This window comes from Peromyscus californicus, unplaced genomic scaffold (assembly GCF_007827085.1).
Source record: "Peromyscus californicus insignis strain IS unplaced genomic scaffold, ASM782708v3 Scaffold_8__1_contigs__length_139910024, whole genome shotgun sequence".
Classification (NCBI taxonomy): Eukaryota; Metazoa; Chordata; class Mammalia; order Rodentia; family Cricetidae; genus Peromyscus; species Peromyscus californicus.
The window spans coordinates 135,703,781-135,775,869 of NW_026294606.1; the positions used below are offsets into that span (position 1 = coordinate 135,703,781).

At 38.5% G+C, this 72,089-nt stretch overlaps 1 long non-coding RNA gene across 1 annotated transcript; it reads left to right on the forward strand.

Annotated features, from left to right (window-relative positions):
- Nucleotides 1-9,182: 9,182 nt before the first annotated feature.
- LOC128104210 (uncharacterized) lies at nucleotides 9,183-20,781 on the forward strand. The gene is made up of 3 exons (XR_008215911.1): nucleotides 9,183-14,897; nucleotides 19,513-19,609; nucleotides 20,027-20,781. It is a non-coding gene; the product is annotated as an uncharacterized LOC128104210 (long non-coding RNA).
- The last annotated feature ends 51,308 nt before the right edge of the window (nucleotides 20,782-72,089 follow it).

Genomic DNA, 72,089 nt, shown 5'->3' on the forward strand with positions numbered 1-72,089 from the left:
GGACCTCACCTTTCAAGGGTTCTACCATCCCCATCTTCCTGTCCACCATTCTGCAGGCCAGCCTTTGACACACAGGCCTTTCTGGGGGCATTGAATACTCAAACCATAGTGTATGTCTAAGGAGATGAATGAAGAATTTCCTTTTTTTTTTTTTGGGTTTTTTTTTTGTTTTTTCGAGACAGGGTTTCTCTGTGTAGCTTTGCGCCTTTCCTGAAACTCACTTGGTAGCCCAGGCTGGCCTCGAACTCACAGAGATCCACCTGGCTCTGCCTCTTGCATAAAAGACAAGTTAATGATTATTCATGCTTTTATTGATGATTTGAACATAAATCACAAATTAGAGATGACAACTCTGGTTATCTAAAGTTTTTATGCTGCATTTAGTGTGTAATGTTCTTCTCATTTGAGAATCTGACTCAGCTGTGCATTCTGCCTAAATTTTGAAGTACTTTGTAATCAGAAAAGTGTTACTTTGTAATACCATTCTAAAGGTATGCCAATTTTAATGCCAGGCAAAATATAGATAACTAATTCATATAAATATTAGTCACTGGAAAAAATTTAGTAGTTATGTCCAAGATATAATAATAAAGTAGAATAATTTAATATACCATGTTGTATGACATTAGATCCAGCATGACTGAAGAATTTATTATGTATTTAATTTACTTTTAGCATCCCTGTATATTAAGTGCCTTCTTAAGTACCAAATGACATTTAAGCCAAAAATTTTGTTCCATATATGTTACAGGTTACTTTTTTTACACATATCCTACAATTCATTAATTTTTTTCTTATCTATCTATAGAACACCTTTGTTTGTTTGTTTGTTTGTTTTTTCAAGACAGGTTTCTCTGTGTAGCCTTGGCTGTCCTATAACTCACTTTGTAAACCAAGCTGGCCTGGAACTCAGAGATCCACCTACCTCTGCCTCCTGAGTGCTGGGATTAAAGGTGTGTGCCACCACTGCTTGACCATAGAACACTTCTTAATCCAATCAACAGAAGGTTTTATTTCACTCACTATAATTTTCACTTCTAATATTTATTGTCTTTTAAGTCAGCTTTTCTTGCTTTTGTTATATAGATGGCATAGTTTCTTTTATTTAATTTGACATTTATATAATCTTAGGTCATGCTTTATATGTAACTCTTAGGCTCTGAATTACACTTTCCTTGCAAGTAGCCAGCTGTTTCCTGTAGTGGTTTGTTCCCTTAGGCTTGTGACGTTTGACTGTGACTTCATCTACTCTGGAAACACAAGCCCTGGGGTTGGTATGCAGAGGAACATTTCCTCAAGATGTATGTCTTTTGTCTTCCTAGCACCAGACTCAGTTCCCTCTGGGCTCTTGTGACATTCTTCTGTTCCCATTTGGTCCATGTAGTTGTGGAAAGGTAATAACCATATTTGAAAGCACACATTGAGACTATTATTTCAAAACAATAACACAAATAACATTAATGACGTCTACTGGATTAGTGATTTACTTACCACTGCATACATTAATTAAGCACACATATGCGATTACACTCTAAATATTGGGGATGCAGAGCTGAACAGAGCTTATCTAGCTGAGGTAAATGCCAGTGTTCGTGCATACAATTGGATAAACACTATTCTAGAATTATGGCAAGGACTTCTGGGAGAACAGGTGATAATAATTATAGCAGTAGTTTATAGATATTTACTTAGTGCCAGGCACTGTGCTAAAGATTTAATTTTAGTAATAATCCTGAGACACAGCCAATACTGAGAGACACATGGTAACATTCTCAGCTCATAAATGAGAAACTAGGGTCCATCTGTCAAACAGGAGTTGTACCCCTTGTGAGGGATGGAACTGGCTTTTCCACGCATGTGTCTCTTGCTCTAAATCTTTTTTTTTTTTTTTTTTTTTTTTTTTGCTTTTTTTAGGAGACAAGGGAGTTCAGGGAGGAGGTGCTCTGGTCTTGGATGAGCAGACATCAGCCCCTAAGGGATGCTCAGAATAAGGCACACAGGCACATGGGGGACCTGGAGATGAAGAACAGCTCACTGGGATGGAGAAACAGGAAATAACGAGGCAAAATGGGTAAAAGATGAAAATGAGTCCAGAAAGGTAGCCTCTTATCTCTGGTACTGGACAGAAAGTGAACATCACTTGATATAGAAATGTTGATGGTATATTTGAGGCTAGGGGTAAAGTATATTGTAGATGCATATTTGAACAAAGAAAATAGAAAGTTACAATATTGACTTTGCATATGATTTCTTTGCTAGTGTTTGCCTCATGGGGATTTCTAGGTACCATTGAGTTCTTGTCAAGCACACAGGCTGTTTGCCATCCTGATAGTGTTTGCCCTGTAAACATGTGTGGCCCAACTGCACTGTCCTTGCCTCACTGCAAAACATCTGTTTTCATTTATTACTGAACTCCACCTCAAACGTTCCAGAAGAAGCTTTTGATGATTTGAAATGGTTGGCCAACATTTTAAGAAAAACAAGGCCTACCCCTACCCATGTTCTCAACAGCACATGTTCTATGTACTATTTAATGATTTAGGCAATCAAATTACAAACATCACAATAGTGATGAAAATATATTTGTAATGACATTTACAGCACTGCCAGTGATCTGTGGTGTTTTATAATATTGTTGGCATATTAATGTTTCAGTATCAAATGGGTAGAAACATCCCACAAAGCAGTTCACGCAGACAGTCTGCTATATCTGGGGAGTCTCGGTTATTCCTTTACTGGAACTGAACCCACGGCCTTGTGAATGCCACGAGAATGCTCTTCTAATCAGAAAAAAGGATCAACCCTCTTTGCTGCATTTTTCCAGTTTGTATGACAAATGACAACTGAGGTATTTTTTCCCAGCACCTATAAGGTGAAGACTCTGTTTCACTAGTGTACTGATATATCTTAGTAAGTCATAAGGCATTGCCACTGTGCTGGCCCTTTACTGACATGGATTTCCCTGTCAGGTACATGTTCTCGTTGATTAAGCAGAGGCTGCTGAGCACACTTCTTCACTGGAAATCCCAGTGCATGTCGTATCTTGCTAAGGTTTAGTTGAACTTGAGTTCTCGGACTGTGCTTTCTATCAGCCCTTTCTTTGGCTTTGATGTGTAGTAATCACTAAATTCTTGTATTTATTTCCATTTTGCCAGTTAGCCTGAGTTGTTAGTGCAAATTTATATGTCCTGGTTTTTCTAAGTCCTTGCCAATTACTTTGGAACATTGAACACTTAACTGTGCTTGCTCTGGGGTGCTAGCAATGAAACAGTAATTAACTCCAGAGAGCTGTCTTCACTCCTTAAATGCTAGAAAATGGGATTATGCGCCAATAAACAGGTTTAAGGCAACATAACAGCAACTCTTTTGATAACAAGTTTTACTCACCATTAACATATAATTTGTTTTTTCAAACATTACTTAAAGCTCTACAGAAATGAAAATACACCAAATTATCCTTTGTTGGCTGTATCAGTGTTAGCGGATCAGCTCAGGCTTGGGATAGCACTGCTCTAGAATTTATATGAATCACAAATGTCCATCTTGACCAAGTCTGAATAATTTGATTTGCTTCTGCTGTGGTTACGAAGTGAACTGAATTTTCTTTTCTAATTATACATTTTATCTTTAAAAATCCACTTATGGTTATTGAAGAACAGACAGAACACTTTCTGAAAAATGCATGAAAATTAGTCTCTTTCATCACTTCCAACATTTTGGTCATTTTCCTGTGGAGAAAAATGAGAGGAAAGCTGGGATTATTCTAAAAGGATTTCAATAGTTAAAGTGAGTTTAAGACGTGTAGAAACAATCAGCATTTGCTGATTGTCTGCTGCCACACCCAGGTCAGGATGCTAAGGGACTGGGCGGGCATTAAGGACAGAGTTACCGATCTGTACAAATGTTTGGTACACATGTATGCACATGTATGTTGTATTTACATGTGTAGTGGGGGTACATGTGGATTATATTGTATACTGTTTTCTTATTCATTATGTTTTCATAAACTGTTTGGTATGGGTCTAGTCCCTTAGACATATGAAATGCAAAGACTATAGGAGAAACGGGGTGTGTGTGTGTGTGTCTGTCTGTCTGTGTTTTCTCCAGATGCTTGTTTAAAGCACGCATTGAAAGCAGACAAAGTGTTCAAGTTAGAAACTTCTGAAGTGATGAGGGTTGGGGGGTTCTGTCTGGCTATTTGTACGCACAGGAACAGCAATCCTCAGTCTCCATAGAGAAGCCTTTGAAATGTCAATGCATTGCAAATTTTATTATGTAATTTAAAAAAAAGAAACATTTTGAAACAGAGGCCATGAGACCATATTTTTACAATCTTGATTTCATGAACAGATATTTCTGTGTGTATGTGCATGTGTACAGGTAGGTATGGGCCCAGAGGTTAACAGTAGATGTCTTCCTTAAAATCATTCTTCACTTCTGTTTTCAAGGCTCAATGAACCTGGACCTCATAATTCTGCTACCCCAGCTGGCCAGAAAGCCCCCAGGACCCAGTTGTCTTCGCCTTCCTGGACTGGTGTGAGTGCATGCCACTATACTTGGTATTTATGTGGGCACTAAGGATCACAGTCTATCTCTTCATGCTTGCTCTAAAAACATTTTACTAACCGAGCCACTCCTTAGCACCTAAACCAGGTATTTTATGAAGTGTTTTGATGAACAGCCTTCTTATAAGTTTAATACTGGGGTAAAGTCCGTCAGTGGCGTTTCCTTTGTCTCATCGTTTTTTTCCTTTAGAATCAGTCTCTGGGCAACCAGAGAGGAAGAGAGCCTTGGTCAGACTCCACATTCTTCTGCTTCTCTTTTTGCCAGGCTCCTGCTATGTGGCCATTTGTGGCCTAGAACTCACTATGTAGACCAGGCTGATCTCAAACTCTCAGAGATCCTTTTGTCTCTGCCTCCCAAATGTTGAGGTTAAAGGCATATGGAAATATTTTTAAATTTACTTGTACCAAAACCTAAGACATTTATTTTTGGAAGACAGCAAGTCACTTGAACATCTATTCCATTGTTTTCTTTAGAGATTTCCAGTTTTCCTCAGAACTCTGAACGTGAGTGACAAAACACCACTCCTCTTCCATCTTGTTATGAGGCAGAATGAAAGGTATTTCATGTGCATTTCTAGTGGACATCTCAGTCTCAGCACATAAGCTCCAGGTCAAATGCCCAACCACTCTTTTCAGCACTAATGGTTGATACTATCACCCTTCCAGGTACTCTGATGCAAACCTTGGAGCAAATTCTTTATTGTTTGGATCCTCTTCATCCTGGTTTACCCTCCAAGCATTTTTCTCTACTCTACTATTTTGCCCATAGCTTTTTCTCATTTTCTGGTATACCATACGTTCTGCTTGCTTATAAGGCCTATTATCTGGTGTCTGTCTCTCAAAATAAGAGTGTAGGATTGGCAAATACACAAAGGTCAAGTGTCTAAAATAATTTTCAAGGGAATAAATATAAATGATGATATAAGGCATGGAAAAGTTCTAAGAGATTCCAAGTTTGGTATTTTTATTGTTTAGACTTAGGTAGAGTTCTCAATGTCAAAGGACCTCTTGCCGATGATCCAGTCTAGTCCAGTCTAGACTAGTTCCAGATTTACTTTGATTTACCATTTCAAGTAAAAGTGAGCTGCGTTACATTGATTTCTAGAGACAGCATGCCAGTGAAAAAAATTGAAAAGACTAGAAAAATACTCACTGGTCTTAATTTATATCTACTAGGCTTGGTCTTGGATATGAAATACTTGGAAAACTGGTGTATGTGGGAAGGACAATCACTATGCTCTTAAGACAGTGATATCTCCTGTCATTTTTCTAATTCAGTATGGCCATTTTATTTAGAGATTTCAGCTCTGAGAAAACCCTCAGAAAATATGGATAATTAAATTCTTTCCACTTAGATTCAAGCAACACAACTATAGAAAGTAAGATTAGATTCTTTTGAATTTATGTCTTCTACAAGCCAGACAAGTTTACTGGTTTTCTTTAAAATTTTGCTTAAAACACAGAGAAAAAGTATGAAGAGAAGTCACAAGATATTTATTTTTCTTTTCAGAATACTAAGACAATAGTCTTAATGTATGCATTTTTTAGATAATTTGGGGCACTTAAAAGTTGAATTTTTATGTAAACAACAGTTCACCACATTTTTGTTTTAAAGAACACTGGTTTTGATGTAGTATGCTTGATTATAATAATCTGAATTTCAGGTTCCTATTTTTAAATAATATCAATTCCTAATTTTGTGTTTACTTTGTAGGATCAATGTTTCCATTTATATGATGAACCATTTCATACTGAAATAATAGAGATGGTTCAGATTTTAGAACTTAATATTTTTAAAAACTTAACTCCTGATTCTCTCTGCTATTGTAAACCACACAAAGACCGTACAATTTCAAAACTGGAGGCAACTTGAAGATTTCCTACTCCAAAACCAAGGTATTTGCCAGAATGCAACAAGAGATATGAGTTGATTTACCCATGACTACCCATCTCTCAGAGCTAGAATCCAGTGGTGAAGTCCAGCTGGGCAGATTTGACTCAGTATACAATGCAGTTTACCTTATTTATGACTTCCCTTCTTATTTCAATTTAATTTTATATTAATATTATACTTGGAATATAAATTCATCCACATTAAAACATTTTTTATATTTAGAAATGAAAAAACACTCTTAAAATAATCTTCACAAATATTTACTCTTACTTTGATCCTTTTTATAAAATAATCTTTGCATACATTTGCTTCTTTTTCATATATTGAAGCCAAAGTTTCAGAATTAGAGATATTTAATAGTTTGTCGTTTATTTCCCACTGGCACATCTTCCGCTAAATTCCTTTCCTTAAAGTTTGTGGTACAGATTTCGACTTTCTTAGTCCGTTTCTGTCTTTTTGATAATGGCTGCAGAATTTCAAGACAGCAGAGGAGATTTGACTTCTAACTGGATGCTCGGGCTGTTTTTAACTGAAGCAGTTGACTTCTGTGGCGCTCACTCACTTTCTGCTTTTGCTTGTCCACTGAGAGTTACCCTTGATTATGGAGAAATAGTTCCTACACAGATGCAATTTTTATCCAAGAGCTCTCATGTTTCAGATATCTATAGTAGAACATTTATCACTGCTAATCAATTTAGGTAAATTTGGAAGACTTAGCCAAATATAAATATGGGAAGAGAATCTTCAGACTGATCAGTAGAGAGTAAAAGGATCAACAGAGAAAGAAAAGAAGGGAAGAACATTCTGGATAGGACAGAGCCTGCCATATCCAGAGGTATGATAGAAAGAAAAACCCACAAAATGACCAACATGTTCAGTTACTCATGTGATAAATGATAAAACTAGCCTTCTGAAAAGCAAGAGGAACCAAGCTCATCAACTCAGGAGAAGAGCCTTTGGACAAGGCCCACAATAATGAGGAGAGAGAGCAGCTTACCTGGAATTAACCCCAACCTTGCTTCAGAACTGAATCTGTGCTACCCCCACAGACACATCTTCATCAAAGAACTTCTTTCATCAGGAATGGGTCTTGTAGAGGTAGCAGTGGATGATAAATGACCTGAGGAAATATGGGAAACTTAAAGCTAAACAGGGAAGCAAACATAATTTAATACCTAGTAGGCAGGAATCAGGGAGGCCATGACATCAGCCCCACTCCACCCCAAAACCCACTTTTCTTGGTTTGTCTCTCCCAATGAGGTTTCTAGAACCTTTTAAAACAATGTCACCATTTGAAGACCAAACATTTAAATAAAAATCGGGAATCTGTTGGGAAGAGGGGTACATTGCAAGTTTGAACCATGACAATCATGTGCATGGTTTAATGTCTTCCTAGAGTCACAGTCCTATGAGAGACACACAATCCTTACAACAGTGGTTGGAGATTAGGGAGTGTTGAGTAACTATTACTTAAATTAGGTCTACATATACTTTAGTAGTGGCGTATATATGATATTTATTGCTATAATTTGGATCTAAAGTGTTCCAAGACCCATATGGTAATGCTTTAGCTTGACAATGTTGGGAGGTGTTGAGAGCCTTAATTGGGGTAAGGGGTCTTCAAATCTTTTAGAACATGCCCTGGAAGGGGTATAAAACTTCCTCACTTGCTCTTTATTTTCACTTCAAAGGTAAAGGGCTTTCTTCCAAGAGTCATCAAGACCAATCAATCAGGGATGAACACTCCCGCTCACTGAGACCAAAACAAGCTTTCTGTTGACAAGTTACCCCAGGCTTTGCATCCTGTGGTAGGAAGCTAGCACATCTGCCTCTCTCAGATTTCTTGCGTGTAGACCAGCAAAGCCAGTTTTTAAATTAGCATGCTCTTTCTTGTTTCCCTGTGAATGGGTGCAAGTGTAATGGGCCTCGGTTGAAAGAGCAAGGAGAGCATTGGCCAAGGAGATTAGCAGGGATGGGAAGACAGAGAGCTGTCTGCTGATCTTAAAATGCACAGACTTCCCCCAACGGGCAGCAATAGGACACTTCGCTCTAACTTACAACATGAGGTAGAACAGTTATCTTGGTTTCGCTGCCAATGGGATTGGATGGGATATATATATATGTATGTATACATACATAACACACATATATGGAATAATGCCTGCCTGTTCACTTTTGTCTTAGAGACTTTCCAAAATAACACTATATATTGAAAATAGAAGCTTAAAATTCTATATATCTGTGAATACATTATTATCAAAGCTTTCATTTGTATTTTCATTTTAAAATATAAATTTATTTCTAACACATGCATAAGTATTATATATATTTTACCTCATAAAATTCTACACTTTTTACCTCATATGTGTTCATTCCAATTTTATGGGCTGAAACGTGTATAATATTTTATATGTTAGATAAAAGTAAATTCAAATAAAAATCCAATAATATATTCCATGAACCTGTACAATTTTATGTATTTCTTAAAAATACATTTAAATAAAAATTTAAAACTGAAGCATTTATTTTAAAATATTTTCCCTAAGAGACCATATACTTATGTATGACTTTAAAGGTACAGTGTACAAGTTTTTAATTTAATAGTATATGTTTAATAGTTTAATTCTTGTTAATTAGTGAATAAATCTTTGCTTACAGATAGGTGACATCAAAGATATACTTTAAAAAGTATACATCTTTAGAAATACAAAAAAACCCTATTCATTTATCAAGTAAATTTCTCATAGTCAGATATAATTTCCCTTAAAATAAATCACTTTAAAATGAAAAAAATTGTGACTATCTTCCATAGAAAATATTTCCTGTTTTAGAATATCAATCATCTTTGTAATGTGCAGGTTTATTTTTATTGTTCCCTCATTTGGACATAAATGACCTTGTTGGGTCACTTGGTTAGGTTAGCTGCCGTAGAGGCCGATGAGAGCCCGTCGGCAGGTTTAGGCAGGGACGAGCAACTTCAGAAGGATGAACTGGCCCATCAGGTGCATGGGCCATAAAACGTGGCTCTGTAGGACACAGTGTTCCTGATGACAGCAGTAAATCTGTTTCAAATAAAGTGAGCTGTTTGCTTAAACCTCCCCGTGTTCTGCCAGACCTTTGACGCGGCAAACCAACTCAATATAGAAATGAGTGAGCCCTTAGGCTGCAGGACGGATACACTCAAAGTACAGATTGTTGTGTCAAAATTGCATTTAGTCACATATGACACAATGCTCTAGTGAAGTATTTGGCATGCTGCTTTTGAGAACTTTCTATTTGAAGAGAATTGCTCCTTCTATTATTGTTCCATCATAATTTACCAATTATATTCTTTCAACATAGCATACCACTTTCCTGAAGAGATGCCTATTTCTTCATCCCTGTGATAAATCTATGGTCTTTTAATTTAATTTTTTCAATAAAATTATACAAGGAAAAATGTGCTTAGCATCCCAAGGAAGCATGGATTATTTAAAAGTAAGCCTAGACATTTTTCTTTTATTTTTACATCCACGCTTTTTTGTGCTACCCTTTCTTCAGTGAAGATTGCTTCAAATAAAGCTGTCTGAGAGAGAGACATGGTTGCTAGGGAGCCAGGCACGATGGCGTATGTTGCCAGGGAGGAAAGAGAGGTGAGTCCCTGATTATAGAAGAAAACCATTTTTCATTCTCCTTGAAAGCAAAGCTTCTTTATATACACATGACAAGTTCACTAACTCACCAGGAGTAAGGTTTCAGAGAGAAATATGGAATTTTAATACGTTTCCCAGAGGGGAAGTAAACCTCAGGACATTTCCTCAGGATGAAGGAGTGGGGTTTATACTCACCCATATCTTATTCTGTGGTGGGAAATCTTTCCAAAGGAGCAATACAGGCAAATCTCTGGCTAATGAAACTGGACATGCTCTCTAAGAGCTTGGCCTTGTCACCTGGGTGGAGTGAGTATAATCTCTGGCAAATATTTTTTTCCATCTTCATGTTTGGTCGTGCCAGTAAATAAACGCTTATCGCAGCTCTGTATGAGTTAGATATTTTACTAGAGATTTTTTAATGCATTTTCTTATTTAATCTCATAACCTGTTGCAAGATGTTATCATTTCAATAAACACAAGGAACAATTCCAGTCGGAGTAGAGAGAAGATTTGAATGTCAATCAGTGTCACTATCTTCTCTGCTTACACATCTCAGTAATTCCATTGCTACTGAAGAATCAGTTCAATCCATAGACACCCCAGATTCATATAAACAAGAGCATAAGCACTTTTTCTTTTTAACAAATATTTTTTTTAAAAAAAACCATAAATGCTGAAGTTTAATGAAATAATATTAGAGATTTGTCTGGTTGTTGAAAAACAAAATGTGTTAACAGCATTTAGGTTTAAGTTTAGAAAAATTGCTGCCTCATTGTTGGGCTCCCTTTAGAGTGTAAATAGCCTAGACAATACGGCTTGTCTAGGAAAAGGACTTGCTGACAAGATACCGAGTGTGCATGATTTTCCAAGATGCACAAGATGGTGATTACAAAGGATTCTTTGCAATGCAGTGGAAATATTGCCAGATTATAAAAGAAAAGCATTTTCAGTAAAACTGCCCCAGGAATATTTCAAATTGTCAACCAGACAACCTTATCAGCCATGTGTTTAGGAATCTTCAACCTCTTCTGCCCTAGAAGTCTTTAGAGGAATCCCAAGGCTGAGCGCATCTACCACTTCTAAGATAAAGTAGTTCTCCTGGTCAACATGCTCACTTAGCTGGTTTTAAACAAGGGTGCATGGAATTGATCTGTACCCGTAGAAAAGAGATTGCTCATGTTTTATTTCATATGGAAAAAAGGCACTAGTCAAGCTTACTAATTCACTGGAAGCCTATTGGCTGAAGAAACCACATTTTATAAACTAAAATCATTTTTAGAAGACAAAAGTGGGCTTTTGTTTGAGACAAAGTCTTGTTCTGTAGTCAGGGTGGCCTGGAACTCACAGTGCAGTCCTGGCTGGACTTGAACCAAAGCAATCCTATTACCTCTGCCCTCCAAGTGCTGGAATTATAGGCATGAGCCACCGTGCCTGTCTTTAAAGTGGATTTATAGGTTGAAACAGTGAACAAGATATATTACCTACCTGAGTGGAACCAAGTAAGACAGTCATTGTGTCCACTTTTCAAAAGTGCTAACTAGATAATTTTATGGTAGCCGGCAGTGGAGCAAAGGTTATTTAATGCTCATCAATAGGACTATTGCACATGGGCTTGGATATGAGAACATTTTCCAGTCTACCATCATACTCCCTTGTATAAACCCAATTTAGTATGATCTTAGAAGCTAGCCAGGGTCAGGCCTACTGAGTTTGATCCATTCCTCAGGGACACTTTTGGGTTGATCACTATAAGAGACAGAATATTTGATTAGGTGAACTGGGAAGGTCTACCAAATGCCACCCTACTTTAATTGCTATTGCTTAGAGACGTGGTGTTTGGGGATTACTGCCTTATTGGCTACCCATGAAGTTGGTGCTGCCAACTTATCTCCCAGGAGGGTGTGGTCAAGCTTTTAATTGACTCCCACTTCAGAGGCTGTGATACTGTGGCATCAACCCTTGCGGTAAAACTGAACCTTGAACAGGGCCCAAGATAAGGGATTTATTTGAAAGACAAGACGCCTTTCTTAAACTCACAGGTGCTTGTAAAGCATGCAAGTGCTGTGACTTGTGCTTGAAGCACAGAAGGGAAGAGGAAGCAGGCATTCTTTCACACTCTTTGTAAATTTTATGTCAACTTTCCAGGAAAAACATTATTAGAAGTTGTACGATGCCTTATGTATGGAAATTGTTCAGGAAAAAGCAACATGAAAATCACTCTTAAGATTGTAATGCTGGGCAGGTGGGATGGCTCAGTAAGCAAAGGCACTCACTGCCAAGGGTCATGATTTGAGCTTGGTCTCCGAGACCCACATGGTGGAAGAAGAGAACCAGCTCCCATGAGTTGTCCTCTGGCCTCACATGTGTGCCTTGCCATGCATGCCCTGCTCCAAAATAAACACACCATAGAAGAATAATGTCTGTCCCCTGCAGAACAGGGAAGAGACACTCAGTTTGTTCCCAAGATTTCTGTGAAGTCCTTATTTAGGTCTGAAATTGCACATGTGACTAGGATTAGTTTTGGGGAAAAAAAAATTAGTACAAAAGAGAACATTTATCAACCACAGTATAGCTACTGAAACAGATTCTACAAAACAAAGCAGAATTACCTGACCTTGACTGCTATGTCTGACTGCATTACCTACTCTGAATATGAGTTTATCATAGCAAGACCCAAGATACCTGTACACTTTTAAGCTATTAACTACAAGAAATAAGACCACTGTTTCACAAACATTTCAAGTCAATTCTGCTCTGTGGACACACACAGATGATTATTGCTCCATTTGTCTTTTCTCTTTTAATAGGAAGTAGCTGCTACTGACAACATTCTTTGACTAGAATAAGTGAAGGTCTGTTTGCCTTGCATGATATTAAATTAAATCTGTCTAAGAGATAAACAACTTAAACTTCAATGGCTCACATTCACGAGTGCTTCTGTGCTAATATTTAAATAATGCATCTATCTTTCAGAGTCTGATTTAATGGTTTTGGCTGTCTTTGGTTTTAGGCTTTTGCAGAAAGCTGTCGTGTGGTCTTCAGGACCCATGAGACAGCTCAAGGGGTAAAGGTCATTGAAGCTTGATGCTCCCTGGGACCCACATATAGAGGGAGAGGACCAACCTTTAAAAATTGGTCCTCTGACCTTGGAACACATGTAACCCACCCTTCCCCGAAATAAAGAATATGTTAAATTAATCCTCTCTTTACCAGAAAAGTGAAAGTATTCTAATAATTCTTGTTTACCTGAAAGAGCAACAACCATATGTGAATGTTACCTGAGACTCTTCTACTAGGTATTTGTTAATTGGTTTAGATTGCAACTTAATCATAAAGATGCCTTGCAAGGAGGAGCTCCCTGGAATATTCTTTCTGTAGATCTGATAAAAGCACAGCATCGCATGTGCCTAAAAACAGATTTACAGCATGTCATTCCCACCTGTTTGAATGACTTTTCATTTTCCACATGGAGGAAGGTAAGGCCATCCCTGTCCCTGCTAGAATCTATATGAATACAGTATTCACCTTTATTTCATGCATCAGACAAACTGAAGTGTGACTAGAATGTATTTTCTTTTTTTCAAAAATTATCCTCTTTTTTGGCATGTATTTTTATACTATCACCTCTTGGGAGAGAGTTTGTATAATATACAGGATAATGTACATATTATGTGATATGTAGCATCTATTATATACAATCTATAGATAATATTTGTCATTTCTGTAATACATACATGTTATAGAGAAAGAGGGCTCAGCAGGCGAAGGGCACATGGTACCAAGCCTGAACCCCCAAGTTGGATCCCTGAAACATTCCCCACAACCTCATGTGGAAGACAGAACCAATTTCCCCAAGTCCTCTAATGTCCAAGGTGGTATCTTGTTATATACACAATAAATACATACAGTTTTAAAATGGGAAAAATCAAGCCAGATTTGGTGGTGCATGCCTTTAATCCCAGCACTGGGGAGACAGGCGGATCTCTGTGAGTCTGGTCTACAAAGTGAGTTCCAGGATAGCCAGAGCTGTCACACAGAGAAAACTCATTTTGAGAAACCAAATAAATAAATAAACATAATAAAAAATAAAATGGGAAAATTATATATGCATATGTATATATTTATAAATGTACATGTGTACAGAAACTAACTTTGGCTCATGAGATAAGATAGTGTAAGAAAAAATGTAGGAATCCCACAACTATTCCTTCATTTTCTTGGATAATTTTCTAAATTAAGAACTTCAGTTTCATTTGCAAAATGGGGCCAGTCATATCTGCTTTTTGGATTATTATGAAGATAAAATTACTATACCATGTAAGCATCTGGACAGATTGTAGAGATTAGAAACTTTGAACCACTTTCTCTGCTTTTCTGTTGTTGATTATGTTAGCAGGGCAAAGCAAACCATTCTAATAAGACCAAGAAAAATAATAAGACTGTACTTTTATTCCTAGACTGTGTAAGACAGTCAGATGGAACAAGATTTATCTTCCAGAGATAATGATAATATTATTTCTTTTGTTTTCTCAAAAACAACACAGGTATATTCTTTTAAAGTCCACCAAAACTGCTGGGGTTTGACAAATTGTTTTCATGAGTGGAGTTGAAGTCTTGTTTCAAGATTTTAAGAAGAGATTTATTTAACTTTATCTTATGTGTATGCTCTCCTGCATGTATATATGTGCACCTTGTGCATGCCTAGTGTCCTCAGAAGCCAACAGAAGATGTCAAGTCTACTGTTGCAGACAGTTGGGAGCTGCCATGTAGGTGATGAGAACTGAATCCATGTCCTGTGCAAGAGCAGTAAGTACTCTTATCCTTAGATATGTCTCTCTAGTCCCCCTTTCAAGATTTTGGTATGGTCTAAATATTCTTTTTGCCATATAAATATTCAGCTTGAAATTATATGAACATGATTTCAGGGTGAGTATTAATACAACTCAAATTTCATCTGGAGCAGTTCACATCTAACTTACTAAAGATTCCATGGAGAGCAGGCATTGTGGCATCTCCATGTGATGCCCACCATAATTCTTTCCTTCCTTCTACTCACATACTGCTGGTTGCACCGAGAGGTGGAGCCTAATTACATCACCTGGGCTGATTTTGATGGTAAGTGTGGCCAATAGAAGGCTGGCAAGGTGGCACTCTGACTCCACGACCAGGTTATGAGATGTTTCATAACTGTTCTGTTGATAATTTGGGATATTTACCCTAAAGTTACATTTACGGTGAGAAATCCAAACTCGGAGAGAAGCCACATGTGGGGACTTACTTGACAGTTCCAGCTGAGCCCAGTTGGTAGCAATTATTAACTGCCACCTGTTGCTAGAGTTTTCCTGCCTGGCCCACAGTCAGGATAAATCTCTCTCACCCGCCAGTCCCAAGCCGCTTAAACCCGATCAAATAAACACAGAGACTTATATTGGTTACAAACTGTATGGCCGTGGCAGGCTTCTTGCTAACTGTTCTTACAGCTTAAATTAATCCATTTCTATTAATCTATACCTTGCCACGTCGCTTGTGGCTTACCGGTACTTTACATCTTCCTTGTCCTGATGGCGGCTGGCAGTGTCTCCCCCTCAGCCTTCCACTTCCCAGCTCTATTCTCCTCCTTGTCCCGCCTATACTTCCTGCCTAGCCAATGGCCAATCAGTGATTTATTTATTGACCAATCAGCAACACATTTGACATACAGACCATCCCACAGTAGCCACCCCCATGAGAAGAGTCATTTGGATAAGCAGACCAGTTAGGGCTTCACATATTTCCAGCCTCAGATGCTAGCACATCAGAAACCCGAAGTTAGAACCAGCCACCCCATTGAGTCACAGGAAATAATAACAAATTGTTGCTTTAGGCTCCTAAGTTCTTAGATAATTGTATTATGGATAGCAGAATGGTATTTCAAATTAATTACACAGTGACTTTAGCAAAGCACTTTCACACAGAGATGGGTATCTATTGTATCAAACTTCCAAACATGAATCAATTTGTGCTCTTCCTGGACCCAAATCCTGCTTTAATTTCAGTTCTATCAGGTTTTAAAAACTATGATGAGTGTATGGTGTGAGATTTGAGGGGGAGAATTAAAATATAGCATTTTAGAACTCTAAGCTTCATATGCATGCATCCATTCATTTAAATATTGATTATGTACATATGCAAAGCAATGTGCCAGGTGCTGTGGGGGATAAAGGGATGAGTCAGAAAGCTGTACTAATATTAGCATTTTGGAAGCCCCGTCTTTTCCCTCCTGAATACAATGAGACACAATGTTCAAGTTTGCTGCCTGGTTTGCCTAGGGCTTTCTCCTCACTTTTCTTTCTTTAGTTTCCTTGTTTCTCTCTCTCTTCCTGTTTCTTTTGTGACCATATTTTTTCAAGATTTTAGTTTAATTGTTTAAACCTTAAGACAAATAACATGAAGTCTAGAATTTTGGTGATTTAAAAAAAATGTTTTTGACCAAAGGTTTTTATTTATTTATTTGCATCTTGTAAATATTGTTTTTACCAGTGATATTTTTGTTCAAATCTAGTACAAATAACAAATGGATCATAGAATTTTTTTGCATCCTAAATGTTAGAGACGTGATTAACTTCTAACTGTTTCTAAGAATTATCAGTTGGACTGGAGGGAGGAACCTGAGGTGGAAAGCAAAGACCTGAGCTCAGTTCCCAGTACCCACATCAGCAGCTCACAGTACCTGTAACTCCAGCTCCATAGAGAGTTTCCTCCTCTGGACTCCATGGCATGTGCACATACATGCACATGCATATACCTCTCCCCTCCCAAAAAAAAACCCACTTGGTTAAAAGTAAAGTAAATATCTAAAAAAAATGTAACTTATTATTATTAATTAAATTCATTCATTTATTTTATATCCTGACTGCCGTTTCTGCTCCCTCCTCTCTGCCCATCCCCCAATCAACTCCTCCTCTGCTTCTGTTCAGAAAGGGGCAGGCCTCCTGTGGGTGTCAACAAAGCCTGGCACATCAAGTTGACATAGGACTAAGCTCTTCCCCTTGTATTAAGGCTGGGAAGGCAACATGAGGGATTGGTTTGGGGGGATGGATGGAGGAAGAGAGTAAGAATTTTAGCTTAAAGAGCACGAGTTTTGAAGGGAAGAAGTTAACTCTACCACTTTACCACCAATTCTAACAATTATTTTCTTTTGCCCTGGGGTAATTAGAAAAACAATGTAAGGCTGCAGTGTGTTATCAATACATCAGTGCATGCTGGTATCAATACCCAAAAGCCTTTGCACTTGTAAGTTTTCATGTAAATAAAAGTTCAACACAGATTTGCTTAGGTTCCACAGATTACTTTTAGAACACTTTTAAAATTATTAAATTTATTTACTCTTTATAAGTGTTTTCAAAATTTAAAATACTCTTAAAACACAGTGCTAACTTTAGTCCACATTTTAAGCACCTGGATGCACATTGTTATTAAGATCCTTGGTTATTCCTCATCTGTCTAGAATGGTTCAGTCTCCCTGTATAGTTCTGGTCTTTCCTTTTCTTTCTCAGAGATAAATCTTGTTGCTCTAGCTTGGAGTTAAAGGATTTTTAATTTACGTTAATTTATTATTTCAATCCTTTTTTATGACAATTATGAAATGAAATGCAATACATTTCACCTGAATTTCTCAAGTTCCTTCCATCATTTAAGTTTTCTACTTTGGGGTGTCTCCAGATACATTCTTGGGAAGTTGGGGGAAAGATACTTGCCTTCAGGTGAAATCACATAGTATTTTATTCATAGATTTAGCTCCCTTTTAGCAGGTCCTGGAATATTTGTATAAACTAAGATTTAAGCAAAAATTTCTCAAATCCTCAATGATGTTGAGACATGTTTATGAAATTCACCTAGTTGTAGCTTTCTCTTGAGTGAGTTCATCAGAAAGAGACAGTCTACACTCTCAGATCCCTTGGTCTCCCCACTGGACACTGATGAACAGTGGCACCCTGATACTTGACATGAAACCTTGTATCCAGTGCATTTAGAGGTGAGCTGAAAATTTGAATAGTAAGTGCTAGAATAAAGATGACAGGTATTTTAATTAAAAAAAAAAAAAGAACACCATACGACTAAAATATGCTGGCTTTAAGGTTTGAGACAATATAAAAAATAACAGTATTTTATGGCTAGAATATTGATTTTTCTCTTTCACACATTTGCTGCACCCATTGCTATAGCTCTTGACAGACATGTTGATTTTCTGTTTAATATGCATTTGCAGTTAACAGTTAACAACTTGAATACGTTGTCTGACTCTGCTTTGAATTTTTGTTATTATTCTTGGTATGTATAAAGCTAGTTGTTCATTTTCCTATAGGACATTTTTGAGAGGAAAATTTTTGATGCTTAGGCTAAAAATAAAGAGGAAGATGAATTATTTTAAAAATTCAGAGATGAGTTTTCTTTGTTTTTTTCCAAGTACCAAGGGAACCATGTCCAGGACCATTTTCAGCTAAATTTATAGTGTAAGGTCTCTTGGTCCACATAAGTGATATGAATTTGAGTCATAAATCTGTTCCAACACTGGTTTATGATTACAGCTTCTCAGAGACAATTTATCACATTTGTTCTCCTTAATATCAAGACATGTTTCCTTGCAGCCCCTGTGGGTATGGGGAGGTGAGAGGGACAGCTATTGAGATTCATTTCCACTGTGTGTAGTCACTCAAGATCCTGGTTATTAGTTGAGAAGCATTTACTGTGACTTAATTTGAGTTAACTCTGTGCTTTGCTTCTAATCCCTATGGTTTCAGGCTGTGCAAATGAATCCCAATGTATTGGTTCAGAAGACAGTTTCTGAGGCAAGAGAAGCACCAATCTTCTGCTCTATTTATAGTCTTTTCTCACTCGACTTCTGATTGACACCATTTTACTATTTTGTCATGTCATCAATGTTTTTAAAGTGACAGTTGTATATTTAATTGAGTATTCTTAGTTTTCAGAAGGATTATCAGTCCTTCCAGTTTCCTAGCCAGCACAGCCAAAACAGAAATCCCTTCAATAGTGTCTACTCTAACAGAATATCATTTAATCCTATGTAGACTTCAAATTTATTATTTTATTATTAATAATTTGGGGGTTGCATAGTATTTTATGTGTCTATGCCATCATTCCAGTAGAACTATAAACTGCTCAAATGTGACCTGATTGGCAGCAGAGAAGTGGGATTTATATATTTGTTTCCAGAATATATTGCTGATTTAGTGAATGGGTTACAGTTTCTTAATTCTTGGACTATTTGGGTTTTATCTATCAGTATAGCACCAACACACAGATAATAAGACACACCTTTTGCATTATTTCCTTACCCATGTATTAGTTTTCTATTGCTGTGACAAAACACTGTGACCAAGGCAATTTATAAAAGAAGTGTTTAATTTGGCTTATGTTTCAGAGAGTCAGAGTTCATGATGGCAGAGGCATGGCAGCAGAAACAGCTGAAAGCTCACATCTTGATCCACAAGCAGGAGGCAGAGAGCATATTGGAAATGGTACCAGTTTTCTGAAACCTCAAAGCCTGCCCCCAGTGACACACTTCCTCCTACAAGGACACACCTCCTAATCCTTCCAAAACAATTTGATCAATTGGGGACCAAGTATTTGAACATATGAGCCTGTGGGGGCCGTTCTTATTCAAGCTACCACAACCAGTACTGATCTGGCTACTTGTATACTGCACTTGTTACCAGGGTTTTGCACTCAAGGGCAAACATTAGAAACATAAGCAGACTCTCTGGGAGTATGGGTGAAATGGTAATGAGAAAGATGGCTAGCTTTCTCTAAATAGCTACTTTTAGGTGTCTTACAGTATGGATTTTAGACCACTAAATGACTCCCTAAAATAATTTTTTAAAGTATACTGGTTGGTTTCTTTTGTAGTAAAGTGTGGCATTTCTTTGTTTTTATAGAGTTGTAAGTGGAAATGCCCTGTGACATTTCAGGATCCTTCAGCGGGCATGCAGTCATTGATCCTTCTCAATCCTTCCTTCTGGCTTGCTGCACACATGTATGGAATGGCTGTCATGCCACCTCAGAGCCTAAGTGAAGACCAAACCCATGAACACTAGGGCAGAAAGCCAGTCAAGACCTAAGTCTCTAAGAATGCTTGCATAACACTCTCTTGGATTGTTTACCTCTCAAATTTTGCCTAAAAACAAGTAAGCTATGAGTGTATTTAAAGCACTGTTATTTGAATTTCAATTATTCACATGTGGTCATTATCCTAACTAATCTAGTAAGCAAACAATGAATTCCAGATAACTGACAGTCTGAAAGTTTGTGTATGAACATCTAGAACCAATTAAATATGATATAATGCATCTCATTCAAGATTTTGTCAGTTCTTAAGAGGTGGAACTGGATAGAAAAGAGGATAAATTAACTCTATAACTTGTTTTTTATAATTAAGTAAAATGCATAGTCAATTTTAGAGTTCTAAAAGTGTATTTTGTATCCCATTACTCTGTAATTTCTTATTCTTTAATGTCTCTAGATTAAATTCTTTCCTGTATTATTATTGATATTTTTGTAGAATAGGTGAAGTTCCAAAGCAGGTGTTGTTAATCTTGGTTGTTCTTGTTAGCTGCAATTAGCAGTTCTGGAACCATAGGGCATTTGTACAAACACAATGTGGCTTTGATTTATGCCATGTATATACACTTGACTTCTGAAAATAAAACAAATTAAAAAAAATCCATGTCCATGATGTGGACTTTTTATTTACTAATTTTTCAACTTCATACTTTATACCATGATCACATTCACCCCTCAGTGCCCTCTCTTATCCTTTTTCCACTCTTGCTGAGGCCCTTCTCCTTCCCATGTAGTACCCCTCTGTAGCAGATTTCCTATGTCGCGCCCAGCCCACGGTCAGACAAATCTCTCCCACCAGCTTGGTCCCAAGTAAACACACAGAGGCTCAATATTATTCACAAACTGTATGACCTATGGCAGGCTTCTTACTAGCTAGCTCTTATATCTTAAATTAACCCATTTCTATTAATCTATGTTTTGCCATGTGTTCTGTGACTTTACCAGTCTGCTGGCATCTTGCTTCTCCTTGGGTGGTGGGTTGGTGTCTCTCCAGACTCTGCCTTTCTCCTTCCTGTCTCTCTCCTTGGATTTTCCACCTGCCTCTAAGCTGCCATGCCATAGGCCAATGCAGCTTATTTATTAACCAACGGGAACAACATATATTCACAGCATACAGAAAGACATCCCCCAGTGTAGATGTATCCAACCTTCTTATTAAATAATAAACACAGAACCAATGCAAAGAAGAAAGCCAAGAGGTCAGAGCTAAGAGCTAAAACCTTACCCTTCCTCCTGCGGTGGTCCTACCTCTCCGAACCAGAGCTACCCCTGTGTTAAAGTCTTTATATAGAGTTCCTGTCCTGCCTTCTCATTGGTTGTAAACCCAACCACATGACCGCCTCCTCACAGCCTGTCTGTATAGGCCTCCAGGTTTTCCATGATTGGTATTAAGATTAAAAGCATGTGTATCCAATGATGGCTGTATCCCTGAACACACAGAGACTTACCCAGCTCTGCCTACCAAGTGCTGGAATTACAAGCGTACGCTACCACTGCCCTGCTTTCCTATGGCTTGCTAATAGCTCTGACCCCTGGGCAACTTTATTTATTAACATACAAATAACATTTTAATACAAATAAAATATCACCATATTTCCCCTTTTCTATTTTAATAAAAAGGAAAAAAAAGAAAAAGCTTATAACTAATATAAGAAAAACTATATACAAAAGTACAATAACTATATACAATATATACAAGTAATAAATACCTAAACAATGTCTAGTCCATTTGTATTTGACAAATTCAGAGAAAATAATTTCATTATCTATCCTATTTTGGTAAGTCCAAAATGTATCCTAATTAATCTTCAACTATAACTAACTAACCTTCAACTATAACTAACTAATCTTCAACTCCCTCAGAGACCCAAGAAGGAAATAATATTAGCTAACAAAAATAAAAACAGGAAGTGCACATAAGCAACTTCCAAAAAATTTGTGAGTTGACAGAAACAGATAGCTGCCTGGACAGTCACCTGAGGTTTCTCCGAAGTGCTGGGGCATCATCTTCAGCCTATAGGCTTAGCATATCTGACAGACTCATTTGTGAAGTAGGATGTACACAAGGTCAACAGTTCAACCTCACATTGAGTGAGAGTAGTCCATGTACCAGAAACACCTGAATTCCACTAGTGTCATGTCATGATTCAGGATTTTAAATTCTGGAAATTGTTGATGGTTTTTTAATTCAGCTGTCCATTCCTCTTGGCTGTGTATATATGGCTTCATCTCAGCATCCCATTCTTCTCCATATCCCTCCATCAAATGCCAGTCTACTATTGAGAGGCGTGAGCTTAGTTACTCTTCAAGAATAACTGTTTCAGCTGCTGTTCCATTGCACATCAGAGGCCATCGGCCCACTGCCTGTTCAGCTGCCTTTGAAGAAAAGGGCACTGTACCTTTTTCGAATTGCGAAGGCCACTTCAGGGATGGTGCCATATTGTCTTGGCCTCTGAAGATGCCTTTTGATAAAGCCATAACCACACTTGTTTTGGCAAGAATCAGTAATCCTTTGTTTTATGTCCTGTCTGTCCATTTTGTCCTGTTGATTTGAGGATACTTTGTTGTCCAGTGGCTAACTTTTGCCACAATGAAAGTTAACTCCATATGCAGTTTCTTCAATGCCCATATTTTCTCTGAAGTAGATTGGTACTGCCAGGAGCCGACATGTCTCATAGTCATAACAAAAAAGAAAAATTTTCTAAGTTATTAAAACATTTTAAATGCCATATTCTGTAGATCTCTGAAGGGTTTGAAGATAACCTGTCTATCTAAAATATATCTACTCAATCTTGAAAACATACCTAATATAACTACAAGTTCTATTATAATATCTAACTACTAACTTTCATTTCTTTATATCCTAATAGTTGGTAATAACATTCAAGGATCAGAAAATTGCATTACATTGTTAGATGAACGGTACAATTAGAAAAATATATATAACATTTTCTAACAATTTCAATTTCAATATATATAATTTGTATACAATATAAAACAATCCAATCCAATGTAAAGTATTTACATTTTTCTTTTCTTTCTTTTTTTTTTAATAAGAACCTTAAATCTAATCTCCTTTGCTTAGCCTTTTTCCTAACCCTTGACAACAACTTGTAACCAACCCCCCTAATCAATGAAAATTATCCCAGACCCAAAACCCATTAAAAGACTAAAAAAACCAACCGCCCCACACCACCTCTTTGGGAATGTGGGCGTCGTATTCTTGAAATTGCTTCCTGCTGGGTATGGGCGAAGGTATCTTTATCCTGAAAGAAAAATTTTAGGTTAATTGTCAAATTCTAGGATCCTACGTTATCCAGTCTGTGTATAATGCCAAAATTCAGGGTTTATCTCAAATCCTTATTCAAGTAGTCTTTGAGACTGGATCATCTCAGCTAGCTCTTCTCAAAATTGCTCTGAGCACTTTGTAGTTCAAAGCTGATCTGTAGATGATGTTTGTCAGCTTAGTGATGTTATTATTGTCCACGTGGAATTGTTGTTGTTGTGGGGCCCCATCTTCTTCCTGGAGACTTCAGTTGATGTTAGGCCTAACCGTGATTTCCTGCAAAAAAACTGATAAGAGACTCGAACACAAAGACTATATATGCGACTTTTTAGAATTAGTTAGTACTCTATATGACCATTTATATCTTAACAAAGTTTAAAATGTATATATATCTATATATATTGATCTTGTAAATTTTGATATAAAGTTCATACTTTAAGAAAAGTTTAAAGAATCAGAATAGAATCAAAGAGTTGAGATTCGTAATAGAATAGTCCCTTAATTAATTTGGCTTTTCTCCTGTCCCATAGCAGAAGATGGCTCTTTTCTTCTGTCATGATACAGGGAGTTTGCATTTTCCTTTTAACAACATGCTTGAGTTTAAAGAAGGAGAGAGCCATTCTCCAACTCCAAAGTCAGCTTTAAATTTTAATTGAACTGGGACTATTAGAAGTTAAGTAGTGTTAAATCTTTAAAGAAAAGCAGAAACAAACATTTAGGAAGACATAAATTTTTTTTAGATAACATACCCATACGCCATTTCACTCTGTTTCTTAGGATAGATGATTTGTCCCTTTTCTTCAGTTGTCTCATTTGTCCAGTGTTCTTCAAATTCCTTAACCTTCATTCTCCTAAAAGACAAAAACAAAAACCTTTCCCCAAGGTTTTTTGGGGATGTTCCTTTTTGCCAAGTTATCTGATTAAATGAAAAGGCATGTGTTACTGGTGTAAGTTAGTTTAAATTGGGTGTTTACGATAGTTGATGAACTATCACCTCCTCTAATTAAGAGGTCTCTCTTGTTCAAATCGAACCTTTATCAATTTTGATGGTACCCACAGCTTATCTTCTCCTGTAGAAATAAAAGCAAAACCTCGTCCCCAACGTAACACATACCCTGGTTTCCATTCTGAGGTCAGCACATCCTTAAAGTATATAGGTTGATTTAATTCTGTAGTTTTTTCTATTATCCAATGTCTCTCTGCAGCTGTTGTTCCTTTCTCATTGGCATTGAGAAAATTCAAAGTGAATAGAGCATTATGTCGTCTATTTCTGGGGGTTTTTGTTACTCCTTTTTGTTTATTTAGCATATCCTTTAGAGTTCTGTTTGATCTTTCTATAATTGCTTGACCTGTAGGATTATGTGGTATACCTGTAACATGGTTTATATTATAATAAGCAAAAAACTGTTTCATTTTAACAGAGACATATGATGGAGCATTATCAGTTTTGATTTGTGCAGGTATACCCATAATGGCCATAACTTCTAGCAAATGAGTGATTACAGAATCAGCTTTTTCAGAACACAAAGCAGTTGCCCATTGAAATCCTGAATAAGTATCGATAGTGTGGTGTACATATTTCAGTTTTCCAAATTCTTCAAAGTGAAACACGTCCATCTGCCAGATTTCATTCCTCTGAGTACCCTTTGGGTTACATCCTGCTGGTAATGGTGTTTGATTGTAGAAGGAACAAGTAGGACATTTCTTTACTATTTCTTTGGCTTGTTGCCAGGTTATGGAAAAATCCTTTTTTAAACCTTTACTATTTACATGATGTTTTTTATGAAATTCTTAGGCCTCCAGCACATTTCCTATCAATAATTTATCAATCTCATCATTGCCTTGTGCTAGAGGGCCTGGCAGACCAGTATGGGATCGGATGTGAGTTATATATAAAGGATGACTCCTTTTTCTGATTGTATCTTGTAATTGAATAAATAATGAAGTTAATTCTGAAGCATCATGGATAAATTCTGCAGTCTCAATATGTAATACTACTCTTTCAGCATACTGAGAGTCAGTTACTATATTGAGAGGTTCTGAAAAATCCATTAATACCAACAGAATAGCATACAATTCTGATTTTTGAACTGAATTATAAGGACTTTGAACCACTTTACTTAAATTTTCTGATTTGTAACCTGCCTTTCCTTGTTTGTTGGCATCTGTATAAAATGTACGAACTCCAGATATGGGTTTTTTCCTCACAATTCGAGGCAAGATCCAATCAGCTCTCTTTATAAGATCAATTCTATTGCTTTTGGGATATTTGCTGTTAATTTCTCCCAAAAAATTACTACAAGCTTTTTGCCAAGCTTCATTTTCTATCCATAATTTTTCAATGTCCTCCTTAGTTAAAGGTACGACAATTTCTGCTGGGTCTATTCCTGCTAATTGACGAAGTCTCAATTTTCCTTTCCAAATCAAGTCAGAGATTTTTTCCACATAAGTTTTTAATTTTTTATTTGGTTTATTTGGTAAAAATATCCATTCCAATATAATATCTTCCCTTTGCATTAATATTCCTGTTGGGGAATGCCTAGAAGGTAAAATAACCAAAATGCAATCCAGCTTTGGATCAATACGATCTACGTGCCCTTCATGTACTTTCTTTTCTACCAAGGCCAATTCTTTCTCAGCTTCAGGTGATAATTCTCTTGGACTATTTAAGTCCTTATCACCTTCTAAGGTTTTAAACAAATTATTCAGTTCATCATTTTTTATCCCAACAATAGTTCTTAGATGAGAAATGTCTCCAAATAATCTTTGAAAGTCATTAAGAGTCTGTAGTCTTTCGCTCCTAATTTGCACTTTTTGAGGTCTAATTTTTGAAGTTCTATTTTATATCCTAAATAATTAATAGAATCTCCTCTTTGTACCTTTTCTAAAGCAATTTGTAATCCCCAGCAAGGCAAAATTTTCTTTACTTTTTCAAACATTCTTTCTAAAGTATCTGCATTTGAATCAGCTAATAAAATGTCATCCATATAATGATAAATTATAGATTTAGGAAATTTTTTACGTACCACTTCTAATGGCTGTTTTACAAAATATTGGCACAAAGTTGGGCTATTCAACATTCCCTGTGGGAGAACCCTCCATTGAAATCTTTTAACCGGTTGAGAATTATTATAAGTAGGCACTGTGAAAGCAAATCTTTCTCTGTCTTTTTCTTGTAAGGGTATTGAAAAGAAACAGTCTTTTAAATCAATAACTATGAGAGGCCAGCCTTTTGGTAACAGAGTAGGTAAAGGAATTCCAGATTGTAAAGAGCCCATTGGCTGAATTACTTTGTTAATTGCTCTAAGGTCTGTTACCATTCTCCATTTACCAGATTTTTGTTTTATAACAAATACAGGAGAATTCCAAGGGCTGGTTGATTCTTCAATATGATGAGCATTTAACTGTTCTTCCACCAGCTCTTGTAAAGCCTGGAGTTTCTCTGTTGTTAAAGGCCATTGCTGAACCCATACAGGCTTGTCTGTTGACCATTTTAAAGGTAGAGCTGTTAATGTTTTTGGAAGATTATCAGTTGTTGTGCCCTGTTCTTGTATGACATGGATGGCTGGTGAGCACTCATTAGAATAATATCTTTTAATATTTCTCTCAGAAACATGTACTAATTTATGATTTGTTTCTGAGATTGGAGGGATATTAATCTGAGTATTCCATTGTTGTAACAAGTCTCGACCCCACAGGTTCATAGCTATGTTAGCCATATATGGTTTTAATTTTCCTTTCTGTCCTTCTGGACCTATACATTCAAGCCATCTTACACTTTGTTTCACTTGAGATAATGTCCCAATTCCTAAGAGTTGAATGTTTACCTCCTGAAGAGGCCAAGTTGGATGCCAAAATTCTGGTGCAATTATGGTAATGTCAGCACCTGTGTCTACCAGACCAGACAACAAATCACCATTTATTTTTATTGTTAGTTTTGGTCTTTGTTCATTAATAGAAGTTTGCCAAAAAATTTTCTTTATGTTTTTTCCTGTATTTCCTATGTTCTCTGTTTCATCATCTCGACTAACATGATTTATTCCAATAGACATTTGGTTATTTAGTTGCTTTGAGTAGGGGTTTCCTCTACAACTGCAGGAAAGGTTTGAACGGGATTTACTGTGGGGGCCTGCCTGAGGCCCCTCTGGGAGTTTCCCGAAGCTCGAGGCAGAGGGTTACCCTGTCTGTCCCTTGTTGATCTACATTCGTTGGTCCAGTGTTTTCCCTTACCACAACTTCTGCATACTCCAGAAGGAAGGGGCATTCTGTTGCCAGTGTTCCTTGAATAAACATTATTTCTAGGAATGACCTGTTGACAATCCCTTTTCAAATGTCCTTGCTTTCCACATCCAAAACATCTAACATTGCTCAAACCTTTTGAAATTGCTTTTCCTACCCACATATCATCATGGTCATAAGCCTCTACATTAACTGTATCTCTAATCCAATCTTCCAAAGGTGCAGATCTTGCCTTTAATGGCCTAATTATTCTTTTGCACGCTGCATTTGCATTCTCAAAGGCTAAAGATTCAATTATTATCTGACTAGCCTCTGAATTCGGGACCATTTTTTGTACTGCTGAAGTCAATCTTTGTAAGAAATCTGTGAAAGATTCTTTGGGGCCCTGTATAACCTTTGTAAATGACTCAGTTTTTTTTCCTGGTTCTTCAACTCTGTCCCATGCATTCAAAGCTGCCGTTTTACATAGAAGTAGGGTTTGGACAGCATATGAACATTGTGTTTGTACTGAAGCATATTGGCCTTCGCCAATAAGCTGATCCTGGCAGACTTGTATTCCGCTATCCCTCCATTGTCTTTCTATATTTTTAGCCTCATTACTGAACCACATTTTCCACTGGAGATTTTGTCCGGGTTCAAGAACAGCCTGTGCCAATTCCCACCAGTCCTTTGGTATAATCCTATTACAAGTTGACCAGGTGTTTAACATTTGCTTTACATATGGGGAGTGCATGCCATAAGATGCTATTGCCTCCTTAAATCTTCATAAGTCTAACATTTCAACTGGAACCCAAGTATTTTGTTCATTCTCTTCATCAGGTAGCTGCTGTACGGCTACTGGATAAATTAAGGGTGATTGTGTGAAAACTGGCTTTCTTTCTGTAACCTTACGATCCAATTTTGAAACAACTTCACTATTTATTTCTTCTGTCTGAATTTGAATTTCTCTATAATTCATTTTTACCGGTTTAACAAGTTTTTCTAAGATTGTTATCCTGGCACTTAAGTTGACGATCTTTTTAAATAGTAAAATGAGGATAAGAAAAGTAATAAACTGAATAATTCGATCAATATTAATCTTTTCATATAGTTGTTCCATTGTCAGAGTGCCTAAAATTTCAAACAAAGCCCAATTTTCTTCCAATGTACACATAAAGCCCATTTTTTTTTTAATGTAGAAAAAAATTCTCTTTTAAATAGATATGTTAATTGACTTACCAAGTCTGGGTAGAACAGTAGAATCCCAGGGAATTTCACAGCCACCTGGTGTTCGAGGTGTGAATCCAGCGAGAGAGAGAGAGAGAGAGAGAGAGAGAGAGAGAGAGAGAGAGAGAGAGAGAGAAAGTGTAGCCGCTTGAGCCGAGTCAAGCCTTGGCTTTACAGGCAGGGGCCCTGTTCAGCAGGGCAGGTCTGAGTTGTTTGTAGCAGTTGCAAGTAGCTCCAGCTGCGGGTCAGTCAGGCCTGGGCCCAAGCTAGGCAGCCGGGCCACCCAGGCTGGAAACCGGACCTGCTGCCAAGCCAAGCCAAGCGGTTTTTAATGAATTCTTGTCACGTTGGGCGCCAAATGTAGATGTATCCAACCTTCTTATTAAATAATAAACACAGAACCAATGCAAAGAAGAAAACCAAGAGGTCAGAGCTAAGAGCTAAAACCTTACCCTTCCTCCTGCGGTGGTCCTACCTCTCCGAACCAGAGCTACCCCTGTGTTAAAGTCTTTATATAGAGTTCCTGTCCTGCCTTCTCATTGGTTGTAAACCCAACCACATGACCGCCTCCTCACAGCCTGTCTGTATAGGCCTCCAGGTTTTCCATGATTGGTATTAAGATTAAAAGCATGTGTATCCAATGATGGCTGTATCCCTGAACACACAGAGACTTACCCAGCTCTGCCTACCAAGTGCTGGAATTACAAGCGTACGCTACCACTGCCCTGCTTTCCTATGGCTTGCTAATAGCTCTGACCCCTGGGCAACTTTATTTATTAACATACAAATAACATTTTAATACAAATAAAATATCACCATACCCCAGCACTCCCCATCCTCATGCCCCCCACACCGTGGGTATGTATGTATGTATGTATGTTGTACAGGCAGTCCCATGTACTGTATACATAATTCCTTTGGCTGTATAGCATCCAGAAACAAAGTTTCACTTAATTTCTGCATCCTTTGGCTCTCATAGTCTTTCCACTCTCTCTTTCATGGTGATCCCTGGGACATTGAAGGGGTGGCATACATACTCCATTTAGGGCCAAGCATTTACTGATTACTTATTCTCAGCACTTTGACTAATTGTGGGTTTCTGTTTTGATCTTCACTAATTGCCAAAAGAGACTTCTCTGACAAAAACTGAGAGCTGCATTAGTCTATGTTTATAAGCTTAAATATTTAGAAATCAGTTTAACTACATGTTCATACCAAATTATCAGATTCCCCCACAGTGCCTGTGACCTCCCTAGCACAGGCCTTTATCCAGGTCTGCAGTACCAGGCATGTATCCCCTCCCATGGAGCAGGCCTCAAATTGAAATATGGAATGGTTGGTTACCCCCAGAACATTAATGCCACCATTGCACCACTGAGCGTCTCCTGACAGGTGGTTCAGTATTGTTGCATACAGGTCCACAGCTCAGTGTGGTCCTTGATGACTCTTCTCTACCACAGGCCACACATTGCCATCCAGTGCTATGAATGGTAGTCAGCAGAGAGGTTGCTTCTAGTCCATTCAAGTTTCACTTCTCTGTGTCCTGCAGGAAGTGTGTAATGTCATCAGCAATAAGACCTATTGTCTAGTTTGGTGGGCATCCAAGAATAGTAACAATAGCCGGTGTTATTTTTGGAGTCTCTGAGAGCTATATGGCCAGAACTTATAAGAGGGTATCCCTCACCTGGCACTGGGATTTTAATTTGATTACCTTGTGCTTTCCATGATCAGTGTTGCCCACTCACATGCTGAGTAAATCTGTTTGTTTGTTTATTCATTTTTAGTTAGCTTATAAAGTAGTAGGTTCATATGTGACTACTCACTCACTATCTTTTCCACATCTCCCCAGCCCCTTCCCCTTGTAAATGTTTCCACCCATAGTGTTTCCTGCCACTTTCCTATCAGTGTGTTTTATTATGCCCTCTGAAGTCCTCTTCTCCCACCCCAACCCCTTTTATGGCTCCTTTCTTGTTTTCTTGCCTCTGTGGACACTCCCTCCAACTTAAATACAGAGATCTAAATGTTCAAATCTAGGATCTGCATATGAAGCAGCACATACAGTATTTGTTCTTCTGAGCATGGGCTACCTCATTCAGTATAATATATTTTAGTCCTAGTTCCCTGAAAATTTCATAATTTTACTTTCCTTTAGTACTGTGTAGAATTCCATTATTTAGATGCATCACGTTTTCTTTACCCATTCACCAGCTGAGGGACATCTAGGCTAATTCTACTTCTCAGCTATTGTAAATAGGGCAGAAGTGAACATAGATGTACAGGTATCTCTGTTGTTGGTTATAGAGTCTTATGGATGTGTGCCAAGGAGTTGTACATTTAGGTCATATGGTAGTTCTGTTTTTAGTTTCCTGAGAAACAGCTCCACTGATTTCCACAGTGGATATATCTGCCAGCATCCTCATCAGCAGAGTATAAGAGCTTCCCTTCCCCATGCCCTTGCCGTTATTTGTCATTTGTTTTGTGATCTGTCCATTCTTACTAGAATGGAATGGAACCCCAAAGTAGTTTTGATTTGCCTTTCTCTGATGATAAGGATGTTGACCACTTTAAAAAATATTTACCAGCCAATTTTAGTTTCACTTTTGAGCACTCTTAATTCTATAGTCCAGTTTTTGATTGGGATATCTGTTTTCTTGCTGTTTAAGCTTAAGTGTTCTTTGAATGTCTAGATACCAAACTTTTGTCGGCGGTAGAGCAACAAATGTTTTCTTCCATTCTAAGGGCTGTATCTCCACTTAATTTTTTTCCTTTAATGCACACCAGCTTATTTGACATCACCAGGGCCCATTTATGAACTGTTGGCCTGATTTCCTGAGTGATCAGGTCATGTTCAGAAAATCCTTACCTATACCTTTATCTTGTAGGGTACTCTGTACTGTTTCCTCCAGCAGCTTCAGAGGTACAGAATTTACATTGAGATTCTTGAGACATATGGAGTTCATCTTTTTCCTGCAGGGTTAGAAATAAGAATGTAGTTCACTCTTCTTTATGTGGACATCCAGCTTTCCTAGTACCACTTGTTGAAGATGTTGTCTTTTCTTCAATTTGTTTGCTATCTATGTCAAAAATGGGGTGACTATAATTGCATAAACTGGGTCTTTGTTCCATAGGTCTACATATTTCTTTTTTCACCAATACTATGTTATTTTTATTAGTAAGGCTCTGTATTATTATAAGTTGGAAACAGTTATGTTTATATGCAGAGCATTGTTCTTTTCGGTCAGAATTGCTTTGGCTATCTGGAGTCTTTTTGCTTCCATTTGGATTTTAAGATTTTGTTCTGTTTCTCTGAAGAATGACATGGGGATTTTGATCAGGACTGCATTAAACCTGTGGGTTGCTTTAGGCATGGCATTTGTTTTCACATTCATAATTGTCCCAATTCATAAGGATGGAATAGCTTTCCATTTTCTGGTTTCTCCTTCAAGTTTTTTCTTAATGTTGACTTTTTTTTATATAGTTGAAGTACTGATCAAAGACATTTCTGTACAGTTGATCAACTTTATGGTAGTAAGAAAAGAAATATAAAGATTTATCGATTCCCCAAGGTCCAAGGGGGCTTTGCTATGTCTGGTGTGGGATATCAGGGGAAAAAAATCTATGTACACTATGTTCTTATGTCTGTTAACTTTATTCCTCTAAGACAAAATTACATCAATTCAGTTATAGCTCCACCAGGCATTCAAGGCAGGAACAACTCTAGACATACCAACCTCTATGTCTGTCTACTTTATTTCTCTGGGATGAAATCCTGTCTCCATAACTGCAGTTCCGTCCAGTTCCCCAGCTCATAGTCCAGCTAAAAACTAACTCCTATGCTCTCAGCTTCATCTTCGTCCTCTGTATCCTCTTTCTCCATCTCTGCTACTCTCTACTCCTGGCACTCAGAAAACTCTACTCTGCTTACCCTCTATGGAACCTCTGTCATCTTCTCTTCTCTCTCACCATGCTGTTCTGTCCCTGTCTACAAAACATACCTGCCTTTTCTTTCCCTGGGCACTGGTTCCCTGCCTCCTCAGGAATGTTGTTTTATCTCTCACCTTGATATGTAAAACCTCTTTTGTTCTCAGTCAACTGCTCTGGAGAACCTCTAGGCCTCCTCAAGGCGAGGGGATGGTCTGAGCTTCATTAGCACAGGAAACAAAGCTATGCATCTCCCACCAGCTTGTCTCCTAAGCTCAGCAGGGCAGTAGGGTAACTTAGTAGGTTCAGCAGGTCTAGGGAGCTGAACTGCTTACCAATTGGTCTGGGCACGCAAAGATTTCATAGCAGAAGATAGCTGAAATATTAAAGACTGGGTAACACCAAATATTCATAATAAATGGCTTTGCCTTTTGACAGACCCTTGGCCGGTCAAAGTTCAGCTTTAATACACAGCTGAATCTCTATGATATATTCTTGTGACCCGCAAGGAAGATTTGACTGAATCTTCGAGGAACAAATAATCACTGTGTAATCAATTACCCCAGTGCCATAACTAGTTCGCCTTTCAGCCTATTCTGTAAAATGGTAAAACTCTGCCATCTTGTCATCATACAGATTTTTAAAAAGAGAGGAAGAACAAGAAAAGATAACCCAAAGACGGTAACTTGCAACATCTTTAACACACATACACACACAGTCACACACATAGGGTAGGGTGGCACATGATTATTACCTCAGTACTTGGTAGGCTCAGGCAGAAAGATCATGACTTTGTTATGAGCTACACAATGACAAAAAAATAAGTATTCCTAAATCATTCTAAATTGCAATAACAGTGGCTGAATCACCAGATACCATGAGCAGGCCAGTTTTCCTATAGGTTTCTAAGCACCATTAGCAGAAAAGCTGCATCAAGACTCACTTTACTAGTAATTTTTAAAGGCTATGGGAAAATAACTCAATCCACTAAAAAAAAAAAAGCAAAAAACAAATCTAATTCATGAAATCTTCTAGAAAGATAGAAGTAAGGAGAAGAATCTCTTAATTAACATATAATTTGGAAAGCCTCAAGCATGGATCATATTTAATGGTAAAATACTTTGTATTCACATTATGGCCAAGCACAAAACAAAATCATTCACTACAACTAGTAGTACTCTATAATGTCTGAGACACCTTGGTCAAGTTAATAAACTTAAAAAAAAAATACAAATACCAAATTTTATAATGTATACTTTCATTATATCATCTTAATTATGTACTCTTACTACACATATGAGTTACACAAATATTTTGTAAGATGTTATATGTTAATCATTATGGGTAATCTTCATTGTTCAGTCATCTGGATTTATAGTTATCCATGAGGTACACTCTGATGTGTCTGTGACTGAGGGTGAAAGATGCATGCTGAATGTAGGTGCTACCATTCTGTAGGCTGGGGTCCTGCACTTAGTGAAATGAGACAAAGGTGAAATCCTTCAGACTGCTGGAACTCTACTTGACTGCTTCCCACTCAGCTGAGGTGTAAGCATGCAGCCACATGCTCCTGCTTGCCGCAGACCCAGGCCGCTTCTGCTGTCATGCCTTTCCCACTATAATAGACCATTCCCTGGACCACTAAGAAGAATAAACCTCTCCTCTCTTTGGTTGCTTCTTGTCAGTTATTTGGTCATAGCAACAAAATATTAACTAATATATTAAAGTGGTTATAAATGTAAATATTGTTATATGTTAACATTATAATTTACACTGATATCACACACATCCATGTATCAGTAATATATATGTACACACACATATAAAACACTGATACAAAGAGAAATGAACAGAGCAATGCTACTCCAATGTTACTAAAATAGATTAACATGAATACAAGAATGTAATATATGATAAAGTTGTTGTTTCAATTTATTTGAAGAATTTTTCCTAAACAAGGAAGAAAACCTATCATCTAAAAGGGAAAAAAGAAAACACAAGAAATTCAAATTTCAAAATTCAATAAAGATGTTCAGGATGACAAAGAACAAATTTAATAGATCAGGAGTGGCTGGAATAAATATATGTACATACCAGAATGGCTAAGATCAAAAACACTGAAGACAGCTTATGTTGGAGAGGATGTGGAGAAAGGGGAACACTCCTCCACTGTTGTGGGAATGCAAACTTGTACAACCACTCTGGATAATCAGTATGGTGGTTTCTCAGAAAACTGGGAGTAAGTCTTCCTCAAGACTCAGTTATACCATTCTTGGGCATATCATATACCCAAGGAATGCTCAATCTTACCACAAGGACACATGCTCAACTATGTTTATATCAGCATTATTCATAATAGCAAGAACCTGGAAACAACCTAGATGTCCCTCAACTGAAGAATGGATAAAGAAAATATGGCACATATATACAATGGAGTACTACTCAGCAGTAAAAAACAATGATATCATGAAATTTGCAGGCAAATGGATGGATCTAGAAAATATCATCTTGAGTGAGGTAACCCAGACTCAGAAGGACAAACATAGTATGTACTCACTCATAAGTGGATACTAAGTGGGAGGGAAGGGATGGCCAGACTGCAACCCACAACTCCAGAGAGGCTAGCTAACAGGAAAAGACCCTAGGAGGGACACATGGATGATCCTGTGAAGGAGAAGTGGATGAGATCTACATGAGTGAACTGGGTTGGGGGGGTGGCAGAGGGCGAAGAGTGGGGAATGAGAACATAGGGAAATGGGAGGGTCAAGCTGGAACAGAGACAGAGTGGGAGGGCAGGGAGGAAGATACCATGATAGATAAGGACATCATGGGAACAGGAAGAGGCAGGGTGCTGGGGAGGCTCTCAGGAATCCACAAGGTTAACCCCACCTTGGTCTGCTGGCAGTGGTCCAGAGGGTGCTTGGACTGGTCTACTCTGGTGACCAGTCTAGCTAATAACCTAGCTGTCATCATAGAGCCTTTGTCCAGTGACTGATGGAGGCAGAGACAGAGATCCAAGGCCAGGCACCAGACTGAGCTCCAGGAATCCAATTGATGAGAGAGAGGAGAGATACTGCAGGCGAGGGACATCAAGATCATGATGGGAGGATGTGCAGAGATGACCGGCCACACTAGTGGAAGCCCATGAACTATGGGCTGGTAGCTGTGGAGCCCCCATGGGACTGGACTAGGCCCTCTGGATACGGAAGACGGTTGTTTGGCTCAAATTTTTTGGGGGCACCAAGGCAGGGGGATCGGGATCTGTCCCTGGTCTATGGGTAGGCTTCTAGAATCTGGTGCCTCTGGTGTGACACCTTGGACAGCCTTGGCGCAGTGGGAAGGGGCTTGGACTTGCCTAGGCTCAGTGTGCTGGACTCTGCTGACTTCCCCTGGGAGACCTCGATTTGGGAGATGTGGGGTTGAGGGGTGGCTTGGGAAAGAGGGCTGAGGGGGTGGGGGAGGGAGGAGGGGGAATCTGTGGATGATATGTGGAGTGAGTAGAAAATTTCTTAATAAAGAAAAATGAAAAAAAAATATGTACATACAAAAAATTACCTTTAGCATTTAAAAGCCATCTATAAGTCAGTAAGAAAATTATAAGAATATGAAATTCAAAAAAACGGGTTTGAGCTGACATAGACTGTATGATGAGGATAGAGGAAGCGAAATCAATTAATTTCTTCCCACAATTTAGGAAAAGTGGGGGAAATTGGTGCTACACAGGCCTGATGGATTTGTGAAGACGTGATAACTACATTGCTCATGGAAATTCAAGTTTATTAAGGCTCTTTGGAAGTATTCCTTAATTATTTAAAATAAGCCAAATTTTTAAACACACACACACTCACACACACACACACACACACAAGTACACTTTTATGCATGTAGATATAGACTCAAGTACTGGGAAATTTATTACCAAAGAATTTCAGTCAAGATCTCACCAACTGGTTTATGTATAAATCAATAGTAAAATAGTTAATTGGCATCCTAGTTAAATAGTTCACTGACAACCATACTGAAAAAGAATTAAGAAGCACTTGGAAGACATTTAATAAAGTGGAAAAATTATATTTCAGAAAAATGTGTGGTGAGATTTTCAGTTTGCAATTTTCAAATATGAAGATCATTTGCTTACCTATATACCTATTTTTATGAATGAATACATACACTAAAGCAATCAAAATTTACATTGGTTTCTCTTTCAGGGAGGGTCTTTGAAGGAGAAAAAGAAGGCCCCTGGAAAGGTGAAAGGTGGCATTTATAACATACTTTCACATTATTGTCAGTTTGGGGCATTTCTATGCAAAATACTCTGTCCACTCATGAGGGGTTTACACAATATTCTGTCCAACTATTTCAGAAAAGCCTGATTTAACATTAAGGATCAAGTAAAATAGCTTTTCAGGGAGGAAACAAGAGAGAGTATTAGCAATTTCATAAAATAAACATGTTTGTATTAACAGTGATTTCACTGACAGCATGTTCTGTTATCTATTTAGCTGAACACAGAATTCTCTGAGATAGTGAAGGCTGGTTGTAAGATGTTAGGGCTTTTGGTTTATGATAGTTTAGATAAGCCTGAACAGATTCAAAGAGAAAAAAAAATTCCCAGAGTGCTTCACATTCTTCCAGCTCCAAAATTCCCCCAAAAGGAAGAAATGCCCCTCAGCAATCAGGTACTAGGTTCCCACCAAGTTAGGGGTCAGAGGCTGCAGAAACCCTGCTCACAGAGTCCTGCTGCTTGGGTCATTGGAATTCCTGCCATGTGTGCTAGTTGGTGGGAGCAGATGTTAGGTCACATGAACTGGAATGGTTGCTTTGGCTTTTTTTGACACCATTAATTAACATTGCAGAAGGTTAAGGCTTCCACAGGTGAGGATGCAAAATTGAACTGGAAATGATAATGCCCAATGAAGCTGTTGGGACCTCTCAATTTGCTTTGCAAGAAAGGACTTTTAAACAGGTGCTGTGATATTCCCTGAAGGAACTGGATCTGGGTCATCTGATGTTAGAGGAAGGCACATTCTTACACTTTACTGGTTGGAGAAAACAAGTTGATGAGAAGAGCTCACTTACCCCATTTTCTCTAGTTATTGCCAATGGATACAGCTTCATTGTGATTTCACTTATGAAAACTGAACAGACTAGCCTTTGTGTGATCTAATTAAGGCTGCTAGGGTGCTGGACACCTAACAATGCCTTTGGAGACAGATTTGTGAGTTGGGTAAAGATTGGACTGTAATGAACAAGTGTTGACTCAATAAGCCATACATTTTCAATGTATTGTGGGAAATTAAGCATTTATGAAAGCTACCAGAGGAGAGGCAGCCTTGGCTTTTAACATAAAATTCCAAGGTGGAAGGCAGTCTACCAAAGGAAATCCTCAACAAAATGAAGGAAAACAAAGCCTTAGCCAGTAGAAGCACGTGTCTGGGTAATGCATTAAGATGGCTCCTTAAAGGAGGGATGTGTGTGTGTGTGTGTGTGTGTGTGTGTGTGTGTGTGTGTGTGTGTGTAACATATTAAAATAAAAGTCATATAATGGTTATAAACTAATGATAGATGTGTATCCCTCTGAAGCATCTTGTAGGTCTATATTAAACACCAGGTACATGCAATCTGACCTGGGAATTTCTAGGATAGCTCAGACAAACCTTAAAACCCAGAGTACTCTTACAGAATAGATTATGTTCCTTTCATGAATGAAATACCATGTTCATAATTTTAAATAAATGTGTGAGCCAGAAAGGAAAGGGGAGCTACCAAATTGTTGTAGTAGGCTCTAATGGAAACTTCTGACTGCGTCTGGCTCATGTCATTGCTTCCTTCCACTCCTGTAGATGAATTTCTAAATGTCTTATAAAATAAAAACCACAGAGCCAAATATAGGGGAGAAATCAGCGAAATAGGGAAAGCTACCAGCTAACCTTACCTTACCAACTCTGCAGCTTCCAAATGCCAGTTACTTCCTGTCTAGCCACACCTATATGCCTTGCTGTTCTGCCATCTGATTTGCTCTCTCTGTTCAGCTACATCACTTTCTCTTCCTGCCCAGCTCTGTCACTTCCTGTATATCTGTACAGACCTACAGACCTCCATGGTTAACTAGTTTTGGAATTTAAGGTGTGTGTCACCATACCTGGCTCTGTTTCCAGTGTGGCCTTGAACACACAGAGATCCTGCCTGCCAAGTGGTAAGATTAAGGGCGTGTGCTACTGCTGCCCGACTTTTTGTTTACTTATAATGACTGGCCTTTTCCCTCTGATCTCCAGGCAAGCTTTACTTATTAAAGCACAAATAAAATATCACCACATTTTCAGCACAAATAAAATATCACCACATTTCCCCTTTTTTTGCCTAGTAAAAAAGCTATAACTATATAAGAAAAACTATATACAATAAGCACAATAACTATGTATAATATATACAAGCAATAAATACATCGACAATGTCTAGCTCATTTCATTTGCATTTGACAAATTCAGAGAAAATATTCCCTTATCTATCCTATTTTAGTGAGTCCAAAATTACCTAATTCACTTTCTATCCTATCTTGTATTACCAACAGAAAACTATCTTATGATGTCTTTCAAATTTATACACTTAAAACCTCTTAATGAGTTACTTTTCTGAATTTCTTACAAAGGAAAACTGTAACTACAGCTATCTATGACTGTCCAAGCAGGCAGCTGTCTCTGTCATTTCCAGAATTTTTTGAAGTTGCTTGTTTATAATGAACTTCCTGTTTACTTAGGTAATATTATATCCTTCTGGGGTCTTTGTTGTAGTTGAAGACTAGATAGTTATAATTTTTCTTGGTTGTGATAAAAGATAAATAAGATATGAAACTTTAGACTCACAAATATAGGATAGATAGAATATTTTCTTTAGTTTTGCCAAATACAAATAGACTAGATATTGTAACTATAATTCTTGCTTGATAACTGTTCTATTATATGTAATTTTACTATATTAAAGTTAAAACCTTTCTTTTTGATTAGAAAGAAAAGGGGAAGTGCTGTGGAATGTCATTCTATATGCTGTGAATGTGTGTTGCACAGATTGGTTGATAAATAAAATGCTGATTGGACAGTAGTCAGGCAGGAAGTATAGGTAGGATAAACAGACAAGGAGAATTCTGGGAAGAGGAAGGCTGAGTCAGGAGTCACCAGCCAGACACAGAGGAGGCAAGATGCCAAGGCAGAACTGAGAAAAGGTACCAAGCCACATGGCTAAACATAGATAAGAATTATGGGTTAATTTAAGTGTAAGAACTAATCAGTAATAAGCCTGACCTAATGGCCAAGCAGTTATAATTAATATAAGCTTCTGAGTGATTATTTTATAAGTGGGCCATGGGACTGCAGGGGGCTTGGCAGAACTGAGGAGAAACCTTCCAACTACACATTCTGCTTGAAGAACACTATAGAATAGACAGAGTATCAGATGGTATCTAAGATTCATCCTTGGCAGAAATTAAACCAAAGGGTAGAAGTCACCCCTGGAAGGGCCAGTCCCTGAGAGCCACCTGGAGCCCACCTACATGACAGTGTGAAAGAATGAAACAGATTCAGATCTGGGGGAACAGACCTAAGAAAGGCCAAACAACTTGGCATTCACTTCAGTGTAAGAAGTTCCACAACAACTTCCAAGTTCATAGCTTAGGTCTTTCCCCTTCCTCAGCATGAAGAGAACAATTCTCAGAGGTAGTGCTGAGCAGGTGCAGGGAAATCACTGCGGATGGAAACATGATACACAGCAGGAGGCTAGCGATCTAATATGGTGCTTGGCAGGTGAGTGCTAAAATCTGGGGACTGAATATAGTTAGAAAACTTTACTGAAACTTGGTGAAATAAAACGTAAAAATTTACAAAATGTAAGAATAATCAAGATAAGATTAAAATGTTGCATAAACTGAGATCCATATATTCCTGACAATTTTTTTTATTTTGTTAAAATGGTTCTTTACAAAGAATGATGAATGTTTCAATGATCAGCTTCTGTGAGGTAGATTGAGTTTTACATTACCAATATCCCTGGCTGCATCAAGCAGACAATTGGGTTTAGACTATATTTTGCATCCCTTTTTGACAATCTTTGCTTATCATTAACAGTCACAAAAAGACAGTTACTAAGTAGCATAGAAAAATCTCTCCTTGGCCTGTGAGATGGCTCAGCAGGTAAAAACTTGCCTTATAAGCCTGGCAAACAGTTGGATCCCTAATATCCATGTAAAGACAGGTGAGAACTGACTCCACAATTTGCCTGCTGACCTCTGCAGGCATGCCAAGGCATGTGTACTCACACACACATAATGTATACACGTAACAATAACAATGGTAATTATTATTATATCTATAGCCTCTCCTTGCATTTTAATTTTAATGGTGTTTTAAACTGAAGTGTTTATCTAATCTATTAATGAATGCAGCATGCATTTAGCCTGTTCTAGAATACAGATACCATTTTTGGGAGGCAGACTAATGAATAAAGAATTGTCACTTGCATGAGGATGTCAGTCCATTGGAATTTAGTGTAATAGTATAAGCTTCATCAGAACTTTAAAAAAATACACAGTGTTAGTGTAAAACTCAGGAGAAAATAAAAATGTTCATGATACATAAAAAATATCTCAGCTCCATTTCTTCAAGATGGTCATTATAAGAGTTTTGGTATGTTGCTACACATAATTCTATGCATAGGTATGGATAGCTATGTGTCTTCACTTGTCTGTCCACATCTACCCATCTGTCTGCTCCCCAATACACATACATCTGTGTATACACATACACATGCACTTGTATACACATTTTGTTAAATAAAATTAAGCAGTCAACTGTATCCCCTGCTTATATATTCTCAATTATAATAATATATTCTTTTTTGAAATATAATATCTACTTTTAGGTCCTAAAATTCCAATAATGTTTAATTCACAACTCTAGCTTCTCCTCCAGATTGAAGTTTCTCCTTTTTGTTCAGCTTATGTCTGACTTACTATGACATAAGAAACTGAAATTTGAAAGAGAACATGATGTCATCCATCTCCTTCACTTTGTCTTATTTTGAACTAACCAAAAGGATGTGGAAAAGAGAATCTTAGGTGCTGCTACTATTTTAGTTCTCTCTTGACTGATATCAGTTGCCAGGCTGGTTAGGTCTTCTATTTTAGAAGGCAGCTAACCTGTGTACTGATGAGAAAACTTGATACCACTCTAAAATACAGGTGTTTTTCAGGATATCTTCTTAAGAGTCCACTCTCTCTGTATTGAAAAGGCCACTTTGGAACACCCAGTAGCTTCCTACTCTCTCTCTCTCTTGAGAACACAGCCATGGTACCATTCAGTCCTCAGGAATCTTAGGCATCATTTCTTTAGCTCAAGTGGAAGTAATTGTCCTTTGTACTTAGCTTGCTAACCAAGTAACTCCAGTAAAGTAGCCCAGGCAACTCCAGGCCAACATTGGCTTTTACTTTCTATGACTGGGAAGCCAATCCCACTGCCCCAGATTCCAAAGGAGACACTCATCAGGCCCTGTCAAGACCTTTCACTCTATTTTAGTCCCATGACAGCCATGGGCTTGTCACTTCACAGGGCTGGAGCTGCTGAGTGATGCCTTGTGAATGTTTTGCCTCTCGATGGCTGTTTCTTTTTAGAGAATTAGAGGGTAGGCTGAAAGGGAAGGGAGAATGCTTCTGGACTCTCTTCAAGGTCAACTACTCTTTTTCCTTAAAAGGCATTCTATAATTAAGTTTTGAACTTTAGAGGTGGGTGGTGGGGTGGCTAGTTGCTGGACATACTCTGCTTTCTTCCCTGCATCCTTCGTGGAAAGTCCTAACATCTCTTTAGATTGTAGAGGTATTTATAGCCTATTGTTCTTAGTTTGAGGACTTCAGCCAAAAGTTTAAGACAACAGGAAGTATCCTACTCAAATTCCTGATTTATATATATTTATATATTATATATAGTTCACAAACATGTATAAAGTTGATTTCATATCTATTATGAAGTGCTTTTACCACTTTCAATCATTGCTGTATCATACACATTTAATTGTGTAATTATGTATTTTTTAAAAAAATATAGTATTAAGATTACCATATTACTTTATTGAATGGAGTTGTTATAATTTATTTCTCTATCTATTTATCTATCTATCTATCTATCTATCTATCTATCTATCTATCTACCTACCTATCTATCTATCTATCTATCTATCTATCTATCTATCTATCTATCTATTGTGTGTCAGGGGAGGTTGAGATAGGGTCTCTCTATGTAGCTCTGGCTGTGCTGGGATTCACTATGCAGACCAGGCTGGCCTCATATTCACAGAGATCTGTCTGCCTCTGTTTCCCAAGAGCTAGGATTAAAGGCGTGAGCTACCATGAATGGCTCCTGTTACATTTTTTATGGTTTTGATATTAAATGTACTTCAGAGCTTATGTACTGAAGGCTTGGTTCCCAGTTAATGGTGCTATTGAGGGATAGTGAAAGCTATAGGAGACGAGGACCTTCGGAAAGGAAGTTGGGTTATTGAAGAGTTGTGTGCCCTTGACTTGGGACATTGGGAGCCCAGACTCTCCTGTGCTCACTGTTCCCTGTCTGCCATGAGGTGAACAGCCTTCTCTGACATGTGTTTCCAGCCATGACCTTCTGCATTGCCATAGATCCAAGGCAACAGTGCCAAGCAACTACGGACCAAAAGCTTTTCTCTTCGTAAGTTGATTTGCTCATGAATTTTGTAACAGAAACTGAAAGTTGTCACATTTGTTTAAATATTAGTTTTTGACTCTATTTGATTGTAACATTGATTATTAGAGAAATTTGAAAATATAGAACACAAATGCAAAGAAGACATTGACAGGCATTTCTATAATCCATGAAAAAGGCCAACCAACAATTAGACACTTGCTGTGTTCTCTTATATGTTTTCCCTCCCTGATAGAGAAATGGGCAAGAAAACAGAGTTATTATGTCTGTGCCTACATGTATGCAAAGAACATTTAGCTCCAGTTGTGCTCTGTGTCCTATTCCAAATTTGTATTGCCTCTATCTTTCAACAAGTGTTTTTGAAAAATCTAAGTTTTCATTGTTATTAAATGACTTGCATTAATTATAGAAAATTTGAGAGATGTTGGCTGGAAAAGTGTATTAATATCTGTATTTATTAGTTTATTGTCATTGTAACAAAATACTTGATATAAGCAGCTTCAGGGTAGGAAGGATTTCCTTTGTCCCCTTTTGAGAGGTTTCAGTGAGTTACTGAAAGGAGGCTGTGGGGGAGCTAACCCGCTCACTACAACAGCTCAGAAGCAGAGAACACTCGGGTCTGCAGGCCTCTCCCATCTTCCACCTTTAATCCATTTAGGCTTCCAGCCTAGGAGAGGGGGCTATCCCCATGGGGGGCGCGGTCTTGACCCTTAGCTAATCTCTGGAAACTCCCTTACTGACACATTCAGAGGTGTGCTTTGTTAAGCTCTTTGATTTTTCTGAATCCAAGATGAAGCCCCCAGTGCCCATTTAATATTCATCTCCAGCATGGCCTTTGGCTAGAACTGAAGTCACAGCAGATCTCTATGTGGCTGGGAGTGCCTGCAGTCACAGTGATTCAGCAAGGATTACTTAGCTCAGAAATTTGAAGCCAGTCTGAGAAAGGTAGTGGAACCTGCCTCTTATTAATATTTTTTTTTTAGCAAAATAAGGTCACACTGCTATCAATTCCAAAATTTCACTACCTGTATAATATCATATTTCTGAGAAGTTCTGTCTCCATTCCTGTACTTCCCAGTTATTTACAGACAACTCTCACATTGGCATGGTAATCAGTTTCACTTTTACCACCCACATATCTCGAGGTAGCAGCTGTCCTTTGTGCTGTATTGAGATGAAATAACCTCAGAGGACCCTTCCCTCCAATGAACCTAGCAGGTGAGGCTGATGTGGACTGCTGTCACCCCATAGAACCCAGAACCAGTCCCTCTGAGAGATAATCGTTTTGTTTTACCAAGCTTTCTGTTCTTTCCTGAAATCTGGGCTCCACACTCCATACTCTGAGATTTATAGGTGCAACTGTGCAAGCCCGGGTCTCTACAGTGCAAATGGATGTCTTCCTGGAAGTGTCTTTTCTCTGTTGATATTCATTAGAATTTCCAGGACAGAGAAGAGATTGGTGGCACCTTACTATGCCATGTGGAGTCATTCATAATTATGGACAATTTTTATAATATGCATGGCATTATATGACATTTATTTTATTCTCCATGTTTACTATGAAATATTTCAAGTATCTAGTACTTTTATATCTATGTGGATGAATATATTGTGCTTTTAAAGATGTACTTGTAGGCTCTTGATACTTCACCGATCAAGCTACAAAGCTAAGTTTTCCTCCCCTGAACATAGACCAGACTTACTGACTTGCTCCTAGGTATGAGATGTCATTTCTGATGTTAGATTATAAAAGACTATACTTCCAGAAAGTGCCTTCCTTTCTCTCTAGGAATAGAAAGTGTGTGTGGAGAAATATATTGGAGGAAATCTATAGGAGGAAGAAATGAAGCCTTTGCTGTCTTTGTGAACTTGTAAGAGAGTCCTTCAGTTTTAACCATGTCTGTAGATGCTGCAGACTGACCAACAACCTGGTTTAACTTTCTGAGAGGCCTTTGACCAGAATCCCCCAGATGAGTTGCTCCTGAGTCCCTGACTCAAGGACACTGGCAAAAATGACATGCTTATTGCTTTAAGCTGTTTTATTGGAACAAATAAGAAAAGTGGTTTGTATGCTAGGAATAGGTGATAACAATTCTGTAGTCAATATTCTTAGTTGAAAGCAACAGAAACTATTTCTTTTGAAATTAAACAAACGAACAAAAGGATTGGTGCAAAGGATATTAGATGGGTTGGGGAGATGGCTGAGTTGATAGAGTGTTTACCATACAAGTATGAGGACCTATGTTTTGATCCCCAGAACTCACAGAAAAAGCTGGGCATGGTGATGCTTACATAGGGTGGAGTGACTGGCAGATCCCTGGACATTCACAAACTAGCTCGTTTACCCTGCATGGGGGGCTCTTGTCCACTGATACACCAGGTATTAAACAAAACGTAGACTGTGCTTCAGGACCACCACCCAAGACTGTCCTCTGACCTCCACACACATGTTGTGTATGTGTATACACACACACACACACACACACACACACACTCACTCTCAACTGATCACTTGCAGTTGATCACCTCAGGCAAGAATGGGCACCATCAGGTACATTTCTCTCCATACGCCCACTTCCACCTGATGAAGAGGAGGAATGCATCTGATTTTATAGACAAGAGAATTAATACATAGAATTTATAGTATAACATTCTACTGCTCACAAATACATAACCATTACAAATAGGTGTGGTGATACTTTGTTTGTGCTCTAACAAATAAAGCTTGCCTGGAGATCAGGGTGTGGGGCTAGCCAAAAGTTAACTATAGAGGCCAGGCAGTGCTGGCACACACCTTTAATCCCAGCACTTGGGATCTCATGCCTTTAATCCTAGCACTAGGGAGGCAGACAAAGGAAGTGATATGGCTGTGCAGAGAGAAGAATATAATGTGAGAGAAGACAGGAACTCGATCCCTTTCAGGCTGAGGGGTTGGCAAGGTAAGAGGTGGATGATCTCTGATTTTTCAGCATTTACCCCTATATCTGACTCCAAGTTTTTATTATTAAGTGTAGTTGGAAGTTTTTCTGTGTCCCACCCGATCCGCAGCCACTCACACCCAAATAAACACACAGAGGCTTATATTAGTTAAAACTCCTCAGCCATTAGCTCAGGCCTATCACTGACTAGCTCTTACACTTAAACTCAGACCATTTCTGTTAATTTATATGTTGCCATGTGTTCTGTGGCTTTACCTATGTGCCATTACATGCTGCTCCCTGGACGGCAGACTGGTGTCTCCTGACTCAGCTTTCCTCTTCTCTAGTTAGAATGTCCCACCCAACCCTATTCCGCCTCACTATTGGCCAAACAGCTTTATTTATCATTCAACCAGAGCAACACATATTCACAGCATACAGAAAGACATCCCCCATCACTTCCTCCTTTTCTTTCTAAACAAAATGAAGGTTTTAACTTTAACATAGTAAAATTACATATAACAAAACAGTTATCAAGCAAGAATTATAGTTACAATATCTAGTCTATTTGTATTTGGCAAAATTAAAGAAAATATTCTATCTATTCTATATTTATGAGTCTAAGGTTTCATATCTAACTTATCTTTAATCATAACCAAGGAAAATTATAACTAGTCTTCAACTACATCAAAGACCCCAGAAGGATATAATATAACCTAAGTAAACAGGAAGAGCATTGTAACCAACTTCTAAAAATCTAGAATGACAGAGACAGTTGGCTGCCTGGACAGTCACCCAAAGTTTGCCTGTAATATTGGGGCATCCATCTTTAGCCCATAGGCCTAGAGTCTCTCAGTCACTTCTCTCTGTGTCCTATAGAATGTCTGGCAGTTTCTTCTGTGAAGCAGGAACCTGAAGGACAATCTCGCCTTGCAAAGTTCAGTGGTCACCTTCCTATGGGTCCTGCATGTCCAGTTTATACAACATATCATCAAGCAAGTCAATGCAAGGGCACTTTTTTTTGCCCAGTAGCTAACTTTTGCCACAAAGAAAGCAAACTCCATAATGAGTTTCTTCAATGCCCATTATCTTTTCTGACGTAGATTGGTGCTGCCAGGAGCAGACATGTCTCACTGTCCAGAAAGTCTAAGTTTTTAAAACATTTAAAATGTCATATTCTGTAGGTCTTTGAAGTGTTTGAAGATTACCTACCCAATTGAAATATATCTATGTATACCTAGAAAACTTAACTAACATAACTATAAGTTTGATTATCATAGATGACTAATTATTAATCTATTTTTCAACTATACACTGCAATTTTAAATGAGTTGCACAAGCAAAATACTTTAAACAAGATTAGAAATATACATACAGTACAACAAAATTAACTTTAAATTTGTATCAGTAAGCTAAGATCCACAGCATTATAAAACATTTCAAACAAGTTGTTGCTCTTTAAAAGTAGATTCAATAATCTACCCTTTTGTCCTATCATATCAATATCCTATATTTCTTTTTGTTTTAAGATTTATTTATTTATTATGTACAAAGAAGAGGGCACCAGATCTCATTACAGATGGTGGTGAGCCACCATGTGGGTGCTGGGAATTGAACTCAGGACCTCTGGAAGAACAATCAGTGCTCTTAACCTCTGAGCCATCTCTCCAGCCCCTATATTTCTATATCATATCCCCCTTTCTTCTTTTAGAAATATATTGACTATGACCAATAACAATTTGTAAAACCAACAACTTAAACAAAGACAAACATCCATAGTCCAGTTTTTGGGAATGTGGGTGCAGTTTTCTAGGCTACTTCCTGCTGATAGGGGGCACTGGTAGTCTAATGGGGGTCCTGAGAAAATTCGAGATAATGTTCAAGTCCTGGGAAGACCAGCTATAACCTTTGTTGACAGGTACCATCTGTTAAGGTTCAGGAGGTCTGGCTTGATCAAATCTGATCCATCTTAATCTGGAACAAACCCATAGCCTCTTGCTTCCTGTGGAAATAAAAACAGAGCCTCCTTTCCAAAACAACATATCCCTAGAGTCAAATTTTGAAGTCAAGATACCTTTAAAATATACATGTTGGTTTAACTGAGCAGCCTTTACAATCAAATGTCTCTCTGTAGTTAAAAATCCCAAAGACAATATAATCCAGACTCTTAGTGTGATTTCCATCTTTATGTGACTTTTTCTATTTTACTTTCTCTTTAAAGATTTTATTTTTTAAAAAACTTTCTATTTCTTTATATAACTGTCTGTATGTAATGTTCTGTATGTTAAATGTGTTGCTCTGATTGGTTAATAAATAAAACACTGATTGGCCAGTAGCCAGGCAGGAAATATAGGCAGGACAAGCAGAGAAGAGAATTCTGGGAAGTGGAAGGCTGAAGCAGAGAGACACACCAGCCGCTGCCATGATAAGCAAGATGTAAGGTACCGGTAAGCCACAAGCCATGTGGCAACTTATAGATTAATAGAAATGGGTTAATTTAAGATATAAGAACAGCTAGCAAGAAGCCTGAGCCATTAGGCCAAACAGTTTAAGTAATATAAGTCTCTGTGTGTTTACTTGGTTGGGTCTGAGCAGCTGTGGGACTGGCGGGTGAGAGAGATTTGTCCTAACCATGGGCCAGGCAGGACCAGGAAAACTCTAGCTACAATCCTCCTTTTCCTCTTTCTTCCAAGCCTACATACATTTTTACACACATTGTAGATCGTTTAGAGGTTTATTTCATCTGAATCAGCCTTATTGTGAATCTATTGCTTTAAAATGCAGCATTACTAGGACTGAAATGGCAACTTTGGCTGCTGGCTCCGCCCACCTCAGCTTCCCAACGTGGTGGAACTATGCTTACAGCCAGCTCTGGGCACCATACTCATCACTGATTCCGGGAAGCCATGGGTCTATGCTTCCATCCAGCAGCGTGTAGCTCAGAAACCTTTTTTTTTTTTTTTTTAAGTAGCAAAAGCTATATTCACCATATACCATGTTGTGAGTCTTGCAGAAACCTCTGTGTAACTCAGTGGCAATCTGACATGCTGCACTCAAGCCCGAATGCTGTGGCATCTAGCTGCCCGCATGAGACATGAAGCAGGAACCTATTTTTGGCTCCATTTAGAATTGCCTATTAAGTATTCTCAGGTTTTAGGTGGACTCGAGCCATTGGGTGCCATTTGTAGTTGGAAGTTTTCTGTGTCCCACCCGATCCGCAGCCACTCACACCCAAATAAACACACAGAGGCTTATATTAGTTAAAACTCCTCAGTCATTAGCTCAGGCCTACCACTGACTAGCTCTTACACTTAAACTCAGACCATTTCTGTTAATCTATATGTTCCCACATATTCCATGGCTTTACCTATGTGCCATTACATGCTGCTCCTTGGATGGTAGACTGGTGTCTCCTGACTCAGTTTTCCTCTTCTCTAGTTAGAATGTCCCACCTAACCCTATTCTGCCTCACTGTTGACCAAACAGCTTTATTTATCAGCCAATCAGAGCAACACATATCTACAGCATACAGAAAAACATTCCCCCCATCAGTTAAGACCAATTAGAATTCACACTACAAACAGGTACCATGGATAAGTCAGATATGTTATGAAAACTGAGCATAGGCACTTGAGAAAATGGCAGTAGTTTTTTTACAGATCATGTTTATGCTGAGGTTCTACTGTAAGAGTGAGCTGCCAGTACATCCACTGGTATATAAACCTGATTCTCTGGGTTTAGGGGTGAAGACGTGGAGGCACTTTCAATTCTGGGCAGTCACGGTCAGCTGAAAAGTCCTCTTTTCTAGTTGGATTTTTTTTTTTTTGAGTCAGAGTCTTTCTGCATAGCACTGGCTGCCCAGGAACCCACTGTGGAGACCAGGTTGGGCTCAAATTCATAGAGATTTGACTTTCTCTGCCCCCACCCTTCAAGTGCTAGGATTAAAGGCATTTGTCACTACGCCTGACTCCTTTTTAAGGCTCTTTCTTCCTCTCTCCCTCTCTTCCTCCCTCCCTCCCTTCCTTCTTTCCTTCCTTTTCCCCTTTGAAGGAATCTTTCTTGTTAGTAACACTGTGTCATAAGTCTCATAAATGCTCAGGCATGTATTAGTGACTTTACTCATTGCTGTCACAAAACAAACAAACATACAAACAAATAAACAAAGACAACAACATGATTGACTTAGAAAGGGAAAGGTTTATTTTAGCTCACAGATGAGGGCACAGCCCAGTGTGATATGGAGACAATGGTGGTGAGAGTAGCTATAGCTCTGGTATTGAGATATGAGGCCCCTGTCACACAACATCCCCAGGCAGGAAGCAGGGAGAGACAGAGACTGATGCTCATCTGCTTTCCTCTCCTTCTCCTCTTTATGCAGTCTAAGACTCCAACCTGTGGGATGTTGCTGCTATACTCAGGACAGGTCTCCCCACCTTAGTTAAACACTTTTGGAAATATCTTCATGGACCCAGACATACTCACTGGGGTATGATTCCAGTTGAGCTGACAACAAAGAATAGAAGTGTATTTGACACCCAGCCTCTTTAAAAAAGATGACCAATTAGATGCATCATTCTAAAACTAGACCAAGCATATGTTTGCTGTATTCTCCTCATCACAGACAGATTCAAACCTGGAGAAGAGTGCCTCACTCCCATAGACATTGCTCTTGGGGAGGACAAGGGTAAATTTGTACGCCAGGGTGGGCAGGAGGCACCCTGCACACTGAATCTGCTACTCTTTGGATTCTTCAATAATGACACAGAGAGGGCCAGTCCAACAAGGCTAATTTCCTGTTTGTGCCAATGTTGGGAAAGGAGATCAGATTTATCACTTTGCCCATTTTTTTATTAAAAAATCCCCTGTTTACATTTTCCTGTTTAGATTGGTCCTCTATTCTTTTTCTTCCTTTTTTATTTTCCTTTCCTGAATACAGTCATTTGCAGTTTTATTGTCTTCCTTCATATACATTTTCCTGGCCAAAGGCATTCCAAGGATAATTACCTAGCATAGCTTCAAATGACAAACCTAATCCATTCCATGTATGCCACATTGAAAGCACTTTAAATTACACTTGTCTTAGTTTGGGCAGTGTGATTAATTACTTTTCCTGTCACGGAATACCAGACAAGAAGTGACTTATGGGAGGAAGCATTTATTTTGGCTCTTAGTTTGGGGAGCTATAGTCCATTGTGTGGGGGTGGGGAGCAGTGCGCTTCTGTGCAATGGGAGCATGCAGTGGCTTCTTGTGACATGGCACCTATCAGGCTGCAGAGTGTTCAGAATGGAAGCCAGACAGGACTACAGTTCTCAAAATTCACTACCTGAAGACTATGCTAGGCCTCACCTCCTAAAGGTTCCACAAACTCCCAAAACAGCGCCACCAACTGGTGCCAATAACACATAGGTCTTTAGGATATATTTTGCATGCAAAGCATAACAAGAAGTTGTAACAAATACCAAAGACTGGGTGTCTCATACAACAACGTTTATTTCTCATGGTCTGGAAACTGAGGAGTACAAGAAAAAGCACCACATACCTACAAAGTCTTTATCCATATTGTTCGTGAAAATATCCCTTTTAAATGTTTTACAAAGTATTTTCTTTCAAATTTTCACTTAAGTCTTTTCCATCTTTCTGGGGTTTGCCTGAGGACAGCAACTGAATTCCATGCCACCCAACCAATATAAACAGATATTTCTGACTTATTTATTAAGTTGGTTGTCTTTCCATCCTTCATTTGAAGCATCCCTTTATCCCATGCTGAATTCTCTGTGTTAGCCTGCTAATCGACACACTCCCTTGTTTGCCTCTACAGCATTTATTATTATTGTTATTAGTGTAGATTTAAAAAATTTACACATTATATTCAGTATTTCATTTGGCTTTACCATTTGGTTAGAAAGAAAATACTGTTTTGAACAGATTATTTTTCTAAAATGACTTAGTTTGTTAAAACTAATCTTGAGCTTTATTGCAGGACATTCCTGTCAAGTAATTGTGAACTGGTTTTATAGTCCTATATTAAGTAATCATTCCTGACATTTATACTCATCTCTACAACTCTCAGCAACAGCTATTCATTATTAACTATATTAAACCATTTTCAAGGCATTATTCTGGTTCCAGTAGACATCAGAATCCTGCCCTAGAGATTTTTGTTTTGGTATCTTTCTTAGCAGACTCAATTAGTAGAGCAATAGTTTATTTCCCCATTCATCTGTCATGTCCCTTTTGTGAGTCTATACAGTCAAATTGAACATATACATAGGTATATAAATAGGTAACTCAATTTCATTGCTAGCATATAAGTCCATATCATAGCTGATAGATTTTGGGGAAGTCTTTTTTCCTTTAAGAAAATCTGTCCACTTCATATTTTAGAATAATTTTTAATTTTGATTCATTGCTCCAATGACTCCCATCTATTAGTCTATTGTTTATTTTTCTTGGAGGAGTGTGTTTTGTTATCTGACTTCCTACATATATTACGTTATTATTTTGTCTCATTCATCTAAAATGACTACTTTAATACAATCACAATTATTAAATATTCTACTGTTTTTACATTTTGTATTCTCAAGTACACATTTTAAACTTTTTTGAGCACATTTTTGTCTATACAGCTGTTGTCTTTATAATTCAAACTTTCAAGAAAGTTTAGATGATTAGCTTTTATTTTCACTAAAAATCCCCTAGTCGTTCAGAGAGATAGCAACTCTATGTGCCCAGCACATTCACATCTAAATTTTCAAAAGTTTTCTATAATTGTATCCTGATTTTTTTTCTGTTAATGTTCTACTTCTCTTTTGGAATTTTCATTTTGATTTCCTGGATTCTGTATTATCCATTGTTGATTTGAATTTTTGTATTATTCATGAGATACTGATTTAACGTTTTAACTCTTATACTGAAATGCTAAATTTCTAACATTACTCACTTAATTCATATAACTGAAGCCTCATGCATGGTTCTTTTCATTTGAGCATGGTCAGCTTTATGCCAGCCGAGGTCCTGTTGTTTCATTGATTCCTATAATTAGTAGCAAGTATCTTCAGGAAATCTCTGGCAACACATAGTGATAATTCCTCATAACTGTAGGTCTTCTGCAATTTGAAGGTATCATTTCCTTCTTTACTCCACAGAATCTCTGTTCCTTCACCATATTACTATTAATATATATTTAGCCATTGTGCATGTGTGTGTGTGTGTGTGTGCGTGTGCGTGTGCGTGTGCGTGTGCGTGTGCGTGTGCGTGTGTGTGTGTGTGTGTGTGTGTGTGTGTGTGTTTGATGTCAGGTGTCATTGTGTAGTGCTCTCTTCCTTATTTGGTTTTTGAGACAAGGTTCCTCACTGAACTTCGAGCTTGTGATGCAAGTAGACTAGCTAGTGAGCGCCTGGGTTCTCCTGTCTCTGCCCTGCCAGCGCTGGGATGACAGGTGTATACAACTGCTCCTGGCTTTTCATGTGAATGCCGTAGATATGAGTAATTCAGGTCCTCACTCTGTGTACCAAGCACTTTATTAACAGAACTGTCTTCTCAGCCCATATTTACTCATTAAAAAAAATTATTTAAGGCCAGTGCTTATCATTAAAGCACCTAGTTAATTGTGATTCGGCTCTTAAACTCATGTATGAATGATGTGCATAATAAGTAGATTTTGGTGGGTTGTGGTAGCACCAACCTTGACAAACTATAATCTGTTTTCATCTATACAGTGATTAAAGTGGAAAATTTTACCTCAATATCTGTGGCATTATATATTTCTTCCTTCATTAGATACAGTGTGCGTAGAATTTCAGACTATGGAATTTAGAACTTTGACTGTATCTGTCCCACCGAGTACTGGCCTTCTATCCCACTGTACAAATGACTTTTAAAATTTGACCATCCTTATACATGACTGAAGCTTTGTTCAGGAATAGAAGAAAAACCGACAGGAGTAGCGTGGGAGGGAGACAAACAGAAGGGTGGATTCTCTGGGGAGCTAGTGAAGACATTTGACAGGCTTATTATTCTAAGCCTCTTTCTTGTGGTGCTTCTTGCATTGCTAATACATCTGTGTATCTCTTCCTTTTGTGTGAGGTGGGGACAGGGGGTCTCAGGGGATAGTAAGTGTGTTTGGGCCACACCAGGAAGAAGAGACCTTGTGGGCCAGGACTGTAAGAGGACTGTGTGATTGAGCTACATAACAAGGAGGTGTGGGAGGAGCGGAGATTGAAGGAGGCTGAAATGTCTGGAGATAGATCACCACATGCACTTGACTGCAGAGTCTAGCCTTATCCTGTGGAGTTGAAGCAGCTGTGTCGTGAGATGGACAGAAAGCTCTCTGGCGGTAATTTAACTGGAACAAGAAAAGATTCTTGGTTGGAAAACAGCATAGGAAGTCAATGTCATAATCACATCTAGGTCAGATAAAGAAGACAGCCTGACATAACAAAGTCAGATTTATAATGAGGATGGCACCCTGACTCCGTCAATATTGAGGAGGGAAAGTAAAAATGTCTGTGCCTTGAATAGAAGGCAGAGGAGAAGGCAGGATCTAGAACCATTCTTATGGATTTATTTTATATACTAGTAGAAGGCAGAAGATAAGGCAGGATCTAGAACCAATCTTATGGAATTAGTTGGTATACTAAGGTCAAAGAGTGTGATAATTGTTGAAATAATGTAGCATTCTGGGGTTGGATATGGAGATGTCATGATTAGGCCTATTTCAGGATTTCCCTCCAAGCTCATGTACAGCCAGCCCAACCCCTCAGTGATCAGGGCAGTGAAAGAAAAGGTTCCCAATCTACATTTCCCAAGCATGTGCTCCCCAACATAGTCTGGGCTCTGATATGTTGTGAAGGACAGCGAAGGGGGAATCTTGACAAGAAGGCTCAGTATTTAACTCAGGGTGGAGCTGGCAGCCTGCTGGAGTGAAATGCACTTAGCACTGAAGAGCTGGAAGCTAATACCCTGGGATGGATGTTCCTCATTAGCAGCAGGATTTGAGGCCACACAGGTAGTTATTTGGTGTCTCTGTTTCCTATTTGTGAAAGATAGATAAGATCATCTCCCAATTACTCCACAGGGGCTTCAGGTTTGAACCAGACAACTGATATGGACTGTAGCTTCTGCAGACCCAGTTTCTAGCTGAAACAAAACATGAGGTTTCTTTGGAATCTATAAGTGTGGGGAAAATTTTTTTGATGGACTTCTTTATGGACATAAAGAAGGCAAACATTTTTGTCGATTTTATTGCTACCTTTGATAAAAGAGTATATTTAATTCAGTTTTTCATATAATTGGTTTCTAGAACACTGGAAATATAACTTCTAATGTATTAAAATAAGATAAAGCTAAAGGCAGCTATTAGGATCAGAAGATTTTTTTTTTACAATCAATATTTTAATTAGCCCTTTCCTTTATTAAAATACAGGAAGAGGGAAAAATTCCATATCTACTATTAATATAATTTTCAACTACACTATGATTACATCAGAAACATTACAGCCAAATCCACATAGAACCAAATGCAGAACATTTCATATTCTTTCAAACAAGTTCACATAATTAAGAGAGCGTTTGTCAAATGCAGCAGAACTATCTCATTTACTCTGCTCTATTTACATATGTCTTTCACGAAGAGCTATTTGGCAGTAAATCTGTTCTTTAAATAAGTGTACCAAAATACTGCTTCAGAGTCTAAAGTTCTGCTAAAAGGAAAAAATCCACACCAATTTTGCCTCTGAAAAGATATTATCGCTGCTCTTTTTGTTGGTCTAGAGACAAAATATTGGAGAAAATGGAATTTCACTAAAAACAAGTTATGAATTCTCTTCCAGATAATTGTATCCTACAGCTTTTTATGAAACAATAAAAATTAATGGATTAGAAAACAAAAGCCCTACCTATTTGCTTCAAAGAATTCTGGGCTAAAGAAATGGATAATTATTTACCTAGTGGTCATTTTTAGGTAAATTCTTTCTGGCAGGAATCCAAATAAAAGACTTAGAATGAACTGTGTTTGTCTCAGGAAGTCCCACCCGTGGGAAACTCGCAACAAGCTGGCCCCACTCTGATTGGTGGCATTATTAGCTAGTTTCCCTTTGGCATCTTTGTTTGGGTGGATTTCATTAAGGACTTTATGGGGGTGGGAGGTTAATATTTGGTAGAGATTCCATTCTAATGCTGTTGGTGAAGACAGGGAGGATTGTTTTAAGAGTTAATGGTTTTCAGAATAACAACTTTCTAGCGTGTGCCTGAGTATCAAGCACATTCCTGGCGATTCCAGGGAATTAGTCTAGTGGTCCACAGCCTATTCCTACAGCCAGGCTGCTGGGGTTTAATTCCTGGCTGGGACACCTCACCATGTGACTTTCCACACATCCCTTTTCTCTCTGCCTCTGTTTTCCAAACTATGAAATGAGGGAAAATAATAGCACCCATTTCATAGTTATTGAGAAGATTATATGAGTGAATATATAAAATGCTGAGAAGAGTGACATAAGAGCTCAGTGCTTGTGAGCTGGTGTGACTACAATTAACCTAGAGAGAAATGTTATTACAACAAACCTGGTCTGTAAAGAGAAGTAAAGACTTGGGGGATGAACGCACCATTGATTAAGGTCTACCAAATGATGTGCATTTCTTAGTCCTTCTTGCTTGGGACCAATCTTAGAACATTGGATGGGAGAGAAGGAGGGGAGAAAGGAGGAGGATTGGATGAGAAGAGGAGAAAGGGAGGAGAGAGAGAAGGAGGAGAAGGAGAAAAAGGTGGAGGGGGAGAAGGAGATACAGAAAAAAAATTAACATAGCAATACATGCTCCTGTATGTTGGTGACATAAACAGAATCGTTAGGACATTTATTACTGGAAATCTTCACTCTAGTGTGACTCTCCCCTTCCCTTCCCAGCCCCCACAAATCTACAAGCCCCAAATGCCTCACTGAAGAGGTAGATGTACCAAGTCTGAAAATTTAAAATTCATACTCCTTTAATTTTTCACATATACATAAATTCTGGCAAATCTCGATGCTGGTAAAAAGCAGTTTCTACTTGTTCGAATGTTAGTGTCATTCCACATGATTGAACAAGCTTCTTCATCCTTTCTAAATGCAATCCATTTCTGATAAACAATAAGGGTAAAGAGTGTCTTCCTCAATGTTGGAGGGGCTGAGAGAGCGTTGAGCACGCACATAGAAAACAGGAAGTGCTCTTCCCACCTGTAATTTGTTATTTCATGGCCTCTTCTTTCCAGGACTTTCAGTGAGACAAAAAAGCTTGGACATAAAGAAGAGGACTTTAATCAGAGTCTACAAGCATCACACAACACACCATGATGGTCAGTCTGGCCTGTGAAACACAGCGAAGCTGTAGTACTCAGCTGGCTGATCAAATATCTCTCATGGTGTCTGTGAGAAGCCACTTTTATATATGTGATTCATACTGAAAGTCTGCTGACTTTAAGTAAAGAAGACTACCCTTGATATATACTCTGCATCCAAATACCCGATGGTCCCCCAGAACAAAACCAAGGGTTCCTTAAAGAAGAAATTCTAGCCGGGCGGTGGTGGTGCATGCCTTTAATCCCAGCACTCGGAAGGCAGAGCCAGGTGGATCTCTGTGAGTAGTTCGAGGCCAGCCTGGGCTACCAAGTGAGTTCCAGGAAAAGGCGCAAAGCTACACAGAGAAACCCTGTCTCGAAAAACCAAAGAAGAAGAAGAAGAAGAAGAAGAAGAAGAAGAAGAAGAAGAAGAAGAAGAAGAAGAAGAAGAAGAAGAAGAAGAAGAAGAAGAAGAAATTCTATGTGTGGACTTGAGTGAGCTCCCAACCTACTGACCTTCCCTGCAGATTTCAAACTTTGTCCAGCCAAACTCGACAAACACTTGAAAGAATTCCTTGAAATAAATGTCTGTCTGTCTGTCTGTTTCCCATTGGTTCTATTTCTCAGTTAGAACCCTAATTGATATGTCTACCATTTGTATTCACATTCTCAAGTGCAAAATGTAAATTTTGCTGAGCTGAGACCATTTTCATTGTAGCAGCATTGCTTCTTAGAGAAGACAGTGAGTTTGTCAGATATAATTGTTATTTAAGCCTTTAGAGTGAGTATTGCAAGCACACGGAGAACTCACACATGTCACACACCTGTAGAGCCGAGGTCTAGCTCAGGAAACATAAGAATCTGAAGGACAGAAGCCATCATCTGAGTGCTCTTTCTCAGCACATTTCCTCTGTTTCCACAGTCTTCTGGCTTCCAATAGTGCCAGTTAGTATTTGGACATGTGGTGTACATATAGACACTATTGTATTGAGACTGCGTGAGGTCTTGAAGTAAAGCCAATCTTAGTTGTCAGAGGATCCATTATAATTTAGAGCAAATTATTGTGGTCTTGGCCATTGGAATTTTTAGTGTATGTTGTGGGTTCCACCCTGTCACAGCTAAAGAAGGCCAAGCCTGTGGAGAAAATGATTCAGTAGGCAGATTTATGCCCCCAAATTATTTTAAAATTATTAAAAATAATTAATAAGTCAGAAGCTTATATTTTATTTCCAGCTTCAAGCCATAGGTAGTGGAGTAGAGGCTCTAAACATTCAAGCTTTCTTCTGTGGACACATAGACCAGTTTCTTTGGAGAATAGAAGTTTTCTGTGACAGGTGCCACAAGAATTTTTCCCTGTTGTTGACATTTGCAAGATCTATTATTGGTAGTTCTTTATCAACTTCGTGAATCTCCTGGAGGCTTCTGCAGCTGTTTCCCATATTGCATGCACAACCAAGCCACAATTCCTCACTGGCAAACTAATCTACAACAATTTCCAATTTGAAGTACATTCCATAATTAAATGGGTATCAGATGATTGGTATACCCCAGTACTGTTTCATAACATACAGCACAAAGCCTCTAACTTAGGAGGAGGAGGAACTCACAGACTCAGAAGGTTTACTGAAAGATGGATTCCGAGGGAATAAGGCCAGGAAAAGACTCCAAAATTCTTGTTGTCATTCTCATAAGCTCTGGATTCTCTAGTCAAATATCTCCCAGGAACCTGATAGAACATCTTATTACTTAGTCAGAAACATTCGATCTTATTCCTTTTTTGGAGGCTATTGCCCACATCTGAATATCTGTTATTCTCCAAAGCCTTTACTTTGTATAAATAAAATTATGACATCTGATGCATTGATGTGAAAAATGTAGAAAGGGATCAGAAGAGAGGAAAGCTCTGATGAACTGACCTCGGCATCCCACTTTTCAATTTAGCTGAAAACAGATTACCATGGCCAGTGAGAGTTTGAGCTCAAAGAAACACACACACACACACACACACACACACACACACACACACAGTCACAGAGATACATGCATTATCTTCCCTAGTAAACCATATATTTCTTAAGAGAAAGGTGTCTGCTGTGGTTTGAATGATAAATATTCCTCACAGGCTCATATATTTGAACATTTGGTCCCCAACTGGTGGTGCTGTCTGGGGAGTTAATGGAGCCTTTTAATTTTTATTGTTGTTTTGTTTTTTGAGACAGGGTTTCTCTGTGTAACCCTGGGTGTCCTGGAATTTACTCTATAGATCAGACTGGCCTCAAACTTAGAGATCTACCTGCCTCTGCCTCTAGAGTGCTGGGATTAATGGTGTGGGCCACCACTGTCTCGCAGTTGTGGAGTCTTTAAGAGGTGCAGCCTTGTTGGGGGAAGTATGTCACTGAGGATGGGCTTTGAGTGTTGATAGCCTGGTCCCACTTCTTATTTTCTCTTTTTCTTATATGTGGATCAAAATGTGGTCAACCAGATTCTAACCTCACCACCGGCTGCCTTGCCTTCCTCACCGTGGTGGACTCGCTCTTCTAGAACTGAAGCCAAAACAATCCTTTTTTCTTTAAGTTGCTTTTGGTCATGGTGTTTTTCACAGCCACAGAAAATTGCCTAATACAGTATCTGACCAACAAGCCTGGTGTTGCCTTCATAGTGTGTAGAGCAATGTACATATGGTTTAAACACATTGATCATTTGTTTTCAGCATTAGTTAAAATTTGAGAAAATAATGCATTTTTTGAGAATGGACATCACTTAACCTCAAAAGATTTTGCATATTCTGACCATTCTAACCATTACCTAATCTGATAAACAAAAATAAACAGAACAAATGTAAATAAACCTTTGTTATGTCACATCTGAGATGCTACACACTGTGAGAGTCAGAAGTTAACAGAAGAAACAAAGAGCACTGAACGATTTCATAGAAAAGAAAAGATCATGGATGAGCTCTGACAAGAAGGCAAGCAAATTCTGTGCATTTTTGTTTCAAGCTCACTTTATTCTAAGCATCAAAGCCCTTGTAAAACTTCTCCACTCTATTTAGATCTAATTTATCTTTCTGTATTCTTTGTTGATCCCACCTGAAGCTCCTTTTCACTTGTGCCAAACCTTATCAGCCGTGTTGGTCAGCTCACTACCATTGCGGCGGGCATATGAGACCATCGCAGCGGCATATGAGATCATTGCGGCGACCGAATTATAAAGAGAAAGCACATTACTTTGTCCCACAGTCTTGTGTTCCCAGTCTGTGAGTGGCTAGTGCTGTTGCTTTGAGACCTTTGGATGTGGAGAACAGCAGAGCACATGGCAGAATGAAACTGCTCTATGGCTGGGATGTAAAAGGCGAAGCAGGAAGGACTTAGAGAACAAGTGTCCAGAGCTGTTCCTTTAGACACTTGGCACTTCCATTACTTCCCAGTCATACCACGTTAGGGAATAAGCCTTAATGCTGTGGGATGTTCTGTATGGCAAATGTGTTGCTGATTAGTCATTAAATAAAACACTGATTGGCCATTGGCTAGGCAGGAAGTGTAGGCGGGACAAGGAGGAGAATAAAGCTGGGAAGTGGAAGGCTGAGTCAGAGAGACACTGCCAGCCGCCATGATGACAAGCAGCATGTGAAGATGCCGGTAAGCCACGAGCCATGTGGCAAGGTATAGATTAATGGAAATGGATTAATTTAAGCTGTAAGAACAGTTAGCAAGAAGCCTGCCACGGCCATACAGTTTGTAACCAATATAAGTCTCTGTGTTTACTTGGTCGGGTCTGAGCGACTGTGGGACTGGCAGGTGAGAGAGATTTGTCCTGACTGTGGGCCAGGCAGGAAAACTCCAGTTACACCTTAACACATGGGAACGGTCCAGATTTAAACCATAAGCATCTACCAAAACTGACCTCCAGGCATCAACAGTCCAGACTTTGGTTTGACATCTCATTTGGCAGAACTGATCAGCCTCTTCTATTCGATGTCCCCGACTCAGCGACTTCATCCTTGCCCCTCTTCCTCATGGAGGGCTCTGACTCCTCTTTCCTCAGTCACTGTTGTGTTGGAGTGCCCAGGGCTCATTCCTAACCTCTTATCTTTTCTCTCAACGTTGGACTTCTTGGTCAATTCCCCTCTTGTTGCCTCAGTTATTTTGATGGTTGTCAGATTGACACTCCTACATGTACCTTTTCCAACTGCCCACTCAACGTCTTGAGGTAGATGTACACTCAGCATGTTAAACATATAAATATGTCCAAACTAACCACTCTGTTCTGACTTCTCATGCATTTCTCCTTTACCTCAGTCTTAGGACCCCTCTCTATATTATATATGCACTCTATCTACAAACCCCAGTGTCTCTACCTTAAAAAGAACTTCATAATGTAACCATGTCACACCAGATCCCTGGCAACTATGGCCTGTCACTCAGATCATTGTGGTCACATGACAGCAGCCTCCTGCTTCACTCTTGAGCAAGCTGATGGGGTCAATACTCTGTTGAAAGGCCTCCATTGATTTCCCAATATAAAGAGCAAAACATGCATGCCTCATATTGGCCTACAGAGGCCAATACTTGAAACTTCATTTCTTTTTTGTTGTTGATTTTTTTTTATTCTTTTGGAACTTCATTTCTTACTTTTCCTTATTCGTCCTCTAGCCACGTTTGTCTGCTCTATGGGTGCTCAGGGACTCTCACTCACAATGCCCTCCATGTGGATGGAGTGTGTTTTCCACAGATGCTATTTAGTAGCTTTCATCCAATCCTTAGCTCAACAGCCTGTGTATAATTTTTGAAGTTATAATCATCTTCACATACCTTACCTCAATTTCCCCCTGAATTTTTCTGCAAAGTATCATGAACACTTAACATATTGCATATTTTGGTAATTTACAATTAGAAACTGCAGTTTAAACCTACAATCCCAGCAATTCAGAGGCTAAGACAGGCAAATTGCTATGACTTTGAGGCCAGCCTAGGCTACATAGCGAATTCCAGGCACTCCTGGGCTAGAGTAAAATTTTCTGTCTTAATAAACCTATTCTCCAAAAATAATAAGTAAAATATGGAATATAAATTCCAAGAAAGCAGGGAGTGTCTGTTTTGTTTGTTTTGGTTCTCTGATAAAACTAAAAAAAACACATTATTCCTCTTCTCCTGTTGGGCTCCCTCTTTCCTCTTTTTTCTCCACCCTCATGTTTCCTTCTCTTTGTTGTTCCCATTTCGTGAAACTCCCAGAGACCACCAAGGGTTCTTTTATTCAGGTCCAACCTGGGCCACTGCATGGCAGATGGAAGGAAATGTGACAGCAGCCACCAGCCCAGATGTAGAGAGTTTTTTAGGGAAAAACCACAAGCCGGAAATTGGAAATTTGATATTGGGTAGAAGGGATATGGGGCAAGGTGATTTTTTGAAACTATTGGTCTAGATTTTGGGTGTGAAACCACATTTGAAACATTGGGTTAGACTTTGGGTGGGGAACCACAACCCGCTGAACAGGATTATCTGGACTGCTCAGCAGGATTATCTAGATATCTTCAAGGCCATAAACCTCAGACAGGATGTCTGTAGGAGGATACTGCTCTGTATCCGTTAGAGTTGTCATGGCACATTGCTGAGATCCTTCCTGGAACTGAGTACAGCAGGTGGTCTGAGATAGTGGCCCTTTCCCTAAGATGGAGCCTGTAAAGTCAAGTGTAGGCCCTCACATCTTATCTTCTCCTCTCTATCTACATGCATTCCTTTGATGACCACCCTAGTCTCATGTCTACAGCAACTGCTATAAGTATGCTCCCAAACTTCTTTAATTCTTGGAATGTGAAATATACATAGGGCTATCTGCTCCTATTGAGAGAAGGAGTGAGGCAACACAATATAATAATTGGTAATTGCCATATGGGACTTATTCCTATTACTCTAACTTCACTCGGCCTCCATCATTTCTTGTTTGGATTGTTTGAATGGTCTCTTAGTTGTCATTTATAATTTAATGTGAACCTCTGCAAACTTTCTGTCACATATTTACCAATCAAATTACATCCCATCCATTTAAATAGTCTTCATTGGTTCCCTATAAAGGAAGAGAATGGTAAAAATGATAATAATGGGCTGTGTGATTAAAGCTGGAAAGATCCTTGTTCTTACCCTTAAAGTTAATTTCTGTGTCCTGTATGATATAGTCTGAAGATCGCCTGTATCATACACATAGAGAATGTTCGATTGCTTAAAAGATCCTTGGCAGTTGAATGAAAGGCCTGCCTTCCCATTAGAACTTTTGAAAGCTTTTTTTTTTTTAATGTTTAAGAAAATAGAAATAAAAGTGAAATTTATGCTAAGGACCATGATGCACCCTGCCACTCTCTGATCCTCAATAGCTCTCGATTTGTTTAGCACCTTTACTGATAAACCTTGCAGGAGACCCTTTTAGATGAACTCATTTCCTGGTGATGGTGCATGGCATATGAGTCTCACAGACCATGGATCTGTTTTCTTGCAGGAAAACCAAAGAGAGAAAAGCTTCCTGAATCTTTGTACACTCCAATGACATTTTTCACTGCCCTAAACTTCTGTACTAATTGATTTTCTAAACAAGACCTCAGCCAACCTTCAGAATGGCTATTTCTGGAACAATGGACACTGGCTAGCTAGAGGGTAACTGTGGCTTTTACAGGCATGCCTTTACTCTCATACTCTAAAGCACCTTTTGAAGCAGTTTCAAAAGACACAGAGAAATTACACCCCTACTTTTTAGACCAGGATAGCACAAAACTGTTACTAAAAAAACTGGCAAGAGTGAAGAGAGTTCCTAATAGGCTGGCCACTTTTCTCAGGAACGTGGTAATGCCCATTTTGCATTGGAATAGTTTCCCTTCCCCAGTGGCATTCCAGAAGCCCTGCAGTCTGTTTCCATTAAAGATCCCTAGTTTTCTCCTCAAAGGCCCAGGGCTATAACCAGCTCCTTGCAATTTATGGCCAACCCTGAAGCATTTAGCTTGCAAATTGTGCCATTTGTTGAATATGTAAGAATCTCTAACAGTTGGGGCCAAAATTAAAATGTTATTTAGTAAATGAATGTGTGAATGGCCAGAGAAATCTTACAAGAGGAAATGAGTAGTGTCTTACTTGAAATCTCAGTTGGAAAGAAACCCAGTGACCATTTCTTCTAAACTTCTTTCTCAAAGGTAAAGAAACTAAGAAAAGGGAGGTAGGGTTACTTGCAGCATCAACTGCTGTTTTAGTCTATTTTCTGTTGCTGAATAAAGATGGATGCTGGGTAATTTATGAAGTGTGGAAGTTTATTTGGTTCACAGTTTTGGTGGCTGGAAAACCCAATGTTTCGGGTGTCTGCTGATCTTCTATGGAGGATCTCATGCTGCATCATAACATGGTTGTACTGGTTAGTTTTTGTCAATGCTACACAAACCGGAGCCACCAGGGAAGACACAACCTTAGTTAAGAAATTGGCTCCCTCAGATTGGACTATGGGAGTGTCTTTGGGACATTTTCTTGATTAATGATTGGTGTGGGATGGCCCAGACAACTGTGGCCAGTGCTACTCCCGGGGAGATGGTCTTAGGTTGTGTAAGAAAGCAAGCTGAGCAAATCCCAGGGAGCAGGCCAGTGAACAGGGTTCCTCCACAGCCTCTGCTTCAGTCCTACCTCCAGATTCCTGCTTGAATGCCTGTCCTGACTTCCCGAAGTGACATGGAATTATAAGCCAAATGAACCCTTTATTCTCCAAGTCGGTTTTGGCCTGTGTTTTATTGTAGCAGTAGAGAAGTAAACAGGGACAACGGTAGAGAACATCACATGGCAAGGCAGAGCAGTTATACCATGGACTGTTCTCTTCTACATCAAAGCCATTCCTGCAATGATACACTGATTCACTAAACAATGGATAGATGAATCTGTGATCTGATCACTGTCTACAGGTTCCACCTCCAAACACCACTGACATATGAATTTCCAAATTAGGTTTTCAATAATAAGGAGGGAGAGGGACACGCCCCTTAGTCATCATCAAATATAACAAACGAAGTGCTGCTTTCACGCCAGGGATTCATAGATTTAGTCAGTGTGTTTGCACACATTGAGTTACTGTCAAGAGGTCTGAGTATGCCATGATAGTCTGAATTTTCAAATGTTTTTGGTATAGGAAAATTATCAGATAAAAGCATGACTCTGAAGAAGACACTTAGAGGGCCCTCTAGGGAAAGCATATAGACTGAAATTTGAGAATTGAGTCATTTATCTTTTTGAGTGAGACACTGGAGAGTTATAGACACATTTGATAGCAATGGGGGAAAGAATATTTCATAGTATCATTCTATCAACAACAGGTGCTGTGGAGAATGGATGCCTGGAATTGATGTTATGTGCTACTGCATCTCATGAGACGCCAACAAATGTATTAGGAATCATACCTCTTTATAGTCAGCTCCTGCACTAGCTCTTAGTTGTTGGGTTTGCAACTTTTAAAAACTCCGATCCCAAATGTTCACATTGTCTCAGGAGATCAGAGAGTGCCTGCTACCTTGTAAATTCTAAAATGGTTTTCAAATGAATATAAAAGATCCAGGGTCATGCAATAATGAGAGACAGACCATCAAAGTCTATTAAACCAGAAGCAAACTTTATTCCAGAAAAATAAAAAAATTAAAACATTAAAAATAATAAAACACTGAGGGATGCAAAAGCTTATCAGCTAGCTGAGACCACAGCCAATGTTGGAATTCTGGGGCTGTGGCAATGGAGGTGGGTACTGGCCCCCTTTTATAGTGTCAGGCACGGGGTGCATGCTAGGAGTCACGTAGAAACAACTATTAAAAGTTAACTTTGGTCCAGGCAGTTGTTGGCTATAAGGGGCAAGAGAGTTAAAAGTTAACCCCTGGCTGTTGCAGAGGAGCTGGCTGTAAAGCAGAGAGCCACTGTTAGCAGTTAACCCTTAGAGTGATGACTGTCAGCTTTCATCTCTTAAGCTTATAATTTTGTATTCCATATTCCTGGACCCTTCAAAAGGAGTATGGACTGGGATTTAGTTCATAGAGAAAAGCACTACTCTTGGATGCAGTCATATTCAGGTCTACATCACACAGATCACCATGCCTAGGGTTCATGGGAATCACTTATTCCCATATTCCTTTCCATTCCATTAGAGAAAAAGAAAATGGATCATCTCAAATTATCTAAAAGTGACCACAGATCTCCTCTGGTAACTCTAGGCTATCATGGTAGAATAAATTAGGGAATATGAAAAAATGGGGGGGGGGAATAGTCAGGATCCATTAATCTCCAGTGTCTCTTAACCTTCTCCTAAGTTAATTCACTGTTCTTCCACAAGCATTTATTGGTCTGATGTCTGAGAAATTTTGTCTAGACACTGTGAAAGAGCCCCCACTCCAAGTTTCTATGAGGAAGTCCATATTATAATAATTATTATATTATATTTTAACCAGAACACAAACTATTTGCAAAAATACAAAATTGTTTCTCTTTTTTACTTGACTTGATCCCAGCGGACAGATTCTACTCATATGATCACTTAGAAATAGTTCAGGTATGGTATGTGAGTATTGGTGTTTATGAAGGATTTATTACCACACAGAAATGTAGATTATGTTTGCAATGTTTATCAATAAGTACACCTGAATTCAGCACTTTGTTGTAACATCTTATCTCACTGGAAAGAAGAGCTCATCAAGATATAAGGATTTCAAAGCAGAGCACAACCGACCACGTGGTCCCCAACTGATACATTTACAGCATAATGGTTCCTAAGGCTCGGAGAATGTTATGGAAGTGAAATGATTGTAAGAGACTGAGGACCAGGAAGTCTGCTGCAAGATTATATCTTCTAGATATGATATGGAAGCTATACCAACAAAATATCAGTAATGTGGCTGACTGAATAATGGCACGACCTGGATAATAACAACTGAAATGGTGCCAGTATTCTGTGATGGAAGATGGCCACAGGCGCTGCAGATGGAAGTGGGGCAAAGTGGTCAGGGTGAAGGGACTAGGAGGACAAGCGTGGTCACTAGGAATAGAAAAGGTCTTTTCAAAAAAGCCAAACAATTCTTAGCAAGTCTATTGGCTTGTGAAGTACAAAGGCTGAACCAGTGTGGTGATGCACTTTTACAAGCCCTTAGGGAACTTGTAAAGTAGCAGATGGTGGGTACATACTTGAAGTCAATACTGCAGAGACACTTGCACAGCTGTGTTGACTGTTACATTGTCCACAACAGCTTGAAAGTGGAGCCAGCCTTAGTGAGCATGCCCAGATGAATGGATCAAGTAGAAAGAAACATCAAATCTTTATATCTGCATGAAAATGAATAGAACGAGAAATTATGTTGTTAAACAAACACAACTGAGAAAGAGAAATACAGATGTTTTCCTTCTTTCATATGTAGAACCCAGATTTAAATTTATGTAAATTGCGTGTGTGTGTGTGTGTGTGTGTGTGTGTGTGTGTGTGTGTGTGTATGTGTGTGTGTGTGTGTGTGTGTGTGTGTGTGTGTGTGTGTGTGTGTGTGTGATGAACACACAGGATGTGAAAAGACCATTTGGGGAAAGGAGGGGTCCAACAAGGAGGATGCAGGTGTCACAAAACGGGGAAGGGCGGTAGGTTAGAACGAAGTCTCAGGACATGCATGTCAAGGTGCTGTGATGACACCCATTTGTGTGCTAACTTAAAGTGAATAAAAGTTAGCTCTATTTTTTTAATTTACATTCCTAGATTTTTAAAATGAAACAAGCATTCTGTGGTTACAAAGATGGTAAGCTGCAATAAACTATTAGAAATATAAAAGTACCAAAGCAGATATTTTGGGGGAGGGCAATAAATATCAGAGCTGTTTTAAAACTTTGGAGGAAAAAGTAAAATTTCAAGAAACTGGCAAAGAGGTAGAAGATGGTCAAGCTATGACAGACAGTTGGAAATCTTAGAAACAGTCAGAGAAATCACAAGGGTCCTGGGCTGCTGGGGAAAGTGTGCTTTTGCTCCCAATATGTTACAATAGACACAGAGAAAATGCACTCCTAAGTTTTAGACCAGGACAGCACAAAGCTGTCATTAGGAAAACTGGAAAAAGATGCAAGCCTTCCTAATAAGCTGGCTGCTGTGACTCAGGGTGTTCTGAGAAACTTGGAAATGCCTGTTTCATGCTGGAGAAGTTTGCCTTCCCTAGCGGCATTTGGGCTCTCCCTGTCTGCTTTTATCCCACACGTACTTTACCAAACTTGTGTTTTTTCCCTTAAAATCTAAAATCAAAGGAAAAGGAAGTAACTGGGTTGTTCAATACAAGTAAAAGAAGATAAAATGACAATCAATATTCATGTACCTGTTAATAGAACTTTGAAATATGTAGCTCTACAAAATGACCAATAAAGATATAATTATATGATTAATTATAGTTGGAGATTTTAATGGATACAGAGAGGAAAAATATAGAAGGAAAAATAGGTTAGAATAAAAGAAACAGGTGATGTGTGGAAGTGCACATACACATAGAATTTCAATGAACAAATTATACATTGTTTTTAAACATACATAACACAGTCACAAAATCCAACTGAATACTTATCCAGAAAAGTAAATACATTTCATAGACATAATATTGATAATATTGCAGAGACTACATACATTTGAAAGGACTAAAATTTGAAAATGATACGAAAGAGTAAAAAAAGTATCTATCTGATTATGTAACTCTTGGTATAAAAAGAAAGTCATATGGAAAATCATGACATGCATGAATAAAAAAATGCCAAAATTTGTGGCTGTAGTGAAATCATTAAAGTAACATTAATTTGTTAGTTATAGTTTATCAAAACGAAAACAGAAATGTGGAAGTCCTAGTAACTAATCGCCCTGCTTCAGCAAGGCGTAAACAAAGGAAACAAACAGGAAGGAAGCAATGAAGAGGAGAAACCATAAAATGAAAAAGAGGAAAAGCTAAAAGCAAAAAGAAAATGTTTAGAAAATCAGTCTCTACAAAGACTGGTAAACTACGTTGCTTGAGCCAACCAAAAGAAATGGAGATAAGTTGCAAAACTAAAAAGTCAAAAATACTAGAAACAGAAATTTAAAAATTGGGAAAGTGTTCAGAAAAATTATATGCAAACAGTTCAGATGGCCTGGACAAAATATATTAATTTGTTATTATTTCTTTGCCATTTAAGTTATTTTCATTTTTCTTTTCAACTTAGGTGGGAGGCACATGGATTGGATGGGCCAAACAGTTCAATTGTTTTGGTCTAAGACTGGTAATTTCCCAGGTCCACTCTGGAGAGAAGCAGCTTAGCTTGGGGGCAGAATCTCTAATCTCTTAAGGTTTACCAGACAGGACAGATGTCCTTAGGACATTGAAGCAGCTCCCAGTAAAACAACAACAACATACAAGTAAACAACAACAACAAAAACCTGTAGCCCGGTAACCCGACCAATGCTGGGAAATGAAAGAGAAAATGGATTCTGTGATTTTGGAGCAATATACCTATCAAAGCTCCACCAACTGAATGCTGGGAACTTCTGAGCAGAGACAAAGGTGACTTATGATAATGTTGTCTTCTGTGGGCGTTCCATACCTGGACCAGGACTGTAGGTAGAGCTAGTGTTTGATTTAGTACTAACTGGACTGAAGAGAATGTGACTGGATGCCTTGGGCCTGGAAGTGTTTTCTGACTCTCTGAGGTACTGTGTGAAACATTTTTCCTCAGTTCTGGGATTTTGGTTCTGGGATCCTTTGAGCACACTGTTTACTCTATTATTTAATTTCCTGGGTTTGATACTAAAGAAGAGTAAGATACTTGCTGCTGTCATCAGCAGCTTAAATAGACTGATAAGGGATTTGGTCTCTGTGGAGGTGACAGAATTTGTACTTTTGTAACCAAGGACTTTATTTTTGTGTAAACCTGCAAGTGTGTCTTAAAGAGAAAGATGGCATTTCTGTGAAGTGCTAAGTGATAAACTTTGCATCACCATAACTGGGATGCACAGACAGAATATTTAGAGGAGGGAAACATTCTTTATTCTATTCAAAAGGCTGTATAAGGAGATACATCCTTCATTTAATTATGTGTTTTCTAGGGCAGCACCATTATTTTGCATTTAATTATAGGTCCAGTTGAACAAACTCTGGAACATTTAAAAAACCTATCTAACAGATTAGAACAAGAAAAGGACCATTTGTGTCTGAATATTCAAAAGTAGCTAGAAAAAATTAACAAGTGCCCAGGAGAATATCTGCTACTTTTAGTAGTGCCACTCCATTTAATAATTTTATATAATAGCATCAGGGAATCCCTCCAGTAGGATTGGCTGGTAGACTGGTGGAGGTGAGTGTGCTTCATTGCTAGTGTTCCTTTATGGTTTGTGAAATTAGCTCACTTTTTTTGGTTGGCTATTTAAAAAAATATTTTGAGATTATAATATAATTACATCATTCTCCCATTCCTTTCCTTTATCCAAACCCTCTCATATACCTCTGCTTACAGTCTTTCAAATTCATGGCCTTCTTTTTCACTAATTGCTGTTACATAGTCCTTAATATGTGCCAGCAGTGACAAGCATGGCTCAATGACCATAAGGGTAAAATAGTGACACACACACCTCGGTTGTATCCAAGATCTCTCTAACTGGACTTAAGGCTCACTCCACAAGAGGGAAATCATGCCTGGCACTAGAAACCTAGCCAATGACTCAAGGACAATGAAGTTGTGGAACTTCGAGAACCTACAACTGCCACTTTATTAAACCAATATAATCTCTGACTACATTCTAAATGCTTATCCATACTACCATGGACCAGTGTAGTATGATTCAACAGTATTTTCTTCTCATCAAAGAACCTTTTTTTAAAAACACAGGGAGTTGAGAATGGAAAAAGTATTTAGATGTTATTAAGGCTTAAAAAGCAACTATTCCAAATATTAATCATTTATATAGATACTGCTTCACAGTTTACACTGATTATTTCCATACATCATCTCATTCATTCATTTAATATAGACCACCAATATGTGGAATACTCTGAGTTGCCTTTCAATTGTACAGTCAATAAATTGGGTTGTATTCAGGTATGCTTCTAAGTCAGTTCTAGGAATTGTTTTGTGATGGAATTGATTTGACTAATATTTTTATTGATTAATTCTTCCTTGTGCTTTAATATTGTAGTGCCCATGAGTCCCAAATCAATAAGTGGTATTTTGCCCCACATAGTCACACTGCCTGATACATCCAAGGGGATAGATGTTAACATTGGATTCTGCAGACATGACTGACCA